This window comes from Panicum virgatum, chromosome 9N, assembly GCF_016808335.1.
Source record: "Panicum virgatum strain AP13 chromosome 9N, P.virgatum_v5, whole genome shotgun sequence".
Classification (NCBI taxonomy): domain Eukaryota; kingdom Viridiplantae; phylum Streptophyta; class Magnoliopsida; order Poales; family Poaceae; genus Panicum; species Panicum virgatum.
In genome coordinates this window covers 69,831,776-69,889,742 of record NC_053153.1, presented here as the reverse complement: position 1 = coordinate 69,889,742, position 57,967 = coordinate 69,831,776, and the positions used below count along the sequence as shown (strand labels likewise).

Here is a 57,967-nt window from a genome sequence, read left to right as displayed (position 1 = left end):
CACTTGATCATGACGCAGTGTCTGCCAGTCTGTGGCAACGCTCCCAATATCAGTAACCATAACCATCGTCAGTGTTCCTCGTCCTTGAGCTCTTCTGCCTTCCGGCCTTGCATTGCGTGCTTATTCTAGGATCGATCTCTGCGGAGGAGGGGGTCAGGGCATGGCAGGCCCGGGCTTGTTGGCAGCGGCTGCCGCCGGGGGACATGGGGTGGCCCGTCGTCGGCGCCATGTGGGCGTTCCTCCGGGCCTTCAAGTCCGGCAACCCCGACTCCTTCATCGGCTCCTTCATCCGACGGTGAGCGCTGCCGGCCTGCTGTCTCCACACTCCCCACCTGCACGAATCATGGCCGTCCATCATCAACGCACGTGGCATTACTCGCGAGGGTCCGACCTGTCTGACGAGACATCATCGCTTGCGATGGTATTCACGGCGCAGTTTCGGGCGCGCCGGCATGTACAGGGCCTTCATGTTCAGCAGCCCGACGATCCTGGTGGCCACCCCGGACGCGTGCAAGCGGGTGCTCATGGACGACGACAGCTTCGCCGATGGGTGGCCCAAGGCCATCGTCGCGCTCATCGGCAGCAAGGCCTTCTTCGTCTTACCCCGCGAGGAGCACCGGAGGCTGAGGAAGATCACGGCCGCGCCCATCAACGGCTCCGACGCGCTCAGCACGTACCTGGGCTTCATCGACCGCACCGTGGCGGAGGCGCTGCGCCGGTGGTCGGAGGCTGGCGAGATCGAGTTCCTAACGGAGCTGCGGCGGGTGACGTTCAAGATCATCGTGCAGATATTCCTGACCGAGGCCGATTACACCACCATGCGGGCGCTGGAGACGAGCTACACCGACCTCAACAACGGGATTAGAGCCATGGCCATTAACCTTCCCGGCTTCACCTTCCACAAGGCTTTCAAGGCCGCCAATGCCCGATCTTGGAAGCAACATCGATCGACACTGACACGCTGAGCTAACAGAAGCACGCCCAACATTTCAGGCTCGCAAGAAGCTGGTATTTGTGCTGCAGGGTATCCTGAACGAGAGGAGGGCGACGACGATGAAGGGTCTCGCCAAGTCGAACATGGACATGATGGATCGCCTGATCGAGGCCGAGGACGAGCATGGGAGGAGGAGGCTGGACGACGAGGAGATCATTGACATCCTCATCTTGTACCTGAACGCGGGGCATGAGTCGTCCGCACACATCTCCATGTGGGCTACGGTGTTCCTGCAGGAAAACCCAGAGATATTTGCAAAGGCAAAGGTAAGCAAAAATGGTTTTTTGGCGTTCAAATATTAGTACTTTTTTGTAGCGAAACGGAAATGCATCCATACATAGATGCACAATTTTTTTGTTGAGTATTTGAACTGATAGTTGTGTGGTACAATTTCAGGCCGAGCAAGAGGAGATCATTCAGAACATTCCACCAACACAGAAGGGGATTAGCCTGAGGGACTTCAGGAACATGGAGTGCCTCTCCCAGGTACAGTAGTCCTGAGTTCAGCAAAATACTTCGTACTCTTTAGGAGCAATTCCCTTTGACATCTCTGGACACACACAAAATTCTGAAGGTTATTGAAACAGACCGGGTTCCCGAAAGGTGAACCCGACCCTCTGTATCGTCGTGATAGTCCCTGGATCAGTAGCTATCACATACAGAACTCATTTAAATTGAATATCACAGACATAACTCACGTTTACAACATCACATGTGTTTATTTATTACATAATCCAAAGGATTGTAATACGAACCTCAGAGTACAAGCCCCTTGGGCTAAAAGGAAACAAACAGAAAGCGGAAACGATATCTAGTCTTCTGGGCAAACTTCGTCTTCACGAATCTTCTCGATCCTTCTCCACAGGCAGCTCGGAGTGTAGCTCGGGCCATCCTTAACTCCTTCCACGTTTGTCATTCTATCGACTCCTTCTCTCGGATCCTGCATCTATCAGGCTATCCCCAAAGATGGGATAGGTTCACGTCACCATCCGTATGCAAGCTTTATGTAGATGCAGACGGTATAAAAATAATGTCAAGGGTAGGCTATGTCTTCCTATGCAAGCAGTATATGTATAAGTCATCCAAACACCTTTCAACACGGGCAGCTCCGGCAACCCAGACTCCCGGTCTCCTATCTTCCACTACAACTGTCTCAACCCTGTTTCGGTGCGGGAACTCCCTCTCCCCGCACCTCAGCTGCTATCCAAGCAGGAAAAGTAGACTAGAGGGAGGTAGAAAAGTATATGTGGATCTACCTACAGTGTGGTGCCAGATCCAGAGTTGTACATGACCGAGTACGCAGCTATACGTATAGTTTTCACCCTGCAGGGTTGTACACCTGTACCCACTCGCCCCGAATCCAGCCGGGGATCAGCCGACTTTCTCCGAGGCACTAGTCAACGAAACTAACGGCTACGGCACCATCCTACTCCCGATCTGGGGTGCGTCCTCCCACAGTAGGTCGCCAGGGGCTGTGAAACTATCTAGAATGGAATCTCCATGGATCCTGCGATCGGGGGCGATAGGGTCCTGCCCTCTCCCCCTGACACTGAAACACTATCCTCCTGCAGTAATGGTGCCGCGCATAGCTAGCTCGGGCTGGGTCCTCCCTCATAAAGGATAAGTGGTGTGCACGTTTGACATAGTTCCGTCACTAGGGCCACAAAGTCAAGTCCTTAATCCCGCAAGGGCGAGCGTCTTCGTCCACAGTTTGCGTTCCGTAAACACGGTTCGCGATCGGCACCCATTACAGGTATCGCCACCTCAACTCTTCAACTCATGTTTCCACGGGAACAGCCTTGCACTAGCCACTGGTGCTCGTCACCCATCACAGGTGCTCACAGGGTCGTGCCCAACACACAACCCCCAGCTCCCGACCCTAAGGTCGGAGAAAGGGTCCGCTCGCCCCGCTGTAACCTATCCCCAACTCCTATATATGTGGAGGCATCTTCCAGCACGCAAGGACTATACCATATATATATTCCCATACCCCAATCTCACACACGTAGTAGCAATAGCATACATCAACAATGATAAACATGGGAAACAAGGAATACGGTAGTAAATGGTTATGCAAGCTCATCTCAACACTCAATTTGGGGGCGTAGCGTGTCTAGCAAGCAATGCCTAATAGGTATTCGAAACATAGATGGGCGTGAACCTGATAGGTCTTCGTAGTCTTCCTGGTCCTCCAGGGCTTCTGGTCTCCGGGTACGTCCTTCTGGGTCTTCTGGTCGTCCGGGACGTCGGTCAACTCCTTCTCGTCAGGACCTAGTCATAATTACGTATAAAAACAGGGGCCAAAGTGCAAGAATGCACAAAACTGCTCAAATAAGATCCAACTCACAACAAAACCTATTCTATCGGGTAGATCATGATTTTATAAGAATTACGAAACTGGTTTCATAGTTTTCGGAGCTCCGGTTGAATTACTGTGAATTTTCTAAGATTAAAGCATTTTCTAGAATTAATAAAGGTTATCGAAAAAGGAAAAACAAGAGGTGACATGTGGCAGCACCAGAGTGTGCCACGTGGCATGATGACGTCAGCATGATGTCATCATAACGTCACCTTGGGGTCAGCTCTGCTGACATCAGCAGTGGTCCCTGCTGATGTCAGCGTTGATCAAGTCAACATTGACCGTTGACTGGTCAACTGGGTCAGTGGGGGTCCGCAGGTCAGTGGGCCCTACTGGTCAGCCTCTCGGTAGTGACTTACAAGTGGGACCCACACGTCAGTCTAAACCAGAAAAAGAAAAAGGGTTTAAGGGTCCTTGGGCTGGAAACGAGATTGGGCCGGCTCATGGTCCAACTTGGCTTGGCTCGCGTTCCTGGGTTGGCTTGGCTTGCGGCTCGCAGGCCGGCTAAGCAGGCTGGCTCGAGGGGCGGTCGGCTCGGCTTGGAAAGAAGGGCCGGCTCGGGTTCTGGCTTCCTGGGCCGAAAGTGGCCCAGTTACTCCCCTTCTCTTTTCTTCTTTTCCTTTATCCTTTTCTTTTCTCTCTTTGGCTGACGGGTCGGGCTCCCATGTCAGCGTCTCCTTTCTTCCTTCTTCCCTTCGCTTCCTCTGTCTGCTCCCTCCCGCGGCGGACGGCGACAACGGCTCGAGGAATTCCACCCTCGGCGGCGGAGCAAAGGCACGGCGCCATGGCGGAATCCGGCTCGCGTGTCTAGGGACTCTGGTGTGGCAGATCTCAGGGCTCCTTGACCTTGACGGCTCCGGCGGTGGTAGACGGTGGGGTTGCCTTCACGGGGTTTCTCTTCTCCAGGCAGTGACGAGCTTCTTCCAGGGTGGCGGTGTCACGGAGGCGAGGAAGGAGGCAAGGGCGACAAGGCCGGGCTGCAAACGGCTCAAGCCCACGACGACGAGGCCGGCGTGGCAGTCTCGCGTCCCGCGGTGAGGACAGGGCGAAGCAAGGTGGCGACAGATGGCCAGGTCCCGTGGTGAGGGGAAGGTCAGGGCTGCCGGTAGTAGGCTCACGCGCGCGTCAGGGCGAAAAGCGAGGCAAAAGTGTGGCCCTAGGCCACGACAGTGGCGAAACAAAGACGGGCGGTGGTGGTCTCCAGGCGACGGCGGCGGCGGTCGGCGGCAGAGCTCCAACGAGGACATGGCAAGGCAAGAGCGAGGGCGCTGTGCGTGTGCGCGCGCGCGGCGCGACGCAACCACGGCGAGGCAGGACAGGGCGGTGGTGTGGCGCGTCTGTGTGGCGGAACAGCAGTGAGACGGCGACGAAGCGGTGGCGGGTTCAGGACAAGGTCAAGGTGGCGGCGTGGCGTGAGCCAAAGGGCTCGGCCTTTCCGGCTGGCAGGGTGTGTGCGCGCGGAACACGGCGCGTGCGCGTGTACCAGTGCGGCACAACGGTCTGGTGGTCAGGGCAGAGCCAGGCTCTTGCGTGCCAAGGTTTGGCGCTAGGGGCTCGGCCTAGGGCAGGCCAGTGCACACACGCGTGTGTGCTCGGAACACCGAGTCCATGGCGTGGCTGGCCGGAGTAGAGGACGATCGACGGCAAGGAAAAAGGCATAGCTTGGCCAGGGTCTAGTCGTGTGCGTGCGAGCCCCTGGGAAGCCAGGGAGCAGCACGGCCGGTGGTGGCAGAGCTCGCCGTGGCGTGCCAAGAGTAGCACCCCAGGCTTGCTCAGGTTTGGGTAGCGCACGCATGTGCGGGCACCTGGCTTCCAGGGCCGCGACATAGCGCTGCCGAGCGAGCTCGGTGCGGCGGCGCGACGGCTTTGGCTCCTGCACGAAAGGTTGGGACGGGGCGTCCTAGGGCTGGCTACGGAGGGGTCGGTGGCGGCGCATGGCGGCCGAACAGCGACACAGGGTCAAAAGGCGGGGCAAACGGCGGACGGTGGCCTACCGGGGTGCTCGGTGAAGCTAGGCGCGACGCAGGGTGGTTCGTGGCCGAGACGAGGCGATGCCGTGCAGTGCAGCTCATGATCGTCGAGGTCGTCGTACAGGGCGCTGATCCAGTGGCGGCGACGTGTTCCGGGCGGCGCTCCTCCGTCTCCCCGGCTTCCCCTCCTTGGTTCTTCCGTCTCTTGGCGTGGCGCTAGACCGGCTACAGCGGCGCTCCTCCTCTTCTTCTTTCTTGGCCCCGGGCTCTCCTCTCCTCCACTGCTCCATCTCCTCCTCTGGTTCTTGGTGACTGTGGCGGCGGAAGGGGAAAAGCACTTGGGCTCTAGGGTTTGGGCGGAGGCTGCGGGTTTTATAGGCGGGTCAGCTAGGGTTCTGGGCTTGGTGCGGGGCATGGACGCCGAGGATTGACGCCGGGGGTCGGTGTGCGCGCGGAGGCTACGTGGCAAGCATCCAGCGGCCTCCCGCGTGGAACCTAGGGTTTCCGGGGTGCGTGGCGCGGGCCGAGGGAAAAAGGTGGCGCGGCGGTTTCGTCCGCTTGTCGCGACGCGGGGATGGCACTGCGCGGGAGCAGGTGGAGGCGGCGGCGCCGGGCGAAAAGCAGAGCAGCGGGCGGCCTTGCGACGGGGAAGAAAGGGGAATAGTTTCCCCATTTCCCTGGCAAGCGGGCCCGGGCGGCAGTGGAAAGGAGGGCGCTGCGGGCTGAGCAGCGCGTCCGCGCGGGCGGTTGGGCTGGCTCGCGGCGCGGGCGGTTGGGGCAGTATTGCTGGGTCGCGCGGGACCGGTCTGGTGTGCAGGCTGGTGGGCGTGTGGGCCGGTGCAGGCCAGCTGCGCGGGAGCTAGCAGGCCGGCGGGTTGGGCTGCCGTTGGGTCTAGGTGGGTTTAGGTTCAACCGGGCCGGACTGGGTTGAGGTGGATCTTGGGTTACGGGCTGAACTGAGTCAGTGCCGGTCTGGGGTTAGGGCTCGGATTTAATTCGAATGGTTCAATTCAAATTAAATCCCACACAAGTGTTAGCATTTGAAATTAAATTGAGGGGCACACCTCGATTTAATTTCTACACAATTTTCACACAATAAAATAAATCCAAATCCAGATTCGAATAAACAAGGTAGAGCCAAATAAATTCGATAACTCCAAATATTCTCACACTAGCAATACATTATCCTTAATTATATTAGAAAATTTTAATTACTAGGATTTTTGAGAAGGCATAAATCCTACTTAGGTTGATATTTACAGCATTGCCACGAATTTTTTTTGAAATTCACAGTTTTCGACTTTATAACATACCGGAAAAATCCGGGATGTTACAGTTATCGATGAAACGCTGTGCTTTGTCAACATCTCATTCATTTCATTCCGTGAAGCGAAGAAAGACGTCTTCGTGAACGGTGCGCTTACTTCAGAAATCTCTCGTTCTCTGTCTCTTTGATCAATTCTGAATCACAAAATCAGCAGCTCAAATAGCTACACATGCCGACAGGCTACCTAATACCCAAGGGTTGGAAGGTTCAACTGTGGTACAGAAGTGTGCACATGGATCCTGAAATTTATCCTGACCCCAAGGAGTTCAACCCATCAAGATGGGAGGTACAGATAATTTCAATTTACAAAGGGTTGCTGCTCTGAATAATCCTAGAAGCATCAAACTGCAATGCTAAACTTGTTTGTTATTGATAATGGACCTGTTCGGTTGACTGGGAAGCCAAGCGGCTGGCTAACACCACCAGCCGTACCTGCCAGCAGAGGCTACCGGCTCCAATTCAAATATAAAATGGTTGGGATGCTGAACGGTTGGCTGGAGTGCCAACCGCTTCCATCCTGCTTCAACCCAGCCGTCTAACCGAACAGGGCGAATAAGCTACCTGAACTAAGTTTTTTATTGAAATATTTTCAGGGTAACTCGCCGAGACCTGGCACGTTCCTTCCCTTTGGACTTGGAACCAGACAGTGCCCCGGAAATGATCTTGCGAAGCTGGAGGTCTCCATCTTCCTCCACCATTTCCTTCTTGGTTACAAGTAAGCTGTATAAACAGAAACCAATAGCAGTAATTTCCCAGGCTTTCATCTAGTCTTTATGCGAGGTCAAGAAATAATCGTCAATTTGTTTGATTGTAAGTTATATCCAGATGCTCAATCGAAGTTATCTGTGATAATTTTTCCTTTCTTGCGCACAGGCTCACAAGGACAACTCCAAGCTGCCAGATAAAATACCTCCCTCACCCCAGGCCGGTGGACAATTGCTTGGCAAAGATCACCAAAGTTTCTGATGAACAATAAGGTCTCTATCAAACTATTGCATGGGGACTTCCAAACACATTTTATGTTTTCTGTAAACGCATTGTATAATCGCGCTTAAGGATTCCATGAGGCCGTGACAAGGATTCCATGACATTCCCGAACTTTTGTCTTGCTTTGCTTCATCATCACAAATAAACTGAACTTCGTTCAAAATAAATCAGCTGAAGTGGTATCCAACTTGTCCTGTTTGGGAGGGCTCCTTGAACGTCTTCAGGCGAAGCCCTTCCAAACAGCAATAGCTCCTTGCTTATTGTTTTTACCTCTGGAGGGCGTGCTGTGGTGCAAACAAAGGCCGGCATCGGCCGGCGGCGTGAGCTTGAGGCCCAGGCTCTGGGAAGTCTAGATCCAGGAACTCCATCTCTGGAGCTCTGCCAAACAGACCCTTAGTCCGGTACATGTTCACCATACTTTATCATGTTGCCAAGTGACAGTATTATTTTTTCTTGGCTCAGATTCCACCGAGGGCGCATACCAGAGGAAAGCAAGTTGTTAATAAAAAAACTCCTAACAAGCTTCATTTAACATATTGTGATGATATCTTGTATCAGATTCAGAAATATTGAGTGTCGAGCTCAACTTGTGTTTTTCAGTAGTAAACTACTAAATTATTGGCATGCTCGGATGCTATGGTACAAATCAACAACTACAAGTGGCCATATTTGATCAAAATAGGGATGTACATGCACTTGTGCCTTTCATATCTTGTATTCAGATCAAGGCACCGCCGTATGCATGTTTAGTCTATAAAATTTTGAAGTAGCCTTGTAGTTTCAAGCATGTGAATCTTAAATTGCTGTACTAGTGCATGAAGTGACCAAGATGCATACTGCTGCAGTACGTCATCGAGTAGACATCCAGTAGACAGTAGAGACGGCTATCTCACAGGTCAGAAAACAAACCACGTCAATCCAACTCATGCCAAATTAAATGATATGATCAGACAACACAACGGATAAAACCTCAGCATGGGAGGGGATCAACCCAATACCCGAGTGGGTTGATTCTACCTTGGATTGTGTTCCACAGTTGCCAAATAATGAAGCCTCGCCGATGACGATAGCCCCACCCACCCTACTACCCCAGCAAAACTTGAACGGAAGGCACGAGGCAGTGCAGTGCTCGGCCCTGAATTCCAGCAGTGGCGACCCCGCGAATCCGCGTTGTGTCCATGGGGAGATGCCAGACGCAGATACCATGCCCGTGCAGCTACGCCACGGTTTGTCGGTTCCTCGCACGGAGACAACAGGGGTGACGCGCATGGTAACAATTTTCAAGACGCGCGTAGCGTAACTACGGAGAGGTTGATAGCACATGCGCGTCAGACGTGTGCCACGTTTAACTTATACTATCAAATTGTTTAGGCGATTCTGCCTAGAGAAGATAAGTCTGAATGCGTAAGCTATAAATTGTAGCGAAGTTAATTAGACTAGTCTATCAATATGTACTCCTACGCGAGCTATTTATTAAAAAAAATTTAGGGAAAGACCGGCTCCACGGTATTTTCACAAAAGAAAGAAGACTTTTCTTATACAGCTCGAGAAAAACTCCGAACCCCACCCCATTTGTACACGATGCCCGTAACCTGTGAGAATGGACGATCCATGCACATGGGGGATTAGCGACTAGGGTCGAATTCAAACGTGCTTTGGACATGGAGCAAGCGAGGAGTTTTTTTTGTGTGAAAATCAAGGTTCGAGTCCTGGTCAGCTAGCAGGTCTATCCCCTACCCAACCACTAAGCCATTGCTCAGTTCGCACAAGCTAATTATTAATTAGAACTGGTATAAAATAAAGTTTATAGCTAATAATTATATCATCTATCTCATACCCTCTTTTATCTATTAAATATTATAACACATACTCTAAAATACATATTTACCATTATCTAGTTGCAATAGATTTATTTTGTATCACACTTCATATGTGTTTGATATATTTAATTGAACCATTTGTTTGTGAATTGGTATTCTTATCTCTTTCCTCGTACACGAATATATCATGAATGCATGGTGAGACATATCGTGGGTAGTATTTTTATATAAGCAATAACATAAATAATATATTAATAATGATATTGTAATTTAGATTTTTATATTGGTGTATTTTAGTATTTTTTTTGTAATTATATATTTTAAATTCAAATTTTGGGGTTACTTTAACTTTTAATAGCGATATTATTGGAAAATTTATATACAAAATTTAGAGGGTTATTTGCATTATTTTATAATGACAAATGTGAGTAATCTATACGAAGATTAGAGGTTACTTAATTTTTTTTTATAATGGTAGAAGTGGGTAATTTAAATACATGTTTAAGGGTTACTTTAATTTGTTTTTATAATGGCAGAGATGAATAATTTATTAGAAAAAATAACAGATTCAATCGCTACTATGATTGTCAGACTAATGGCCGAATATTTCTAATTTTTTGAGAATTTATAGAATTTTTCTATAATTTTAGAGCGTCCACTTGGCATCCTAGTAGCTTCATGTGCAGACTTTTGAGTCCCAATTAGTAATATTAAGACAAGAATACACACAGGTCGCATGCATTAGCTCCAAACACTACTATTTTAGTATAAAATAATTTATTTTGAAATGACGTTTACTTGTCAGGGTTCCCTCCGTTTTTATTTAACCTATGGACACATATAGCAACAAGGCTCCTATATATGCATGGCTGCCACCGTCTCCCCATTCACAAACCAAGCGAAGAACACAACCCGTTTTGGTCACCACTCACCACAGCAACACACTCACCAGTAACCATAGCCACCTTCAGTGTTCCTCGTCCTTGTGCTCTTCTGCCATCCGGCCTTGAGAGCATGGCAGGCCCGGGCCTGTGGGCAGCGATTGCCGCCGTGTTGGTCGTGGTTATCGACACCGTCGTACGGAGAGCACACGGGTGGGCCAGGGAGGCCTCCCTCGGCGCCGCAAGGCGGGCACGGCTGCCGCCGGGGGACATGGGGTGGCCCGTCGTCGGCGCCATGTGGGCGTTCCTCCGGGCCTTCAAGTCCGGCAACCCCGACTCCTTCATCGGCTCCTTCATCCGACGGTGAACCCTGCCTCGTCCTTCCTCCAATCTCCTACACGAATCTTGGCCGGCCGTCGCTGCACGTGGCATTATCCGTGAGTGCCTGACCTGTCTGACGAGACACCATCGCTTGCGCTGGTGTTCACGATGCTGCAGGTTCGGGCGCGGCGGCATGTACAGGGCCTTCATGTTCAACTGCCCGACGATCCTGGTGGCCACCCCGGACGCGTGCAAGCGGGTGCTCATGGACGACGATAGCTTCGGCGAAGGGTGGCCCAAGGCCACCGTCGAGCTCATCGGCAGGAAGTCCTTCCTCACCTCATCCCCCGAGGAGCACCGGAGGCTGAGGAAGCTCACGGCCGCACCCATCAACGGCTTCGACGCGCTCAGCACGTACCTGGGCTTCATCGAACGCACCGTGGCGGAGGCGCTGCGCCGGTGGTCGGAGGCTGGCGAGATCGAGTTCCTAACGGAGCTGCGGCGGGTGACGTTCAAGATCATCGTGCAGATATTCCTGACCGAGGCCGATTACACCACCATGCGGGCGCTGGAGACGAGCTACACCGACCTCAACAACGGGATTAGAGCCATGGCCATTAACCTTCCCGGCTTCACCTTCCACAAGGCTTTCAAGGTCGCCAATGCCCGATCAACCTAATAAGCAACATCGATGGACAATGACACGCGGAGCTGACAGAAGCACGCCCAACATTTCAGGCTCGCAAAAAGCTGGTATCTGTGCTGCAAGGTGCCCTCAACGAGAGGAGGGTGGCGACGGCGAAGGGTATCCCCAAGTCGAACATGGACATGATGGATCGCTTGATCGAGGCCGAGGACGAGCATGGGAGGAGGCTGGACGACGAGGAGATCATTGACATCATGGTCGTGTACCTGAACGCGGGGCATGAGTCCTCCGCACATATCTCCATGTGGGCTACGATGTTTCTGCTGGAAAATCCAGACATATTTGCTAAGGCAAAGGTAAGCAAAATATGTTTTTTTCCCCATTCGACTACTATAGCAATTCTTTTTTTTTTGTAACGAAAGGGAAATGCATCCATACATGGATGCACAATTTTTTCTTGAGTTTTTCAACTGATAGTTGTGTGGTACAATTTGAACTGATAGCCGTGTGGTACAATTTCAGGCCGAGCAAGAGGAGATCTTCGGAACATTCCACCAACACAGAAGGGGATTAGCCTGAGGGACTTCAGGAAAATGGAGTACCTCTCCCAGGTGCAGTAGTCCTGAGCTCAACAAAATACGTACTTCCTACACTTTTGGCGGCAATTCCCCCTGACGTCTCTTGACACATAAAAAATATTGAAGGTTATCGATGAGACGCTGCGCTTTGTCAACATTTCATTCGTTTCATTCCGTGAGGCGAAAAAAGACGTCTCCTTGAACGGTGCGTTTAATTCAGAAATCTCACGCTCGCTTCCTCTAGTGATCACTTCTGAATCCCAAAATCAGCATCTCAACCAGCTACACATGCCAACAGGCTACCTGATACCCAAGGGTTGGAAGGTTCAGCTGTGGTACAGAAGTGTGCACATGGATCCTGAAGTTTATCCTAATCCCAAGAAGTTCAACCCATCAAGATGGGAGGTACATATAATTTCAATTTACAGAGGGCACGTTCGTCCCCACTAGTAATCCAAGAAGCATGAAACTGCAATGCTGAACTTGTTTGTTACTGGTAATAAGCTACCTGAACTTGAAGTTTTTATTGAACTATTTTCAGGGTAACACGCCGAGACCTGGCACGTTCCTTGCCTTTGGACTTGGAACCAAACTGTGCCCCGGGAATGATCTTGGAAAGCTGGAGATCTCAATCTTCCTGCACCATTTCCTCCTTGGTTACAAGTAAGCTGTTTAAACAGAAAACATAGTAATCCTAGGCTCGCATCTAGTGCTCTGGTTTTCTAATTTGTGGTCAAGAAATGAGCGTTACTTTGTCCAAATGTAAATTTTACTATTACTAATTGGAGGCTCCTTTGGAGCCTTCACATGAAGCCACCTAGGATTCTAGGTGGTCACTTTAAAAAAATAGAGAAATCTTATAAATTCTCACAAAAATCAGAAACATCCAGCCATCAATACAACAACTCTAATTATAATAATCATCAGATCTGTTATCTTTTCTAATAAATTACCCACCTCTGCCATTATAAAAATACACTAAAGTAACCCCCTAAACATGTATCTAAATTACCCACCTATGCCATTATAAGAATAATACAAATATCCCCTAATTTTGCACATAAATTATCCAATTATGTCATTATTATTACAAGTTAAATCACTCTTAAATCTGAATATAAATTATATAATTATAGGTGCACAATATAAAATTCTAAAATTACTATTTGTATCATTATTAATTTATTATTTATATTATTGTTTATATAAAAATACTAACCACGATATATGTCACTATATCTTCATGTATGATGGAAGATTTAAGAATAACAATTCACAAACAAATTGTTTAACTAAATATATATTGAATACATATGGAGGTGTGATGCAAAATAAAATCTATTGTAATTTGAGAATGGTAAATACTATATATTTTAGAGTATGTGTTAGAATATTTATTAGATGAAAAAGGGCGTGAGATAGATAACTATAATTATCAATCTCATTTTTATATTAATTCTAATTAGCCCGTGCGGGAGCACGGGTTGATAGACTAGTTACATCCAAATGCTCGAACAAAGTTGTCTTTGTCTTTTTCTTTTTCTTTTTCTTGCTTACAGGCTCACTAGGACAAATCCAAACTGCCGGATAAGATACCTCCCTCACCCCAGGCCGGTGGACAATTGCTTGGCAAAGATCACTAAAGTTTCTGAAGAACATTAAGGCCTGGATCAGTGGCGGAACGTGAGCTAAGTTAAAGGAGGGGCCAATTTGAAACAGCAGTGTGTAATAACTAAGAAATAGAGAGCACTATAGTATGTGTGCATGCATGCATATGGAGAGGCATGCAAGAGAAAATTTCCATTGGAAGGGGTGCCGGAGCCCAGCGTGGCCTCTATTGTGTTCAGCTACTGGCCTGGATCAAAGTGTTTCTTATTAAGGACTTCCTGTAAAAATCACCTTTTATGTTTGTCAATAAAACGCATTGCTTTATCATACTTTGTTAAGCTGTGAACCTCCGGTGACAATGATTCTCGATTATATGACATTTTAGCGTTCCCGAACTCATGTCCTTACTCTGCTGCATCATCACAAATAAACTGAATTTCCTTCAAACAAATCAGCTAAAGTTGTAAATGGCTCTTTTTTTATAAAAATAATTGCAAATGCCTCTTGACTCTTTTTTCCAATCTGTAAATGGCTTTTTTTATGCATGTCGGACAATCTGAGGGCCACCCCCAACCAGGCAGGCCGCAAGGCTAACAGGAACGATCCTCCTAGGAATCCTATACATCTTCTGTGTCGTTCATCTGGCTCCTTCCTCCTCCATGCGCTCGTGCCCATGCTGGCCACCGCTGTGGGACTGTTAGGGTTAGGGCTTCAAGGTGGCAGCTCTTCGATGTCCGACGGCTTAGAAGGAGGTCCGATGTGGCCGGTGGCCAGGCAGTGGAGGTATGCGAGACGGCGGCAGGATTCGCTGGCTGGGGTTGCGGGAGACAACCTGATGGCCGGAGTCGGGGGCGGGGGCGGGGGCGGGGGCGGGGGCGACGAGCGGTCTTGTGACTGACGAACACAGTCATAGTGGTGGTGGTGAGAATTGGCCGGCGGCGGCGAGTGGAACCGACCCAGACGGCACCAGTAGATACTAGGTGTTTAGGTGGGGCAGTAAGGACGCATGTGGAAGAAGGGGAAGGGAGTGCGCGGCGGGGCGGCCTGGCTCCGGTGAGGCGCCAGCGGCTGCGAGAGAGGCCACACGACGCATTGGCGGTGGGGGCGACAGGTATGAGTGTGCCGGCAGTCGTCGGAGGAGAAAGTAAATAGTGGGTCGTTTATAGGCTGGGAGATATTAAACCATTCTTTTTACAATTGATCCTTTCTTTGAAAATTCTCTACATTTAGACCTCTAGGAGAATTATATTCAATTTTTTGGACCCCCAGGTTGGCGTCGTGACTCATGGCACCCCCAAATTGACGCAGCGCCCTACCTTGGTGTCGCGAGTCACGGCACTGAGGTCGCTCTACTCTACCCCGCAGCCGCGGCGCCCGGGCTCGCCGGTGAGGTTGGCGCTGGCATATGCCGTGCAGGAGCAGTTCGTCAGGCACCGCTGCAGGCATGCTTGACTGCTCTAGGCTGGTGTTGAAGTCCACCACCGCCCCGCGTCGTGTTGGGCACCTTGGCGTGCGGGAGCACCGCGAAGCCGTTGATGCGGTTGGCGTAGTCCAGCGGCGTGGACTGGGGCCGCTTACTAGTGGCCAAGTAGGCGGATGGCACGACGCGTAGCGCCACAGCGCCCAGAGCCCGTGACTGCTCCAGTGTCCACACGTGCTCTAGTCGGCAAAGTTCGTCGCCGAGATTCGATTAATGCGGGTGTTTATCCCGTGATTCGGTTAGCCACAAAGGCACACCTACATCCACGTTGTTGAAGCACTCACTAAGAGTATCACTTCTCGACAATCAAGTCTCTCCCGTGAACTCAATCACAGTCATCTTGAACCCGATTTCCACTAAGGAGCTTCTCCACAAAAGATGGGAGTCTCCACGTCCCCCGCACAAGGTCGTCCACGCCGCTCCACACCAAGTCGGAGGGTCATTGACGTTACCGGCGAGCCTCAAAGCTCAAAGGGGCCGTCACACCAAGATATTTTGTTGGTTCAACAGAGAACCACAGCACAAGGGCACAAAGTCTTGCTCTCTCACTCTCTAAAGAGCTAACCTAGCACAAAACACTCTCAAATGTGTGCTAAGGACTAAAAATATGATCACTAAGCTCTTGGATAGCTTGGAGATGTTCTTGGGTGTGGGTGTGATATTCCTGAACTCCAGCAATCTTCAAATGGCCGGGGGAACCCATATATATAGGCCACCAAGTGGAGAGAGCCGTTGGGAGCTGTTACCTAACTTTTCTGCGTGGCGTCGGATAGACCGACGGTGGGGCACCAGTTCATCCGGTCACTCTGCGCCCTGAGATAGCCGTTGAGTCTTCTGACAGCTGACGTAGGTGTCACCGGATAAACCGATCCTTGGCCGTTGGTTTATCCGGTGGGCGTCAGAGTATCCGGTGCTGAAGGAATCTTCAGCTGTAGCCTGACGTCATTACTCCGACGCTTTACACTAGTGCCCGTCGGATCATCCGGTGCTGAAGATTTTGCTTCAGCGCGCTTGACATGCTCTCTGGTACATCCTCCGGTGATTGCTCCGACGTTCCATCTAGGCACAGTCGGATCATCCGGTGCCACTGGGTCTTCTCCACTTGGCCTCCCACCAGTGCAGCAAATTGCACCGACGCCTATGCGTTGGTTTATCTGATGCCAACCGGATACTCCGGTGCTCCTGCATCGGTTCATCCGGTGCTACTGGTTTCTGCATAACTCGTCCATTTCAATCTTTCTTTGAGTTCTTTCTTCGTGTTTTGCTTTGCTTGGCCTTTTTGCTTCATCCCTGGGATCTATAATTATTCACTTGATAAACTCATTAGTCCCATTGATTGCGGTGTCACTCAATCACCAAAATCACAAAACAATGGCCTAATGGGGCCATGTTCCTTACAATCTCTCCCTTTTTGGTGATTGATGACAATACAATCAAAGCAATTATAAATTTTACAAAAAATGATAAATTGTACCACTTACACTTGCTTGGATGCTTACCATCATCCAATATTGGCTTGGCCTCCCCCTAAAGCCATTATTACCCCTTTGTTTCTCCCCCTTTGGAATCAAAGTTGTTCCCCCTTTGGGTGATACTCATTTTTACCTTGCTTTGATCCAAACTTCTCCCCCTTTGAAATCAAATCACCTAAAAAGACTTGTCAAAACAATATAACTCAAAGGGAAAAGTTAGTAGCCTAGGGAGTTAGTTCCATGAAGCATGATTCAATTGTATGATATCAATGAAGATACCAATTGAGCGATTACTAAGGTGGATCACAAAACATGAGACTTGCATGATATGAGCTAAGCTTTCCACAAGTGTGTGCACGAATTGTTGATGTGAAAATCAAGTGCACAACTAGACATTTGAATTAGAAAGCTTAAATCATATCATGCACGGGTATAGCTCTACAATAATAAAGAATTGACAAAGATACTACTTGAATGAGTTTTAGAACCTTGCATGCCTCCGGTGGTAATAGTTACCTTGCATGTACCAAGATGAAAGTTTTGAAGTGAAGAACATATGGTACACCAATATGAGCAAATGTATGAGCACATAGCCTATGAACTTAGATATGGAAATTTAAGTTCAATAGAGCATGACTCAATATGCATGAAAGCACACTACTTTATCTAATCACTCTTGTAGAGTAGTCAATTCACATTGAAAGTGAATAATATTCTCTTAGAGTGTTAACTCCGAAAAGAGACTACAAAAGATAAACTTGAAAATATGTTAGTCTCAAAATCACAAACTGTTGGGGATTGGACCTTCGGGAGTACACCCGGAGGGTAATCCCTGCCTCAAAAACATCTCCTAACCCGTCTGCAGGACCACGGTGTTGGGTAACAAGAGCGCCCGAAAGGTGCTCGGTGCCAATCAAGACACCAGGGAGCGAGAAGCCCACCTTCGGACCCGAAGGTACCTACGAAGCACCAAAGATGGGCACCTTCGGGAAGCCGAAGGTGACGAAAGATCGTGCCTTCGGGTGGCCGAGGGTGATGATCGACGACTCGGAAGCACAAGCCCATAGACCAAGACCTGCGAAGCTTCGGGAAGACCACCTTCGGGTGACCGAAGGTGGCGACTGACCACTCGGAAGCACAGGATCGAAGACGAGAACCTTCGGAGATGCTCCGAAGGACACGATGACCTTCGACGGGTATAAGCGTGCGTGTAAAATGTGAATACGTGAGAAGATCGGATTTGTACACCTCGCACCGTGAGAAGGTCGGACTTGTACACCTCGCACCTTGTAATTTTACCCCGAAACCGGCTGTAAGTGAGCTATAAATGAGTTGGAGGGGGGCAATTTAAAAAAACCTAGCCGAGGGCTAGAGGTATAAATAGCCCCCCCTCTCCACAGTGTAAAGGATTGAATTTTCCTGGCTATTACTGGAGAATTTAGTTCCTACTCTCATTGTCATTTTTATACTGTTCATGCTCCCTGATTGGGCATCTAAGAAGCTAAGATCCCAACAGCGGCGCCCACCGTTCCAGCTCGAAAGACAACCCTTGATGGCCCCAGCGAAGAAAAAAGCCACCGCCGGCACCACAAGCACCTCCACTGAGCCTGGCCGTATCCTCGACAGCTCTCAAACGCAGCACGAAGGAGCCAACCCACGAATTGAAGACATCACCAACGGAGCTGCTCTTCATGGAGATCCGGTTGATGATAATGAAAACACCGAAGCTCATCAAACCCAATCCACGGAGCTCACAGAAGCAGCACTCAAGCTCAAGGCCCTTGAAATGAAGAAAAGGAACATCTAAGCTCAGCTTGCCACCAAAAAGAGGGCACTGGACCAGGCAAACAAGCTAGCCGAGGCCAGGCGCAGACTAGCAGAAATGGAGGAAGAAGTTGAGAATTTGCAGAGGGCATATCAGGAAATGCCCGAAGGCTCCTCCCAGCAAGAAAACCGCGTCGTCCTCCAGACAATCTTCGCTCACAATGAAGACCGAAGGCCACCGCCGGTCAACCTCCCATTTGACCTGACTTCGCCTCTCTCAGTCGTTCTACAGCGAACTTCATGGCCGCTAGGCTACAAGCCCACACAACTCCCCAAGTACAATGCAACAACTGATCCAACCCTGTTCCTCATGGCCTACGAAGCAACCATCGCTTCGGCCGGAGGTGACGACTCAACCATGACCAAGTCCTTCGCCATGGCTTGTGAAGGCTCTGTGGCCAACTGGTACTCTTACCTTCCCCCACAATCAATCAACAACTGGTACCAGCTGAAAGGAAGGCTCCTCCAGGACTTTCAGAGTTTCAGAAGGCTGAATACCAACACTGTGAAAGACTTCAAGTGCTCACAGCACGACCGTGAGCCTCTCTATGACTACTTCTGGAGGTTCGTTCAGAAGAAGGCTCAAATCCCAAACTTTCTAGAGAAGGATGCGATCGAGAAATGCATCGAAGGTCTTCTGCCCGGCCAGCTTGCTCCTCATCTCACTAGAGAGCCCCCGAGGACCCTGGAGGAGCTATATACAGAAGCAGAGAAGTACGCCAAGTCAGACGCCGACCATCGCTGAAGGTTCGAGCAAAGAAGAATCATGCGTCAGGCTGAAAAATACAGCCAGCAAACATGGCAACAAGAGAAGCAGCCAGCTCAGCAGCTCATCTTACCCCTGGAACCCTTGCAAGATGATGAGGATCAGTTAACCTTCGACCCCTTCATGATCCCCCCTGAGCCGGAACCTCAACGATCAAATGACAAGCAACCTTCGTCCGGAGCACGGGGCAGAGGTCGTGGCAGAGGAAGGGGCCGAAGTCGTGGACCTCCGCGTGACCCCAAAAAATTCTTCTACCACTTCCACGGGTCTGACTCTGACCATAGAACAAACCAGTGCCCGGAGAAGAAGAAGACCCTCGACAGAATGGAGTCCGAGAAAAAAGCCAAGCTAGTTGGGCACACTACATGCCCTCAGACTCCACAAGCTCCTCAACAAATACAGTACACACAACCTTCGTTCGTTCCACCCCCAACATTTACAAAAGCATACCGCCCACCCATGTTCAACTACAACTACCACAACTGGCAGCCGCAGCCAAACCCTCAGACACAACCCAGTCAACCCACCACCCAAGCTCAACCAACTCAAGAGCAACTACCACCACCCCCAGCCCACCCACCAAAACAAGAAAACCAAAACACAAACAGCCAACCCGCGGCACTACCCTCCTTCGGGATGATCATACCCATCTCCGGAGGTTCCACCCTGGACTTCGAAAACAAGAGACAGCGCAGAGACTACTTCAAGCAAGTCCATTGCATCATCTCCGAAGGTCCAACCAAGAGAACCCAGTGGTCACACTCTCCGATCACCTTCTCCGAAGAAGATGTCAACCTCATCAGCTACCCACATACAGATGCTCTTGTCATCGAGGCAAACATTCAGAGCTGGAGGATCGGCAAGATACTAGTTGACACTGGCAGTTCTGCAGACATCATCTTTTCCGACACCTTCGATAAGATGGGTATAGAACGAAGCCTGCTTCAGCCTTCGGATATCCCTTTAATGGGATTTGGAGGAAAGAGAGTGAATGCAATCGGCAAATTGCCACTCCCCGTGTCCTTCGGAGACACGGCCAACGCAAGAACAGAGCACATCACCTTTGATGTGGTAGAAATGCCCTACCCATACCGCGCAATCTTAGGAAGGGGGACAATCAACAAGTTCGAAGCTATCGTTCATCAACTATACTTGTGCATGAAGATGCCAGCTCCCGCGGGGGTCATCACCGTCCGCGGGGACCAGCAACTTGAGCGGGACATTGAGCGGGGATACACCCCAGGCCAGAAAAATGTCCACAACCTTCGGACTGAATCCAAGTCCGTTACCTTCAAAGAGCAGCAAAGGGACAGCGAGAAAGCAACCTTCGAAGAAGACTGTGAAGTCAAGAAGGTCCCCCTCGATGTACATCTACCCGACAAAATGGTGACTATCAATGCAACCCTCGAGCCCGAAGAAGAGAAAGAACTTCTCGAGTTCCTCCGCAAGAATCAAGATGTTTTTGCATGGTCTGCCAGCGACCTTCGGGGAGTCAGTAGAGACATCATTGAGCATCGCCTGGACATCAACCCAAACATCAAGCCGAAGAAGCAGAAGCTTCGCAAAATGGCAGATGAAAAAGTCGCAGCAGTCAAGGCCGAAGTCCAGAGACTGCTAGATGCAAATGTCATTAGAGAAGTCAAGTGCCCAACATGGCTGGCAAACACCGTGCCGGTCAAAAAGAAGAATGGCAAATGGCGCAAGTGCATCGATTTCACTGACCTCAATAAAGCCTGCTCAAAGGATGACTTCCCGCTGCCAAGAATCGACAGAGTCGTTGATGACACAGCAAACAGTCAACTAATGTCTCTGCTGGATTGCTTCTCCGGATACCATCAGATATGGATGAGAAAGGAAGATGAAGAGAAAACAAGCTTCATAACACCATTCGACACCTACTGCTTCGTGAGGATGCCCGAAGGATTAAAGAATGCAGGACAGTCTTTTTCAAGAATGTCCTCCGTGGTCTTAGAATACCAACTTAGAAGGAATGTCCTGGCTTATGTTGATGATATTGTAGTAACCAGTTCAATAAGAAGCAACCATGTGGCAGACATGGCCGAAACCTTCGCAAGCCTAAGAAAAGCAGGACTGTCTTTGAACCCCAACAAGTGCATCTTTGGAGTCCACAAAGGAAAAGTGATAGGATGCCTAGTGTCCACCAAAGGCATCGAAGTAAACCCCGACAAAGTAAAAACTCTTTGGAACATGGAGGAGCCAAAGTCCATCAGGGACGTACAGAAACTCACAGGGCGAATAGCAGCCCTAAACAGATTCATCCCTCGCTCTGCAGACCGAAGCCTACCATTCTTTAAGGTCCTTCGCAACGCAAACAAATTCGAGTGGGGCCATGAGCAAAGCAAAGCCCTTCAGGGACTCAAAAACCATCTCCAGAACATGGTCAAAATGACCTCACCCAACACGAAGGACGTGTTGCTCCTGTACATCGCAGCATCATACTCCGCTGTCAGTGCAACACTAGTCCTCGAGAGAGAAATTGGGGTAAAGAAGCAGCAGCTACCTGTTTACTTCGTATCCGAAGCTCTTGCAGCCTTGAAGCTCCTGTACTCAGAGCTAGAGAAAATTGCATACACAGTAGTCATGTCTTCTCGGAAGCTTCGGCACTACTTCGAAGCTCACAAGATAATCGTGGTCACAGATCAACCTCTGCATGATTTGTTCAGTAACAAAGAGGCCTCAGCTAGAATTGCCAAATGGGCTTCAGAACTCTCGGAGTTCTACATAGACTTCGAGAGAAGAACAGCCATCAAATCACAAGTATTGGCATACTTCATTGCCGACTGGACATCCCCAACCTTCAAGGAGGAACCTTCGACTGAAACCTGGATCGTGCACTGCGACGGGGCTTGGTGCAACGACGGAGTGGGCATTGCTGCAATCATAGAGTCTCCTTCGGGAGCAAAAACAAGATACGCAGCACGACTAACCTTCGGCAACCTCGAATCATCTACCAACAACACCACCGAGTACGAAGCCTTGCTCCTGGGCCTTCGCAAAATGAAAGCCCTTGGCCATCAAAACTTCATAGTCAAAACAGATTCGAAGGTCATCAGAGACCACATCGAAAAGGACTCGGAGGCAAGAAAACCAGAGCTTATAGAGTACCTCGATGCCGTCAGATCCATGGAGAAGTATTTCAAGGGCTTCGACATCGTTCATATCCCGAGACACATGAACGACGAAGCCGACAAACTGGCAAAGGCAGCATCAAGAAAGGAGCAGTTACCCTCGGATGTATTTTTCGAAGAAATCACAGAACATTCGGTCAAGCCGAAGAAAGAAAAACAAGTCTCAGTCATCTCAGCCGAAGATTGGAGAACACCTATAAATGAAGTACCTTCGAGGAAACATCGAGCTGCCAAATGAGAAAGAGGAAAAGAAAATGTTCCAGAGAGCGAGGCGCTATGTTATATCCGAGGGAGAGTTGTTCAAGTCAGGTGTAACCAGCCCATGGTTGAAGTGCATATCGACAACCGAGGGAATCGAGCTCCTCAAGGAAATTCACTCCGGGTTTTGCGGATCCCACATTGGCTTCAGACAACTTGTCTCCAAAGCCTTCAGGCAAGGATTCTTCTGGCCAACAGCGCTGAAGGACGCTCAGCACATAGTGAAAACATGCCAAGCATGCCAAATGATGGGCCCGAATTCACAAAACCTTCGGAGCCAACTCAGCTGATACCTCCAACCTGGCCTCTTCAAAGATGGGGAATTGACCTAGTGGGACCCCTACCCACGGCTCAGGGCAATTACAAGTACGCAACAGTTGTTGTTGAGTACTTTACAAAGTGGATAGAAGCCAAGCCACTCATCAACATCACATCAGAAACAATCAGAAAATTCTTTTGGCAGAACATCGTCTGCAGGTTCGGGGTCCCAAGGGAGATCACTGTCGATAACAGCAAACAATTTGATTCACAGCTCCTCAGAGAATTCTGTTACAGTTTGGGCACGAAGGTAATCTTTGCCTCGGTGTACCACCCACAATCCAACGGGGCCGTTGAAAGGGCCAATGGCATCATATTCGGCAGCGTCAAGAAGTGCCTATTTGATCAGAAAAAGGGCAAATGGGCCGATGAACTCCCAAAGATCATTTGGTCCCACAACACCTCAGAATCAAGAATCACCAAGTTCACCCCATTCAGGCTACTGTACGGTGCCGAAGCAATGAAACCAGAGGAGCTTAAAAATCGAAGCCTAAGGGTGACTCACCAAGTTGAGGCCACACCCTAGGATGACAAAGACCTCATAGAGCTAGACATCCTACAAGCTTCAGAAAACCTAGACAAATATCAACAAGAAACCACGAAGTGGAGAGACAATAAAATCGTGAAAAATGGCATCACAGTCGGAGATTGTGTACTAAAAAGGAAGCCAAATGCCGAAACCTCCGGCAAACTTCAACCCAAGTGGGAAGGGCCATTCCTAGTAATCAAGAGCAACAGGCCAGAGTCATACCACCTATCCGACGCCGAAGGCAATGAGCTGCAGCATCCTTGGAATGCGGACAGCCTCAAAAAGTATTACATATAAACCTGTAAAAAGGCCGCATCGCGAACCTATAAGCGATTGCGGACCTTCGCATTTATTTTCAGTTATTTTTACATTGCAAACGGGCCGAACTCTTTTCCTCACAAGGGGAAACTCCACACAGGAGGTGAGATTTTTGACGAGGCGGACCCATTGTAAACAATTTCAATGCAATGAATTTCCCCAAACAAAGTGTCACCTTCGCCTAAGCAGCCCAAGTGGCAAGCTTCGGCAAGCAACTACATGCTGCACAAAACAGTGAGTTAGCAAAGTATGCAGAATCCGCAAACTTTGCATACTTATCCAAAGGCACAATAAGTGCAAACAAAACGCCAAGGGGCTTTGACCTTTCAAAAGGTCCGAACCAAAAAACCTTCGGCAAAAAAGGCACAATAAGTGCAAATCGAGCGCCAAGGGGTTTCGACGTTTCAAAAGGTCCGAACCAAAAAACCTTCGGCAAAAAAGGCACAATAAGTGTAAATCGAACGCCAAGGGGCTTCGACCTTTCAAAAGATCCGAACCAAAAAAACCTTCGGCAAAAAAGGCACAATAAGTGCAAATCGAACGCCAAGGGGCTTCGACCTTTCAAAAGGTCCGAACCCAAAAACCTTCGGCAAAAAAGGCACAATAAGTGCAAACAAATCGCCAAGGGGCTTCGACCTTCAAAAAGGTCCGAATCAAAAAACCTTCGGCACAAAAGGCACAATAAGTGCAAAACAAACGCCAAGGGGCTTCGACCTTCAAAAAGGCCCGAACTAAAAGACCTTCGGCACAAAAGGCACAATAAGTGCAAAACAAATGCCAAGGGGCTTCGACCTTCAAAAAGGTCCGAACCAAAAGACCTTTGGCAATAAAGTCACAAAATGTGCAAAAAGAACGCCAAGGGGCTTCGGCCTTCTAAAGGTCTGAACCAAAAAACCTTCGGCACTGAAGACACGAAATTCGCAAAAATAACGCCAAGAAACTTCAACCTTCGGCAAAAAAGGGGGGTTTCGACTTTCAGGATGAACCGAACCAAAAGACCTTCGACAAAAAACCAAAAGAAAAATACGCTCGGAAAGATCGAAACATGGATGCCAGAAAGGGGGAGACGTTTTTCTTCCAAACCCCTCGGCATCAATTACTCGACCCACAAAACAAAAAGAACAAAACCCCCCGAAGGCAACAGCGCGCAAGAAAGGGGGGAGACGTTTTCTCAAAAATCCGAAATTTCCTCGCGTTGCCTCGGTGGTAAACAAATAGTCTATCAAAGTTCCACAAAAGAGAACTCACCTTACTACACAAACTGCCTCCGGGCAACAACTCGTTAGGAAGGGGGGAGACGTTTTTCCCAATACAAAACCCTAACGAGCGTTGTCTAAAAAGGGTGCACAAAACACAACAACCCGAAGGAGACGATTTTCTTAAGACCCCTGGCACACCCCACAAAAAAGCACCTCGAAGGATGCACATCACAAGGCATCCCAAAGGATGCACAAAAACAGTACCTCGAAGGATGCACATCACAAGGCACCTCGAAGGATGCACATCACAAGGCACCTCGAAGGGTGCACAAAACACAGCATCTCAAAGGATGCATTCAAAGAATAATCTTAAAGGATGCCCGAACAAAGGCATCTCGAAGGATGCACACAGAGAGGGAGCCCGAAGGACGCGCAACAAGAAGCCCCGGGAAAAACAATCTCGAGAGTACATACACATCGAGAAGCAACGCGAAGTTAACATACGAACGAAAGGAAAAAATATTACAATGAATCACGTCAGGACCAGCACAAGTATTCTGCAACGCTGCATCCGGGACGAGCAAGGCTGAAAGCCTCCCAGCTCATTGATACCCTAGCGTTGTTCACGTCCTGCAGTATGGGAATATTTGCAAACAAGTTCTGAAGCCCCCAAAACAAACCCCTACAAGCTAATCTTTACACCTGAGCTCTCGGCGATCCGTCCGATTCGCGTCCCGAAGGAGACCTGCTCGCTTCGTGTGTCCCTTCGACCCCCGAAGGTTGATCAGGATTTAATTCCTGCAAAAATAACAAAGTTTTACCACGAGAAAACCAAAAACCGAAAAAAAACTCAGAGCCATCTGAAACGAAGCTTACCCCTGTCACAGCAGCTGCGAGGGTCCTAACAGCGACCTTCCCCGAAGGCTCCCAGAAACGCTCGAAGTATGCAATCTTGACATTCTGAATCCTGTCAACCTCTTCGGACAAACCCTCGTAGGGAACGTACTGAAAGTCCCCTTCGATCTTAGAAAGGTCGACGGCGCCAGCACGGAGAAGGTTCCCAACAAGCCCCTCGAAGGAGACGGACGCCGCGTTATCATTCGCAACGCTCATCACCTCCCCGAGACCCTCGAACTCCGATAGCAACTAGTCCAAACGTTGAAAGAAAACTTGGGGACCGTCGGCCGGCTCAGGCAAGGGCAAAGGCTCCGCTCCAAGGGCAGCAAGAGCCTTCTTGTACTCTTGGTACACCGCGTCGGCCCGAGCGGAATCCTCCGAGAAAACCCCCTCGAGCTCCGCCACCCTAGTTTGAATCGCCTCCAACTCACTAACCTTATCCTTAAGAGCTTTCTTCTCATTGGCGTCATCCTCTACCGTCTTCCGAAGGTTTTCAAGAACCCTCTCGTTGTCCCTCGCTGCAGCCTCCAACCTGGTACACTTCCCCTTCAATTGTGTGTTCTCATCCCTCAGAGCGAGAACTTCCGCCTCAGCCCGCCGTAGCTTCTCCGATAGGCTCAGCTTCTCAGTGGCGCTCTTGACCCGAAGGCCCGCGTCCTCCTTGGCCTTCTGCATCAAAATACGGCTAGCGTGGGCAAGCTTCTTGCTCAAGTCGGCCACGATGAATGCAGCATCTGAGGTGGACGTTTCTGCCACGGCTGCATTAAACTCTGAATCAAACAAAATATCACCTTCGAGAACAACAAAAAGTGAACAAAAGCCAAACACAATCCGACCCCGCCTTACCCTTCTCAGGGGGAAGAATCCCAGTCGTTCCAGGCCCACGCATCACCGCCAAAAGTTGCTTCATCGACGCAGACACAGCTGCAGAGGAAATAAAAAGAGGGACCCTCTAAGATCACAAAAAAACCAAGGGCTGTCAAAACCAAGGAAACAAAGCTTACCGGCTTCATCGAAGCTCAACCCCTCCAGAACCTCCACCTCCATATCCGAAGGTAGAGCCGAGGCTCCGCCTGGGAAATCCCCGCCCCTGAGAGAGAGCAGCGTCTCACCAATCGCGATCTCCCCCTCCTCGGCACCCGCCGCAAGGGAAGGTGTGGCGACCGCCGTCGTCGGCGCTGCATCCTTCGGGACACCAATCACAGGCCGAGTAGGCCTAGGCTCAAGCGGCTTCGGAATGTCCGCAGGCTTGGCCCCAGTCTTGACAAGACTCTGAATCCTCCGGCGTTTCGTTGTACCTTCGGAGGAACAGTGAAGGTTAATCAGAGCTCTTGCCACCTCAACCCGACGGCCGGAACCAAAAAACATGGTCCCGTACTCATCGCTGAGATCATAACGGGATCTTCAAAGCCTCCCCTCGGGAACTACAATCTCCCCGCCCACCGTCCCCATGAGCTCTTCCATAAATGAGGGCGTACCACTGTCGCCCGAAGAAACCTCCTCATCCTGCGCCTTCCTCTTGGCGCTCTCAGCCCTCGCAACAGAAACCTTAGTGCTCGAAGGTTTCCGACCGCGCCCGCGACCTCGCGTGCCAACAACCCCGGAGCTCCCCACCTCCTCCACCTTAGCCTTACCTCTGGACTTCGACCCAGGAACCTCAGAACCAACGTTCCCCGGCGGAGTCATTCTTGGAACAGCGTTCGCCGGCACCGGCCGAGCCTCGTAGGCCACGCCCATCTCAGCCAAACACTGGTTCAACCGAAGGTTACCGCCGCACACCTCCACCAAAGAATGATACTCCTTTTTGTTCCAAGGACCTAGTATCTCCGCAGCCTGCCGCTCCAGCTCACCCACAAATAACTTCGTCATTGGAACCTTCGGGCCTCCGAAGCCCAAAAACCGGAGAAGTCACTTCATACTTCAAACCAGCAAAGCGCTTGCGCTCGAACCTCGACAGAGACCAGCCAACAGCCAAAGGCCAAACCTTCGCAGCCAGAAATTCCTCGACAGCATCCCTGCTACCACAAACTTGGCAAGCCGTCATGAAGGCTTCCAGACACGATTTGAAACCCGGCCCACGCTTGCTGAAGGCAGGCTGATAGACGTGATCGAACATCTCAATGTCCGAAGCCAGCAGATACTTCTCCTCGACAGAACCTTCGGGATCAGGGAAGCCAATCTTGGCGTAAAACCAGTATCCCAACCAGTTCTCCTCCCACTTGTTCTTGTAAGCCGTCGAGAGCATAACCTTCACTAGGCCGGTCCTTTTGTTCGGCTTGCGAGGAACGAAGGTGCAACAGCCGTTCTGAACCTCGCTAAGCTCGGCATCATCATCTACATAGACCTTACGAGACTGGCAGTGCAGCTGAAAAAGCCTACAAAAGGCATCCACAGTCACTTCCCCTCCGAAGGTCCGTACCACCCACAGAAACTTGGACAAAGCAACAATCCCATTCGGGGTAAAGTGGTGCAGCTTCACATTGAACGGCTCCAAAAGCTTCGGCACGATTGGATCCATCGGAAGTCTAAGCCCCGCTGTAAAAAAGTCCTTAAAAACCACAACCTCGCCGGTCTCCGGTACAGGAATCACTTCCGCCCCTGGAGGGCGACAAACACCTTCGGCGAAATAGCCTTTCGAAATGTAGAAATCTATCGTGCTCTGAGAAACGACAAATGGCTCGAAAAGCAAAGTCTTACGTTTCTCCAGAGCCATCAGTTCCGACACGTCTGCAGACACCGCCGAAAGGCCCTCGCTGGACTGCTGCTACTGAGACGACTGTGAAGCACCCGCCTCTCCTTCGGGAGCCGGACCAGAGTCTGCGCGAACCACCCTCTTAATGAATGCCATATCTACAAAAAATGAAGAAAGGCAAATTAGAAAAAAGGGCTCAAACGAACCTTCGATCAACCTCGTTGTCTGCTTAGTGCGAGCCATGTGCCTCAAAGCTACTTACACCGAGAAGAACGACTAGCTTGATCACGCACGAAAGCGGAACCTTCAGAAGAAGCGCTTTATAGCGAAAAGCGCCGAAGGTAAGCAAAGTACGAGAGGGCACGGGTTTTACCCCCCCTGCTCCGCTTATATGGGCGGGGAAAAGCAACAGTACCAACGGTAAAATCGAGGAGTCAAACGCCCAAGCGGCGCAATCAGAGCCTGACACGTACGCAAACAAAACCGACCGTTGCAGCCGACGGTTCGGGAGACGTTTTTCCTCGGGATCTTCCCGAAGGTTACACGCAATCTTCTTCATTGACAAGGGTTCGGACCGTCGGCTTCGGACCTCGCAATCTGTTGGGGATTGGACCTTCGGGAGTACACCCGGAGGGTAATCTCTGCCTCAAAAATATCTCCTAACCCGTCTGCAGGGCCACGGTGTTGGGTAACAAGAGCGCCCGAAGGGTGCTCGGTGCCAATCAAGACACCAGGGAGCGAGAAGCCCACCTTCGGACCCGAAGGTACCTGCGAAGCACCGAAGATGGGCACCTTTGGGAAGCCGAAGGTGACGAAAGATCGTGCCTTCGGGTGGCCGAGGGTGATGATCGACGACTCGGAAGCACAAGCCCATGGACCAAGACCTGCGAAGCTTCGGGAAGACCACCTTCGGGTGACCGAAGGTGGCGACTGACCACTCGGAAGCACAGGATCGAAGATGAGTACCTTCGGAGATGCTCCGAAGGACACGATGACCTTCAACGGGTATAAGCGTGCGTGTAAAACGTGAATACGTGAGAATGTCGGATTTGTACACCTCGCACCGTGAGAAGGTCGGACGTGTACACCTCGCACCTTGTAATTTTACTCCGAAACCGGCTGTAAGTGAGCTGTAAATGAGTTGGAAGGGGGCAATTTAGGAAAACCTGGCCGAGGGCTAGAGGTATAAATAGCCCCCCTCTCCACAATGTAAAGGATTGAATTTTCCTGGCTATTACTGGAGAATTTAGTTCCTACTCTCATTGCCATTTTCATATTGTTCATGCTCCCTGTTTGGGCATCTAAGAAGCTAAGATCCCAACACAAACCATAGGATGAACTCTCCCTAAATGTGTGCATTTAGTATTTGAATTACTAATAATATATGCACATTATTTTTGACAATAATAAGAAATTTACCCTTTAGCTTGTGCTCATGGTACAAAAATGAAATACATACCTCATGAAGTCCATGTACCATAAAATGTAATCTTGTGTAGCTTTCTACACACTCATCAAACCATGTAGGTTGCATCAACTATACATACTTGCATATCACAAAACCAGATGTAACAATCATAAATCTGATAGCATAGCTTGATTTTTATTTGATCTCAAGCATGAACTTCAGCAGCGGTAGAGGCTTACTCCTCAGGTGGTCGAAGAGATGATCATTGATGTAGCGCGCCGTCTCCGGGCCTTCATGCCCATCATAAACGCCGGCGAATGTGCCTTGGAGGCTGGGGTCCGTTGCGCTGAGCGGCCCTGATTCCACCTGGCTTTGGTCCTCCAGCTGGTTGTTGGCCTGGACCACGGCCATGGAGAACTTACCATCGACAACCTGCCCGCTGTCCTTGTACCACAGGAGCCCATCCTGGCGGCCGGCAGCATCCGATCCTCTCCGGGGGCGCCCAGCCGGGGACGGGAGCTTGACTGTTGGTGTGGACTGCTGCCCATTCTGGGAGGAGGAATTACGCCTTCTGTCAGATCATATTATAGTGACCACGTTCACTCTGATGTCGATCTAACTTGCACTTGTAGGGCGAAAAATGCCTACTATGTAACTTGAGTTTCATATTGCAAATACAAAAGCGGTTAAACATCACCACATTTGTTGTAAAATTTTTCTCTTGTTTCTGGGTAAATGAATGTGGTAAACCATACTCACTCTGTTCATCTTCGTAAGGCATATTGCGTTTGGTTAGATCAAATCTTTGATCAACCATTACTCTATTAATAAATGATTTTTTAGGCATAAAAATTGGGATTATTAGATTCATATTCAAAAAATACTTACTCATATGATATTTAATAGGTGTAATTGGTCATAGCATTGTGCTATCAAAACAAAAAACGGAGGGAGTGACACTCATCTTTCAGAAAGACCAAGTATGCAGTTTGTATCTGACCTTTTAATATCTTGCTGTGTAGACAAGAAGCACTACTCCCTCTTTCTAAAAACAAGTTGATTTCTAGTTTTTTTTCTCGAAATCCAACTATCTTACCTTTGACTAATTGTATTAGACAACACCTACATCACCAAATAATTACACTATCAAAATATATTTGATGATACATCTAATATTACTGGTTCTGTCTTAAACATCGACACTATTTTCATATTTTTGTACCAGACTTTCATATTTATATATTTGTGTACCACTTGTGTTGTGTATCATATCGTGATCAAATTATACCATTACAGAATACAGAGTACCGGCGACTAGTTAGATGTGGCCTATCAGTATGTGAAGATCACAATATAATTGCACACATTTGCACAGGGTTTATTATATGGTTACTTACTAAAATTCTTCGGATCAGAATGATCTGGTAAAGGGTGGTCTTGCCTGACCTCTCTGTTTTTTTCAGAGGCATCTTCCTCCAAAGTATGCGAGTATGGTGATTTTCCCATTTGCAGTGGATTTGCCCTCTCTGAAGTGTGTACAGCCTTACCCTCCCTTGCTACATTTCTGACTTCTGTTAAGGACTGAATGTGTCGGGATAGGTAACTTTCAACATCCGAGTCATCTGTCAAGAGCAATTTGAGATTTGGTATCTTCAGCACAATGCTCGAAAATGTTTGAGGTGTGTCCGACGACAGTGAGAGCCGATAACCAGTAATATCTAACGAGCGGAGCCTCTCAAGCTTGGACTCGGGCAACTCAAGCAGAACATGTGCCAAGTTCAGATATTGCAAATTTACAAGCCCTACAATACATTCTGGCAACTGCTGAAGCTCAGAGCACCCTGATAAGTTTAAGAACCGAAGAAAATAAAGGTTACCAAAAGATTCTGGTAGTTTCTTGAGATTTGAACAACCTGAGAGGTTAAGGCCCTCTAAATTTGTTAGGTTACCCAATAAATGAGAGAAATGTTGAATCTCAGTGCAACTTGATAGATCCAGAAATCAAAGTTCATGGAGTGTGCAAAGAAATTCAGGTACGTTACCAACTCCAGAACAACGCGATAGGTTGAGATATTGTGGCATCTTGAGATCACAAAACGTGGGGGGCAAGTTTCGAAGTTTGTCACATCCTCCTAGGTTCAAAACTTCAAATATGTTAGCTTTTGATAAGAACCGATAAATGTGGGTAACTCCTCAACATAAGATTCTGAGAGATCCAATGCCTCAAGGTTTAGCAAACTGCTCATTTGGTTGGGTAATTCCCGAATCCTTAATCCAGAAGCATCGAGATACCTCAGAGGCTTCAAATGGCCAATTGAAGCTGGTAGTTCAACGATAGAACAACAAGTGAGATCTAAAACACGCAAATGGTTTAGTTTGGTGAGTGTATTTGAAATAAGCCTTGATGTTTCACAGTTTTTGAATGATACTGCCCTTGCCCTGGTGAGAAAATCTTTCAGGGCTGGCAAATGTGCAGTGTAATTATTCGCCACCACATAGCTGTAACTGATCTTTTCAGCTGAAGGGACAATTGACAGGTTGCCACCATCCAGAGTTACGAGGTCATTAGGAGCAACATATTTTGCAAATGCATGTACCAAGTTATGTACTTGGAATACCATGGTACTACTGGTGTGATTGGTTCCAGTAGCCTGACAAAACAAACACAATCTTGATCACATAATCTGTTTCCAAGAGCAACTTCTACAGGAATCTATATGTTTGAAAATATGAAAATAATCCATCCTTAAGAACAATGTGTGCTTCACAGCACACAACACATATCCGGTAGGTGACGTGCATGATTTAAAGATTACCAGCTTACTAGTGGTGTGTTGTTATTAATCCCTCCATTTCAAAATATAAGGCATTGTTGATTTATCATGGTCTCCAAAATTAAATCTGACTCTTAATTTTTCTTATACTACAATGTTTGAAATAAGCTTTGATGTCTCACAGTTTTTCTTATACTACAATGCAGTAACTTACTGAGGATATCTCTTGAATTTGAAGGAAGAATATTGACAAAAGTTCTTGAATGTACATATCTCCATGAATGTAAGCAGGTAAAGTCCCATGCTTCGACCCAACTATATCTAGTGCCATCCACTGTTGAATAACAGAATAAGTTTCTCCTTATCAATTCTTGACCCTTTGGAGAAAACCGACAAGTATGCAAAGCATAATTTTAAAGCCAAGGGCATAGTGTAATACATTTCACTGAATGGTGTCAGTACTTCAACTGCACTAGAAAACTTCCTCTCTAATTCCCATATATCCTTATCCCTAGCCCATAACCAGTCACTCTCACCCTTGTGACGAACCAATGAACCAAGAGAATATGCTACCGCCGGCATGCCTTCGCACTTTTTCACCATTTGCTTCCCAATTTCAGTGAGGTGTGTGCTTCCATCTCCGTTGTCAAATGCTCTTCGAGAAAATATCTCCCAGCAATCACCTTCGGATAAAGGACCCAGTTTATAAGGTGGAATAGTGTGAAACAGCTCTGCAGTTATTTCATTGGAAATGGTCATGAGGATTTTGGTGCCCTTGTTCTTACTAGTCAACATTTCCTTCAGTTCAGCAAGCTGGTTTTTATCTGTACTCAACAAGCCATCCAAGACAATCAAACAGCTTTTGTCATGAATAACTTCTTGAACGCGTTTCTTCATAAACTGCAAGTTATTTCGAATTTGGTCATTCCTGGTTACCTCTGAAACGGCAATATCTTCTGTTTGATTAACTTGCGAGATCATATCACTAGCAATTTTATTAAGCTCCAAATTCCTGTCCAAATGGATCCATATATGCAGATCAAAGTTCCACCCTTCTCCAGTCTGGTCATGAAAAATTAACCTTGCTAGAGTTGTCTTCCCCAAACCCGTAAGGCCAACAATCGGAATGATGGTTATCTTGTCTGCATCATGTTTCAAGAGCAAACTTTTTACATTTTCTCTGTCACTATCTCTTCCAATAATAGCACTTCCATGAAACACGTGGTGCTGATTAGATGGCTTATGATCGCATAAATTGTGCTGCATTAAACTGTATATGACAGAATCTTCAGTTGATAAATCTAGTTTTCTTCTGAGCATTTTCATTCTTTGCGCACTACTATTATGAAACACAAATGGAGCTGCTGAACAGAATGATGTTGCCTGGATTTTACATTCAGATTATTACACACAGAGATCTACCTTCTGGTGTTTATCATAATTTCTCAGAAAAATGCTAAATGACATCTAGGCATAATTTTACATCAAAGTTGCAGTAGCTCAGATGGATCATGCATAGGCATAGAAAGACGTTATAGCATCCAGAAACAGCTTTACTCAAGAAATCTCCAAAAAGTTAATTCCAGATTATTTTGTTTCAAAGGGAAAACAAGATAGAGAGACGTGGCAGGTGTTAGTGTTATACGGGAACTATATATACTATAAAAAATTACAAGCTGAAACGAAGTACTTTTTCATTGTCACTAAGAAGTTAACTGATTCACTGAACTAATTTCTAGTGAGCATCTCGATTCTTTTTCATGTAAATGTATCATACCGTTGCTAAGCAAGAGAAACCTTTTGGAGATCTGATGCCGCAAGGGTCTTCGAACTCATCCAGAAGATCTTCCATGTCATAAGCAATCTGCTTGATTTTCCTGATCCAATCCTTCGCCTCTGCAGGCATCTTGAAGTACTGCCTCTCCAGGTTTGCAAGCACATCTTGCAACCTCGACATAGTTCGGCCGACATGCGCCACGTCCTCAGCTGTGCTTGAGGGCAGCTCCAAATGGCGAGCATCTGAGGCCAGCCGGTGCCGGAGTCGATCCACGACGGCACCAGCGGTGGCCATAAGGCATGGCGACTTTGGTTTTGTCTCCTCTTTCCCCTCCCTTGAAGGGATGGCGTTTTGATGGAGCAGATCAAGGCGATTCCTCTCTGAATTCTGATGCTTGCTTGTGGCACCCCTATGCTAGATGCACACAATAGTTGCACACAGCTTTTTATCATTTAAATCATCTAAAAAATTAATTAGCAAACATTGTGATTAATCCACTGTTACGTGGCCTCATGCAACTTTTTCTTGGCTCCGCCAGCGAGCAAGATGAAGACTATCATTTACGCAAGTCGCACGTGAACACAAGCACTATTCAAACTGTTCTACAAGGATCGTTTGCATTTCCACCCATTGCGTAGCTCACTTCTTTCCCTTTGAACGATCTATTACTTCTAGCTACTTTGCTAGCAATACATGTCATCCTTGACTTATCTAAAAAAACATGTCATCCTTGAATTAAAGCTTTTGAAGTTACATGCTGAATTATCATGGAGTGGAAGACCATTGATGTTTTGCATCTGTTTAGGCATTAGGTGGAGTGGAATACTAGTAATCCATCCACTCGCAATAGGTGTTGTTTATTAGGACATTAAAACACCCCCTACCCATTACCACAGAAAATATATTTTCTAATTTCCACTAATCACAAGACAAACATCAATTCAGCACAAAATTTACCTAGAGAAAGACTAATCCGACTAAATTACCAATGCAAAGTCTCTCCTCTGTTGAGAAAGCAACACCCAAACGGCAGCATGAATCGTCGAATTACGAGAGGGGCACCTCACCTTGAGGAGCCACCGGTCGTCCTCGGCGTCGCCGGAAGCTTGCCTGCGGCGGTAGGCGGCGGGCCGGCGGCGCGCACCGGCGGTGGGTGGCGGCGCGGGCGCGCGGCGGCGGAGCGCTGCGGCAGCCACGCCAGCGCGCACCAGCAGTGGGTGTTGGCGCGGCGGGCTGGAGCGCGGAGGCGGAGCGCTGCGGCGGTGGGCGGCGCCGCGGCGGCGTGCTTGCACTAGGGTCAGCGGCGCCCACCCCGGCGCAGCCAGCAGTCGAGGCCGCGAGGCGAGGGGGTCAGCCCACCCCGGAGCTCCGCCACACGTCAATTCAAGCCCAAAAAAAAAGGGCAAATCCAGCCGGTACGAAACGTGTATTTTTAAAAGAGAATGGAAATCGTAATCTTCGTAAAAACTATTATTGTAAGAAAAAGTCGTCTAAATTTATTAAAAAAATTATAAATATAGATGATATGATGATACACAACTTTGTAAAATATCTTGCCAAACATGACTTTGGTTGTGAGATATAAAAATAATAAATTTTTAACAAATCATTTGGACACTTTTCTTTTCTGAAAATTGTTATTTTTATATCTCCCAAACGAAGTCGAGATTGGACAAGATATTTTAAAATATTGTGTATCATCATGTCATCTACATGAGTGATTTTTTTGTGAATTTAGACGATTTTTTTTGCCGTAGTTTGCACGAGTTTTCACGAAGATCGTGATTTCCACCCGATATGTTCCCTTTTAAAAATACAAAGTAAAAACAAAATACTACGTAGAAAACAGCAGCATCTTGTGTTGGAAAGTAAGAGGTTTTCACGTATTACCGTCTTCTTTTATGATAATACAATTGAATGCTCTCTTCAATATGGCTGGATATTTGGGTAGCCCGAAAATTTCGGGTCGGGTTTTTCAGGTTTTTGAAATTTCGGGTTTTGAGAACTGATACTCGAAATTTGTCCGAAATAATAGAAACTCGACATTTCAGGTACCCGAAAATTCGGATTCGGGTTACCCCAAACTACCCGAAGCCGCAGCCCTGCAGCCTACAGCAGGAGCGGCGGCGGTGGCTCGGTGAGGGCGCCCGCGGTGGCGGCTAGACCAGCGACACGGAGACCGGTGGGGGCGTCAACGGCGCGGAGGTGCCGACTGCACCACCGGCGGAGGCGGGGGCGTCGGGCCGTCGGGGATCCGGTGTGGATTTGCGCTGCAGCTCTGTCCTCCCGGTCCATCGTTCCCTCGACCAGAGCTGCGCTGGCGGCACCTGTACCGCCTCTCCCCGACCTGCACTGGCGGTCCGAAATGGAGCAGCGTCGCGGCATCTTGTACCGGCGGCCGGCGAGGGTGCAGGCGGGGCGGGGGCATCGAGCTGTCGGGGGGTGCAAGGAGGCGCCGCGGCCCGTGGAGACTGGTGGGGGCGCGGGGGCGTCGGCAGGCGGCGGGGGCAACTGCACCGGCGGCTGGCAAGAGGCGAGAGGCGGCTGGCAAGGGGCGAGAGGCGTCTGGCAGCGGCTGGCAGGGGGCGAGAGGCGTCTGGCGGCGGCGGATCGAGTGGGGGCGGGGGGCGTGTGGGGCTTGGGGGGCATGAGAGGGTTAGGGGTTAGGGTTAGTAAGATGGTGGACTGGGCTGGAAATATGAGTGGGCTAGATTGAAAGATATTTTTGGGTTGGCCTGCTATTCGGGTTTTTTTGGTAGTTCGGGTATCGTGGTCTGAAACCCGAATTACCCGTAATAATTTCGGGTACCGTGGGTTAGAACCCGAATTAGAGTTCGGATTTTTCGAGCTCGGGTTTTTCGGGTTCGGACTCGGGTTTTTCGGTACGGGTTTCAAGTATTATGCCCACCCATACTTTAACAGCACAGTTTCTACTTAATACAACAGTTCATCACAGCTGTGAAAATCAAACCCCCAATATCTAACAATAGCTCGCGTATATGATAGAAGGTAGAGATGAAGAAGTTTCATGGCACGACTGCTTCATGCCACTGTCGTATGTGCCTTCATGTTCTTTTATCCACGGACTACAGAGTGAGCAACCATCCTTTACCAAAAAAAAAAGATCTCATAAATGAATGTTGAGGTTTGGTTCTTGGACAGTCACCTAATATTTGTAAGCGAAACCACATTAATACATCGGCCATGTAAACTAAATCAGGCGAGTCATGGGAGAAAAATTATTTATTTATTATTAGTGGGAGGGTGCCTTGGTCAGTTTGACAAGATCTTGAGCACCTCGAGCATCTGTAGCTGTATTGGCTCCTTGTAAAATAATATCTTAAAATTCAGTTACCTAATCAGTTTTTTTATAAATCACCGCATTATACTTCACTTAGGTTCATACCTAAAACCCTGAAACTTAAATACCAAGGAGGCAGCCCTGTTGACTCCCATCCCTGAAACTAAATACCAAGGAGGCAGCCCTGTTGACTCCCATCTATGCTCTCGTTTTCCATCCCAAGCAACAATGACAAAACAAAAATGAAGAAAATTAAATATGAAACAATATATGAATGCATTAAACTGATAACATAATTATAGTTAAATATATTGATTAGGCTACCAAATTTGATTAGATAGTGGTATCATCAAACTTTTAGAAACACCAGAGGCAACTTACCTCCTGGCTTCCATTTTCTGAAGACCGCTCCCTGGTAAGTTCTCCAATAAAAATATGAGAACAGATGCAAACTCTGAGCGCTTGCTGTTCTGCAGTCATATAAATAGAGACATTACAATGGTACTCCCTCCGTCCCAAAATAAATGCAATTTTAGGACCAAACACATAAACCAATGCTAGGTGTAAAATTATAAAAATTCCCCTTATCTTTTGTGATGAATTGATGAGTTGTTAGTTGTCTTTTGTGGGAATCTTCCGGAATTGCCTTGTCTTTTGTGGTAGGTTGGTAAAAATTAGCAAATTTTTTGGTACAAATTTTGAATTCTATAGTTACATGGGACGGAGGAAGTAGATGACTATTGCCATACATATCTTGTTGTTAATAAATCAGTGTGTAGAAGAATAATACCTTATTGAACTCTCGGTGCGTTTCGGCTCTGATACCAGTTGTGACGGAACCGCCAAATTAAAACTCTAATTAAGCGTAATGGCCTTCATTTTAACACATCGGGCTCATTAGTTTAACGGCTTAATTTGGCGATCCTTTCTCAACCCACGTCCCGATCGAAACATCACCGATAGTCCCACGCGAAGGTGGGCGCAGATGGTACAAGCACGACACATACTTGGAAACACGACAAATATACATAATATTTTACCTAAAGTTTTACAAACCATGTGTGAATTAATACATAATTTATAAACTTTGCATTACTGAAATTTGGGTTCAACTAGAGGAAAGGGGGCCTACAACTAACAAAAGTGTGCCCTAGAGAGATCCCTAACTAAACGTCTGGCTCCACAACCTCCCATCCCTATGCATCCCGGTGGATGAACTTGGCGCAGCAGGGACAGAAGTCGACGTCTGCGTGTCCTGAAATAATTGTGAGAACAACCCTGAGTATACTAATACTCAGCAAGGTTTACCCGACCAGTGGGTATAACTTAGCCCACATATCTAGACATGCAAGGCTTTTGGCTGGTGGTTATTTTGTAGAAAAACAGCGACTAAAGTTATTTCCCACTTTCCTTATTTTAGCCTAAGTTCTATATAGATTAACATAATCTAATATTTGCATAACCAAATCTAGAGCCAACATAGTGGAACAATAAGTAATAATTCTTAGGTTCATCAATATGGTATAACTATATTTCCATCCCAACACTACGCTGCGACGCAATGACCAAGGTGCTCATATCCGAGAGCGACTGACGGCGAATCGATTCGATTTAACCTTGCAAGGTAGACCTAACCAACACGGCACGTATTTGCCCCGTCGGACTATACATGCCAACAATTCCCCTCCCCGCCTCGAACTACAGGAACCAGCCCAACGACATATGGGCAGCTGAGCTCAACGTGAGACCGCCAAAAGTAAACAATGCATCCCCATTTCTCTGCGACTACTCGACTACCCCAGGAGTTGGGTGCGGGTTCCTGTACTTTCGAAGCAAGGCAGTATTCGGCTTACCGGTTTCGACTATCTCCTACTCCCGGTATGCGGTTAGTACAGTTCAAACATGATCAGCAGGGCCAACAACGGCTCGGTCCTTAACCGACACAGGCGGAACTACACTTCTCCCGCCCGGTCTCAAGTTCTAACCTTTCTTTCATTTCAAGACTTCCACCCAAAAATTAGTAACTCATATCTGGAATTATAAACTATCCTATATCTCGCGAGTAACCAAGAATTACTCGTCTTCTACCGAACCCTATCTAGCATAGCATTGCTAACGTCTTATATATACTAGTACAACTCAAGGACACCTAGGGTTCATGCAACTAGGGTTTCAAACAACTCTTACACGTAATGCATAAGTAATAAATACATATATACAGGTGTCATATTTTAAATTAATAGGATGTGCATCTAGGCTTGCTTTGCGCCTGTTGCTCAACACTAGGATCAACCGAGCCTTGGGCCGGGTGCTCACACCTCTCCTCATGGGCTTGCGTCGGCTGCTCTTGTGGTGCCGCAATCACCTCAAATACGGAGCCCTCAGCTCGGATATGAAATAAATGAGTGCAGCTAAATAATGTAACTATTTTACTTCAACTGGAATGCCCTGCGGACTGTCCGCGCCCAAGTGGCGGACCGTCCGCCGTACTAGTCTACCGACCCACCCGAACCAAATACCTCTCTAGACAAACTTCAATCTATACGGTGGACTATCCGCTCACCCTTAGCGGACTGTCCGCAATACATCTACGCCAACCCACCAGAGACAACAACGTCTCTGGAACAATCTCTAATCCTACATGCGGACTGTCCGCCCCCCCCCCCCCCCCTTGGCGGACCGTCCGCAGTTCACGTGGCCAATCCACCAGAGATGGCAACGTCTCTGGACAAAGTCCTAGACACTACTACGGACTGTCCTCTCTCCAATAGCGGACTGTCCGCTCTCCAATAGCGGACTGTCCGCTCTCCAATAGCGGACCGTCCGTAGCTAAATTCTGCGAACTCCACCAGAGACATCGTCTCTGGACAAGTTTCAAGTTTCAACGGCGGACCGTCCGCTCTCCTATCGCGGACCGTCCGCAGTTCATTTCTGTTATCCCACCAGAGCCAACATCGTCTCTGGACAAAAACTATCTGACTTGCGGACTGTCCGCGCCTCCCAAGCGGACCGTCGCGACACCTAACTCTTGACCCGTGCCACAGGCGGCAGCGAATGCGGCGGCGACGGCGGCGGCCTTTCACCGGCGCCGGCGACACACCACGGAAGGGGAAAGAGACCGGAAAGCACAAGGAACTCACCACGAATCCATTTCCGCGGTCGGTTCGAGCGGAGGACGACCGGAGAGGCGGATCGATGGTGGAGCAAAACTTCGAGCAACTCCAATGGCGTCCGGCGGTGGTGGGGGAAAGATTCCGGCTGTGAGGAGCCGGTCTAGAGGTTTGGGAAGGTGGAGGGGGTGCCGAGGAAGGCTCCCGCGCGAGGAATCGAGGTTTGGTGGCCGGAGGAGGGAGATCGAAGGAAGGGGGGACGATGGCGCGGGAGCTCGAGCTCCGCTCGGCTCTGGACGAAGTGAGGAGGAAGAGAGAACTGACAAGTGGGTCCCACATCCATCCAGATAAATATCTGGGCGATGCCTGGCGGACTGTCCGCGAGGCAGGTGTCACATCCAAGCTGCCAGATAAAATACCTCCCTCACCCAGGCCGGTGGACAATTGCTTGGCAAAGATCACCAAAGTTTCTGATGAACAATAATGTCTCTATCAAACTATTGCATGGGGACTTGCAAACACATTTTATGTTTTCTGTAAACGCATTGTATAATCGCGCTTAAGGATTCCATGAGGCCGTGACAAGGATTCCATGACATTCCCGAACTTTTGTCTTGCTTTGCTTCATCATCACAAATAAACTGAACTTCAGTTCAAAATAAATCAGCTGAAGTGGTATCCAACTTGTCCTGTTTGGGAGGGCTCCTTGAACGTCTTCAGGCGAAGCCCTTCCAAACAGCAATAGCTCCTTGCTTATTGTTTTTACCTCTGGAGGGCGTGCTGTGGTGCAAACAAAGGCCGGCATCGGCCGGCGGTGTGAGCTTGAGTCCCTGGCTCTGGGAAGTCTAGATCCAAGAACTCCATCTCTGGAGCTCTGCCAAACAGACCCTTAGTCCGGTACATGTTCACCATACTTTATCATGTTGCCAAGTGACAGTATTATTTTTTCTTGGCTCAGATTCTACCGAGGGCGCATACCAGAGGAAAGCAAGTTGTTAATAAAAAAACTCCTAACAAGCTTCATTTAACATATTGTGATGATATCTTGTATCAGATTCAGAAATATTGAGTGTCGAGCTCAACTTGTGTTTTTCAGTAGTAAACTACTAAATTATTGGCATGCTCGCTCAACTTGTGTTTTTCAGTAGTAAACTACTAAATTATTGGCATGCTCGGATGCTATGGTACAAATCAACAACTACAAGTGGCCATATTTGATCAAAATAGGGATGTACATGCACTTGTGCCTTTCATATCTTGTATTCAGATCAAGGCACCGCCGTATGCATGTTTAGTCTATAAAATTTTGAAGTAGCCTTGTAGTTTCAAGCATGTGAATCTTAAATTGCTGTACTAGTGCATGAAGTGACCAAGATGCATACTGCTGCAGTACGTCATCAAGTAGACATCCAGTAGACAGTAGAGACAGCTATCTCACAGGTCAGAAAACAAACCACGTCAATCCAACTCATGCCAAATTAAATGATATCATCAGACAACACAACGGATAAAACCTCAGCATGGGAGGGGGATCAACCCAATACCAGGGTGGGTTGATTCTACCTTGGATTGTGTTCCACAGTTGCCAAATGAAGCCTCGCCGATGACGAGAGCCCCACCCACCCCACTACCCCAGCAAAACTTGAACGGAAGGCACGAGGCAGTGCAGTGCTCGGCCCTGAATTCCAGCAGTGGCGACCCCGCGAATCCGCGTTGTGTCCATGGGGAGATGCCAGACGCAGATACCATGCCCGTGCAGCTACGCCACGGTTTGTCGGTTCCTCGCACGGAGACAACAGGGGTGACGCGCATGGTAACAATTTTCAAGACGCGCGTAGCATAACCAGAGTTAACGAAATCGGTGGGAACTGGTCCGGTCAAACCGGTCCGGCCCGGTTACGATTTGGGCCGGTATCAAACCAGCCCCAATTTAAAATTTAAATTTGAATTCAAAAAAATAAAAATTCCCAAATCGGTCATACCGACCGGTAAACCGGTCAAACCGGCCGGTAAACCGGCCCCAATTCAAAATTCAAATCTAAATTCAAAAAAATAAAAAAATTTCCAAACCGGTCATACCGGCCGGTAAACCGGTCAAACCGGTCGGTATACCGGTCGGAACCGGTTGCACATGCGATTTTGAATTTGGATTTGAGTTCAACCGGTTTCCGGTCAAACCGGTCCGGTAAACCGCTACAGGAGGGCGGCGGTTTGACCAGACCGGTCGGATTTGGAAACCCTGCTGCGTAACTTCGGAGAGGTTGATAGCACATGCGCGTCAGACGTGTGCCACGTTTAACTTATACAATCAAATTGTTTAGGCGCTTCTGCCTAGAGAAGATAACTCTGAATGCGTAAGCTATAAATTGTAGCGAAGTTAATTAGACTAGTCTATCAATATGTACTCCTACGCGAGCTATTTATTAAAAAAAATTCAGGGAAAGACCGGCTCCGCGGTATTTTCACAAAAGAAAGAAGACTTTTCTTATACAGCTCGAGAAAAACTCCGAACCCCACCCCATTTGTACACGATGCCCGTAACCCGTGAGAATGGACGATCCATGCACATGGGGGATTAGCGACCAGGGTCGAATTCAAATGTGCTTTGGATATTGAGCAAGCGAGGAGTTTTTTTTTTGTGAAAATCAAGGTTCGAGTCCTGGTCAGCTAGCAGGTCTATCCCCTACCCAACCACTAAGCCATTGCTGAGTTCACAAAAGCTAATTTTGTATCACACTTCATATGTGTTTGATATATTTAATTGAACTATTTGTTTGTGAATTGGTATTCTTATCTCTTTCCTCATACACGAATACATCATGAATGCATGGTGAGACATATCGTGGGTAGTATTTTTATATAAGCAATAACATAAATAATATATTAATAATGATATTGTAATTTAGATTTTTATATTGGTGTATTTTAGTATTTTTTGTAATTATATATTTTAAATTCAAATTTTAGGGTTACTTTAACTTTTAATAGCGATATTATTGGAAAATTTATATACAAAATTTAGAGGGTTATTTACATTTTTTTATAATGACAAATGTGAGTAATTTGTACGAAGATTAGAGGTTACTTAATTTTTTTATAATGGTAGAAGTGGGTAATTTAAATACATGTTTAAGGGTTACTTTAATCTGTTTTTATAATGGCAGAGGTGAATAATTTATTAGAAAAGATAATAGATTCAATCGCTACTATGATTGTCAGACTAATGGCCGAATATTTCTAATTTTTTGAGAATTTATAGATTTTTTCTATAATTTTAGAGCGTCCACCTAACATCCTAGTAACTTCATGTGGAGACTTTTGAGTCCCAATTAGTAATATTAAGACAAGAATACACACAGGTCGCATGCTTTAGCTCCAAACACTACTATTTTAGTATAAAATAATTTATTTTGAAATGACGTTTACTTGTCAGGGTTCCCTCCGTTTTTATTTAACCTATGGACACATATAGCAACAAGGCTCCTATATATGCATGGCTGCCACCTTCTCCCCATTCACAAACCAAGCGAAGAACACAACCCGTTTTGGTCACCATTCACCACAGCAACACACTCACCAGTAACCATAGCCACCTTCAGTGTTCCTCGTCCTTGTGCTCTTCTGCCATCCGGCCTTGAGAGCATGGCAGGCCCGGGCCTGTGGGCAGCGATTGCCGCCGTGTTGGTCGTGGTTATCGACACCGTCGTACGGAGAGCACACGGGTGGGCCAGGGAGGCCTCCCTCGGTGCCGCAAGGCGGGCACGGCTGCCGCCAGGGGACATGGGGTGGCCCGTCGTCGGCGCCATGTGGGCGTTCCTCCGGGCCTTCAAGTCCGGCAACCCCGACTCCTTCATCGGCTCCTTCATCCGACGGTGAACCCTGCCTCGTCCTTCCTCCAATCTCCTACACGAATCTTGGCCGGCCGTCGCTGCACGTGGCATTATCCGTGAGTGCCTGACCTGTCTGACGAGACACCATCGCTTGCGCTGGTGTTCACGATGCTGCAGGTTCGGGCGCGGCGGCATGTACAGGGCCTTCATGTTCAACTGCCCGACGATCCTGGTGGCCACCTCGGACGCGTGCAAGCGGGTGCTCATGGACGACGATAGCTTCGGCGAAGGGTGGCCCAAGGCCACCGTCGAGCTCATCGGCAGGAAGTCCTTCCTCACCTCATCCCCCGAGGAGCACCGGAGGCTGAGGAAGCTCACGGCCGCGCCCATCAACGGCTTCGACGCGCTCAGCACGTACCTGGGCTTCATCGACCGCACCGTGGCGGAGGCGCTGCACCGGTCGTCGGAGGCCGGCGAGATCGAGTTCCTGACGGAGCTGCGGCGGGTGACGTTCAAAGTCATCGTACAGATATTCCTGACCGAAGCCGATGACGCCACCATGCGGGAGCTGGAGAGGAGCTACACCGACCTCAACTACGGGATTAGAGCCATGGCCATTAACCTTCCAGGCTTCGCCTTCCACAAGGCTTTCAAGGTCGCTAATGCCCGATCAACCTAATAAGCAACATCGATGGACATTGACACGCGGAGCTGACAGAAGCACGCCCAACATTTCAGGCTCGCAAAAAGCTGGTATCTGTGCTGCAGGGTGCCCTCAACGAGAGGAGGGTGGCGACGGCGAAGGGTATCCTCAAGTCGAACATGGACATGATGGATCGCCTGATCGAGGCCGAGGACGAGCATGGGAGGAGGCTGGACGACGAGGAGATCATTGACATCATGGTCATGTACCTGAACGCGGGGCATGAGTCCTCCGCACATATCTCCATGTGGGCTACGTTGTTTCTGCTGGAAAATCCAGACATATTTGCTAAGGCAAAGGTAAGCAAAATATGTTTTTTTTCCCATTCGACTATTATAGCAATTCTTTTTTTTGTAACGAAAGGGAAATGCATCCATACATGGATGCACAATTTTTTCTTGAGTTTTTCAACTGATAGTTGTGTGGTACAATTTGAACTGATAGCTGTGTGGTACAATTTCAGGCCGAGCAGGAGGAGATCATTCGGAACATTCCACCAACACAGAAGGGGATTAGCCTGAGGGACTTCAGGAAAATGGAGTACCTCTCCCAGGTGCAGTAGTCCTGAGCTCAACAAAATACGTACTTCCTACACTTTTGGCGGCAATTCCCCCTGACATCTATTGACACATAAAAAATACTGAAGGTTATCGATGAGACGCTGCGCTTTGTCAATATTTCATTCGTTTCATTCCGTGAGGCGAAAAAAGACGTCTCCTTGAACGGTGCGCTTAATTCAGAAATCTCACGCTCGCTTCCTCTAGTGATCACTTCTGAATCCCAAAATCAGCATCTCAACTAGCTACACATGCCAACAGGCTACCTGATACCCAAGGGTTGGAAGGTTCAGCTGTGGTACAGAAGTGTGCACATGGATCCTGAAGTTTATCCTAATCCCAAGAAGTTCAACCCATCAAGATGGGAGGTACATATAATTTCAATTTACAGAGGGCACGTTCGTCCCCACTAGTAATCCAAGAAGCATGAAACTGCAATGCTGAACTTGTTTGTTACTGGTAATAAGCTACCTGAACTTGAAGTTTTTATTGAACTATTTTCAGGGTAACACGCCGACACCTGGCACGTTCCTTGCCTTTGGACTTGGAACCAGACTGTGCCCCGGGAATGATCTTGGAAAGCTGGAGATCTCAATCTTCCTGCACCATTTCCTTCTTGGTTACAAGTAAGCTGTTTAAACAGAAAACATAGTAATCCTAGGCTCGCATCTAGAGCTCTGGTTTTCTAATTTGTGGTCAAGAAATGAGCGTTACTTTGTCCAAATGTAAATTTTACTATTACTAATTGGAGGCTCCTTTGGAGCCTTCACATGAAGCCACCTAGGATTCTAGGTGGTCACTTTAAAAAAATAGAGAAATCTTATAAATTCTCACAAAAATCAGAAACATCCCGCCATCAATCCAACAACTCTAATTATAATAATCATCAGATCTGTTATCTTTTCTAATAAATTATCCACCTCTGCCATTATAAAAATACACTAAAGTAACCCCCTAAACATGTATCTAAATTACCCACCTATGCCATTATAAGAATAATACAAATATCCCCTAATTTTGCACATAAATTATCCAATTATGTCATTATTATTACAAGTTAAATTACTCTTAAATCTGAATATAAATTATATAATTATAGGTGCACAATATAAAATTCTAAAATTACTATTTCTATCATTATTAATTTATTATTTATATTATTGTTTATATAAAAATACTAACCACGATATATGTCACCATATCTTCATGTATGATGGAAGATTTAAGAATAACAATTCACAAACAAATTGTTTAACTAAATATATATTGAATACATATGGAGGTGTGATGCAAAATAAAATCTATTGTAATTTGATAATGGTAAATACTATATATTTTAGAGTATGTGTTAGAATATTTATTAGATGAAAAAGGGCGTGAGATAGATAACTATAATTATCAATCTCATTTTTATATTAATTCTAATTAGCCCGTGCGGGAGCACGGGTTGATAGACTAGTTACATCCAAATGCTCGAACAAAGTTGTCTTTGTCTTTTTCTTTTTCTTTTTCTTGCTTACAGGCTCACTAGGACAAATCCAAACTGCCGGATAAGATACCTCCCTCACCCCAGGCCGGTGGACAATTGCTTGGCAAAGATCACTAAAGTTTCTGAAGAACATTAAGGCCTGGATCAGTGGCGGAACGTGAGCTAAGTTAAAGGAGGGGCCAATTTGAAACAGCAGTGTGTAATAACTAAGAAATAGAGAGCACTATAGTATGTGTGCATGCATGCATATGGAGAGGCATGCAAGAGAAAATTTCCATTGGAAGGGGTGCCGGAGCCCAGCGTGGCCTCTATTGTGTTCAGCTACTGGCCTGGATCAAAGTGTTTCTTATTAAGGACTTTCTGTAAAAAACACCTTTTATGTTTGTCAATAAAACGCATTGCGTTATCATACTTTGTTAAGCTGTGAACCTCCGGTGACAATGATTCTCGATTATATGACATTTTAGCGTTCCCGAACTCATGTCCTTACTCTGCTGCATCATCACAAATAAACTGAATTTCCTTCGAACAAATCAGCTAAAGTTGTAAATGGCTCTTTTTAAAAAAATTAATTGCAAATGCCTCTTGACTCTTTTTTCCAATCTGTAAATGACTACTCTTTTGAAATAATTTTAAATGACTCTTAATCTTTTTTAGCTTTTTTTTAGCATGTCGGACAATCTGAGGGCCACCCCCAACCAGGCAGGCCGCAAGGCTAACAGGAACGATCCTCCTAGGAATCCTATACATCTTCTGTGTCGTTCATCTGGCTCCTTCCTCCTCCATGCGCTCGTGCCCATGCTGGCCACCGCTGTGGGACTGTTAGGGTTAGGGCTTCAAGGTGGCGGCTCTTCGGTGTCCGCCGGCTTAGAAGGAGGTCCGATGTGGCCGGTGGCCAGGCAGTGGAGGTATGCGAGACGGCGGCAGGATTCGCTGGTTGGGGTTGCGGGAGACAACCTGATGGCCGGAGTCGGGGGGGCGACGAGCGGTCTTGTGACTGACGAACACAATCATAGTGGTGGTGGTGAGAATTGGCCGGCGGCGGCGGGTGGAACCGACCCAGACGGCGCCAATAGATACTAGGTGTCTAGGTGGGGCAGTAAGGACACATGTGGAAGAAGGGGAAGGGAGTGCGCGGCGGGGCGGCCTGGCGTCGGTGAGGCTCCAGCGGCTGCGAGAGAGGCCACACGACGCATTGGCGGTGGGGGCGACAGGTATGAGCGCGCCGGCAGTCGTCGGAGGAGAAAGTAAATAGTGGGCCGTTTATAGGCTGGAAGATATTAAACCACTCTTTTTACAATTGGTCCTTTCTTTGAAAATTCTCTACATTTAGACCTCTAGGAGAATTATATTCAATTTTTTGGACCCCCAGGTTGGCGTCGTGACTCATGGCACCCCCAAATTGACGCAGCGCCCTACCTTGGTGTCGCGAGTCACGGCACTGAGGTCGCTCTACTCTACCCCGCAGCCGCGGCGCCCGGGCTCGCCGGTGAGGTTGGCGCTGGCATATGCCGTGCAGGAGCAGTTCGTCAGGCACCGCTGCCGGCATGCTTGACTGCTCTAGGCTGGTGTTGAAGTCCACCACCGCCCCGCGTCGTGTTGGGCACCTTGGCGTGCGGGAGCACCGCGAAGCCGTTGATGCGGTTGGTGTAGTCCAGCGGCGTGGACTGGGGCCGCTTACTAGTGGCCAAGTAGGCGGATGGCACGACGCATAGCGCCACAGCGCCCAGAGCCCGTGACTGCTCCAGTGTCCACACGTGCTCTAGTCGGCAAAGTTCGTCGCCGAGAGCAGTCAAGCAGAGCGTGCTCGTACCATGCGTAGAGCTGCATCCATGATCCATCAAGCATCGCAGTAGGTGCTCCGGTCTTAGGTAGGCAGCTCACGGCGCTGAGCTTAGCGCAGATCCGTGCCACCGAGCTTGGCGCCTTGGCCCAGGATGCCAAGCATGCTGCCCCATATAGGTGTCAGTTTAGATGGAGTAATCAATCTTGGTGCCAGCTTTAGCACTATGGGCCATGGCGCTGATCCCCGGATCCAAAAGCGTATATAATTTTCCCAGAGGTCTAAAGGTGAATATTTTTTTAAAAAAGTTAAATTGTAAAAAGTACAGGATATCAGGCTTATCCATTTTCCGTTTGGTATATAGGACCCCCGGTCCTCCACCGCTGCAGATAGAGCATCATAGCTCAAATCTTAGCCGTTAATCGCGGTCATGTGTCATTAACCAAGCTAAAATGCTTCCTTTGAGTCTGCCCAAGCGTGTTATCAAACCTATTACAAAGTAAAGCTGGAGGTTTATACAAAACCTAGACTCTCCTCGTGTGCACGGGTTCTGGGTGCAAAATACTTCCCTGATGGAGATATTTTGGCAGAAGCTTCCAGTAGAAATATGTCATATATTTGGAGGGGCATTCTGAAAGGGCTTGAAGTGCTGCAAAGTGCTCGAGAGTGGACCAGGAAGCCTTTGACACCACCCATGAGTAACATCCTAACATGTGGTTGATGAGCTAATTGATTCAATAACTAGAGGGTGGGACGAGCTGCTGATTCGACAAACCTTTTGGTTGCAAGACGTGGATATAATTCTATCGATCCCAATTCATGTGGAAATGGAAGATGTAATAGCTTGGCATTATGATACAAGGGGCATGTTATCTATTCGTTCAGCGTATAAGGTGCAAAGAGCACACGAAAAGCGCTCAAGCGAGTGGCTTCCTCATCTAGTTGAGGGAATGGAGTGGATACCAATCTTTGGAAAAAAAAAATTGTGGAACTTGAACTGACCGGGAAAAATAAAACACCACCTATGGTGCATGGCTGACAACAGTCTGCAGGACGTAATTGGCATGCAGAGGGATGACTTGGATACTCAGTGTGTTTTACGTAGCAGGTATGATGAGGATGGTTGAAAGACCGGATCGTGTGCTCTAGCTTAAGAGGGGGAGGGGGTGAATTAGGTAACTTAAAACTTTAACCTATGGCTCCAACTAAATTGCACAATATTAAACTAAAACATGCTATCTATATGTGCAACTACGGTTTTTCTAGTGTGAAACCCCTATCCCAAGAAAGTTTAGCAACATATAGCCTTTCTTATCAATAAACTACTATATGAAAATAAAGGCACAAGAATTGCTAGTATGAAATGCGGAAATGTAAAGAGCGGGATAGGAGAAAGCAAACTCTTAATGCGGGTGTTTATCCCGTGATTCGGTTAGCCACAAAGGCATACCTACATCCACGTTGTTGAAGCACTCACTAAGAGTATCGCTTCTCGGCAATCAAGTCTCTCCCGTGAATTCAATCACGGTCACCTTGATCCCGATTTCCACTAAGGAGCTTCTCCACAAAGGATGGGAGTCTCCACGTCCCTCGCACAAGGTCGTCCACACCGTTCCACACCAAGTCGGAGGGTCGTTGATGTTGCCGGCGAGCCTCAAAGCTCCAAGGGGCCGGCGCACCAAGATATCTTGTTGGTTCAACAAAGAACCACAACACAATGGAACAAAGCCTTGCTCTCTCACTCTCTAAAGAGCTAACCTAGCACTAACACTCTAAAGGACTAAATATATGATCACTAAGCTCTTGGATGGCTTAGAGATTTTCTTGGGTGTGGGTGTGATATTCCTGAACTCCAGCAATCTTCAAATTGCCGGAGGAACCCATATATATAGGCCACCAAGTGGAGAGAGCCGTTGGGAGCCGTTACCCAACTTTTCTGCGTGGCGTCGGATAGACCGACGGTGGGGCACCGGTTCATACGGTCACTCTGCGCCCTGAGATAGCCGTTGAGTCTTCTGACAGCTGACGTAGGTGTCACCGGATAAACCGATCCTTGGCCGTTGGTTTATCTGGTGGGCGTCGGATTATCCGGTGCTGAAGGAATCTTCAGCTGTAGCCTGACGTCATTACTCCGACGCTTTATACCGGTGCCCGTCGGATCATCCGGTGCTGAAGACTTTGCTTCAGCGCGCTTGACATGCTCTCTGGTACATCCTCCGGTGATTGCTCCGACGTTCCATCTAGGCACCGTCGGATCATCTGGTGCCACTAGGTCTTCTCCACGTGGCCTCCCACCAGTGCAGCAAATTGCACCGAAGCCTATGCGTCGGTTTATCCGATGCCAACCGGATACTCTAGTGCTCCTACATTGGTTCATCCGGTGCTACTTGTTTCTGCAGAACTCGTCCATTTCAATCTTTCTTTGAGTTCTTTCTTCGTGTTTTGTTTTGCTTGGCCTTTTTTGCTTCATCCCTGGGATCTATAATTATTCACTTGACAAACTCATTAGTCCCATTGATTGCGGTGTCACTCAATCACCAAAATCACAAAACAATGGTTCCTCGGCGTAGCAAGTGGCCAAGCCGCGGATGGAAGTCTTGCCATTGGGCATTCGACCACTTGCCCTGGAGATTGACAAGGGCATGGAGAAGGACCGCTGGGTGTTGCAAATGGCTGGAGAGCAAGACCACCCGCCGCTGCGGCCCATGGATACATAAGCCGTGCCCGCCACCGGTTTTCCCTTCCCATCTGCTTGTCCACTTGTTAGTACCAAGATGCGTGTCCGAGTGTTTGTCCGTACGTACGGCTGCTAAATGCTAACCAATATCTACCACAGGCGCAGCCAAGTATGACGGCTTGTGCCAGCGGCCCAGCACCAGTGCCGATCGTTCTGCCGGATGCCTCCAACTCTCGCAGACTCACTGGTCTTTGGCTCATTGCAGTGCCCTGATCCATCTGCTGCATGCCGCCAGCTCTCATTGACTCACTAGTCCTTGGCTCCTCGCCGTGCTGCTGCGCCTGTCATGGAAGCATCCAAGTTCCATCACTGGTCGCGCCTTATATAAAGACACACTACACCACCATCGATCCATTCCATGCACATCCGACTTTAATTGTGTTCTTTCCTTTCTAGTCGTTGCAGATCAGTGAGCGAGTATAGCTAGTCTTCTCATGTCTTCTTCCTGCCCGGCGACGTTGGAGAACGGCGGCCACAACGACGGAGTCGAGATGGCCATTGGCCAAGCAGGAGAGGGCCGCCGCAGCACCGATAACATCGGCCCTCCTGTCACGGGCACCTGCCGCCGAGCGACTAGTCTTCTCAAGTCTTCTTCATGCTCGGCGACGTCGAAGAACGGTGGCCAGGACCGCGTCGAGATGGCCAAGCAGGTGGGCCGCCGCAGCGCCGAAAACGTCGACCCTCCCGCCACGGGCAGCCGCCCCCACGGTGGCAGCGGCTTGTTCCAGCGGAGCAACGACGACAATGGGACGCTGCTGGTGGTGGCGACGCTGATCACCACGCTCTCGTACCAGGTTGGCAGCAACGTCCCCGGCGGGTACTGGCAGGACGACGCCCCCGGGCACCACGTCGCCGGCGAGCCCATCATGCGCACGCAGCGGCGCTTTCAATACCATGTCTTCATCTGGTCGAGCTGGTTCGGCTTCGGCGCCTCAATGGGGCTCACCCTCGCGCTCCTCACCGGAGTGCCGCCGCGGTCCCGCTTCGTGAGGGGGCTCTTCATCGTCTCCTATTCGACCCTCATCCTCAGCTTCGTCACCCAGCAGGCCTTCTCCATCGTCTGGGTCAGCCTCCTCGTATGGGTCGGTGTCATCGCCCTCATTACTTCCGCCGTCAACAACCGCACCCATGGCCACCTCCGAAGGTTCTTCGACTGGTTATGTAGGGAGCCCGTCGCCCAAACAGCATCTTAATTTTGATCGAATCATTCATGGTCATGCTAGGCCATCTATTTCATTTCGTTTCTTCAGTCTCCTTCCGTATAAGCAGGCGCACACCACCAGTCCACAGTGTAAATGTGTGTGTAACTGTATATGCACAATTTTTTGCTGAATATTTTATTTTAACCTATTTTTAAATTGTATTTTAAAAATAACCCACCCAAACAAATATTTGCAGATCTAACCCTTAATTTGGTCGCGCCAGTCCGCGGGATATAACAAAAATATACTGTTGCGCCACATGCATTGGCGAGACAAGTTGCTCCACTTTGCCACGTTCTGGGGCGCTCGAAAGAGGCTGCTAGCGTATATTCAACGTGTGAAGCTTGTAATGCCGCTCTCATCACCAGGACAGTACAGTCTTTTCACGCCACCCTCGCCGGTGTGACAAGGTCTGACCTTAGACAAATCATATTTTTTTCATACGAACTTGGATGAGGATAATTTTTATATGAAAATAGCTCTTAACGAGATCTACAACTTTGTATTTTTGAGTTTTTTATTGAAGTCACTAAGATACTTAAATAATTGATTTAATCTTTTAACACGTTTTTTATATTAAGCACTTGCACTCTATCGGATCATCTCCAACTTAACACGTTTATCATGATTTCACCAATTAATTAAGTTTATCATGATTCCACCAATTAAGTTCTATATAAAATTCAATATATGGTGCCTCTGGCTGTGGGTTGTGGCTACCTCCCTCCATGCCCAAGGCCACCCCCTTAGGGGCGTATCCAGCGTGGGGCCAATGGGGGGCTCAAGCCCCCTATACTAGGGAACTCTATGGAAAGAAGAGAGGAGGAAGAAGAAGAGGAAAGAAGAGAGAGAAGCCCCCTATACTAGGGAACTCTATGGAAAGAAGAGAGGAGGAAGAAGAAGAGGAAAGAAGAGAGAGAAGAAGAATAAATGGGAGCCAGAGGAAGGAGAAGGGAGATGAGTCTCCCAAAACGCAACTTCGGAAACCGCCATTGACGATCCTTGCCCTTTGCATGGACCCTACCCCTTGAACACCATCAATAGTGGAGGGTGTCGATTCGGGTTTGATGCACGTAGGATGCCACCGATTTTGTTGAATCCTGAAGCAACTGTCCCTCTGTATCCATTCTGGTCAGTGTTGTTTGTGATGTTCCGATGTCAAGATTCAGCTCGTCCTAGATCTGTTTTTGCAGGTATGTGATATCTTTTTTTAACGCATTACGTGATGTACTGTTGTCAACTGCTTGTATTAGCACTGGTAGAGCTGAAATTAAATGGGAAATCAACGAAAGGATTGCAAACTGATTTGTCATTTCTCTAATGTTTGAACAATGCTGGAGCGCGAGCAGCAGCCGGTGTATCTGGAGACGATGTGGCATGGTTCCCTCCCCTCATTTAACTGTGAAACCTGGCACTACATAGACAGCTTGGGAACAACCGTTGTCCGTGCCCTTAGCTGAATGCCAATGCTTTATTAGATCATGTCAACAATGGCTAATGACTAAGCTAGAGAAGCCATGTCACATGGACAGTTTCCCAAACATCAAGCCATCGCCGAAACCAGAGAGGGTTGAAGTATTCACAAAGACCTGCAAGCACATTACACAGCCAAAGCTAGCGGAGAGATCACGCCGCCGGCCAAGATGAGAGAGCCGGCGGCTTCATCGTCGCCGCGGCTCCTGCCATGAGAGCGCCTGTCGTCTGGTGGTCGAGCAGCCGCCTTCCTTCATTGCGGCGCGCTGCGCGCCTCCACCGCGCACTGCGACTTGAACAAGGGCACGAGGGACGCCGGCTCCGCAACCGGCGTCGTGAGCGCCGGGTGCCGCCATCCCCCACCGGCCGCAGGCGCGGTCGCGGACGGCCTGGGGGACGCGTCGTGCGCCTGGCGCTCCCCGCTGCCGCCGTGCCGGGCGGCGCCACGCTGCTGCTGCTCCCCACCGTTCCTCCCGTCGGCCTGTTCCCCGCCTCCCTCCCTCCTGCCGGCCCCCGACCGGTCCGCCTCCCACACTGACGTCGCGGGCGACGTGACGAGCGGCGACAGGAGCGGGATCGCCCTCCCGTCGCCCCACGCCCCCGCTCCCGGCCCCGCACCGGCGGCGCCCTGCTCCAGCTGCAGCGACGCCGGCGCCTGCTTCTGCAGCCGGCTGGGCGGCCGCTTCTTGGCGCCGGAGGCGGTCGGGGACGACGCGCCCCGCGCCGCGTCGCCTGATCCGGACACCTTCACCTCCATCGATCCGCAGCGGGACGGATCGCCGCGACGCGATCGATCCCCTTGTACCTCTATCTCGGCCGCGGCGAGACTCACGCTCCGTTCGGGCCGCGCGCGAGGGGAAGGAAGAGGGCTTGGCTGCTTGCGTGCGTGCATGCGGGGCGCGTGGACGGCTATAAAGAGCGGCCCGGTGGCGAGTGGGCGGCCGGGTCTGGAGGAGACGCGGGCGGCGTGGACGGTGGGGAGCGAACGGCGCGGCGTTTCCCTTGTTTAGCGTGTAACGCTCGCTCCGTTCCGCTCGCGTCCCGCGCGCGCCGTTTCTGCCGCTGCAGCGGGCGGGGCGGGGCGGGCCAGTTGTGAGGCTCTGACCGGGTTTGGGATCGACGACCGTCTCGGGATGCGTGACAGCAGACTGGTGATTTGATCCCCTCACCGAGATGCTAAACATGTCGTCTGTCACGTCACGTGCCGGCGGCGTGGAGGTTCCGGGACGTCAAAACATTAGCCGAATTAGAAATTGTTGGGACTGTACGACTGACGAGTTGCATTCAAAATTCCAAAATTTTATAAGATTCCCCGTCACATCAAATTTTTGAACGTATATATGAATTATTAAATATCACTAAATAAAATAATTAATTTTACATTTTGTCTATAATTTGCGAGACGAATCTTTTGAGCCTAGTTAACCTATGATCGAATAATAATTATCAAATTTAAACGAAAGTGTTACAATATTTTACATCCAAAATTTTATGCATCTAAATAAGGGCCTAGCTTTGGTGCCCTGAATTGGAAGCGCAACTGGAGAAGAAAAATAAAGACGGGCTTGCAGGGCAAGGTGGATTAGGTTAACCACAAGTGCCAATGTTTTGTTCAATTTCTTCGCCGATACTTTTGACACGTCCTTTTCATGCCATGCGAGAGTAGTTTTGTGCACTACTCCAAGTTCAGAGTAGTTTTGTGCACTACTGTGTAGAACTTGGAGAAGCGTACCGAGTACGTCGTCAGTGTCGTGTCGGCGTTCATGCATGGACAATCCTCGGCATGTGGGGCGGCGAGGGGCAGGCCGGCGTGGCAAGTCGCTCCAGTGCGAGCTATTTTTTTTTTGAACCTAATGGCAGGTGCTCTATCTTTCAATTAAGAGAATAAAAAAATAGATTTAAACAGTACAATCATCACGGCTCCCCCAATCGCGAAAAAGAAAAGAGGGTGGACACTAAAAAGCACGAACGCACAGGAGCAAACTCAGTGCCCTTCTCTCCAAAACTAAAATTTTAACAGCACCGTATCCTATGTAGGGCCGGGCATTCGGGTTACCCGAAATTTTCGGGTCGGGTAGTTCGGGTTTTAGGAATTTCGGGTTTCCAAAAATGATACCCGAAATCAGTTGGGAAAAAGAAGAACCCGAAAATTCGGGTACCCGAAAATTCGGGTACCCGAAAATTCGGGTTCGGGTTCGGGTTTTACCCGAATTACCCGAAATTCTGGAACTCCACATATGCAGTATAAAATCAAATCAAATACACCCAACCATACATCCAGTTCACACGTCCAAACTGACAGTTCAAACGAAATTAACTAACACTTCACACGTCCAAACCGTGACAGTTCACACTTCACATATCACAATTAATAAACATAGTTTTGAAGCACACAAATCAAATCATAGATGAAAAAACAAATCATTTCGGGTTGTTCGGGTATTTCGGGTACCGTGGCCCAATACCCGAACTACCCGTATTAATTTCGGGTACCGTGGGTTGGAACCCAAATTAGGGTTCGGATCCTATGCAAACCAGGCATCTTGTGGAAACTATGAAAACTACAATCAAAGCCACATGATTCTCATCCAAAGGCTAGAAAAAAAGTGGATTGTTTTAGCACTTAACCCCTCCCACCATTAGGCCAAATAATCACACTTTTATGGATAACCCCATGCACCTCATCTCCTCCGTCGCCCAGGCCCCCTCCCCTGTTTCTCCCCCAACCTGCGCCGCACCACATCCGCCTCCAGCGCTCCGCCGCCCCTTGCCCGGCCAGCGAGCTCCATCGGCCGTGGACTAGAACGGGGCGCCACCCATGGAGGTCTACGACCCCTCCGCCATCAGGGGGACGCAGCCCCTGGAAGTCCAGGGTCCCTCGCGAGATCCCGCCCCTGGAGGTGCAGGGCCCTCGCCCAACACAGCCTTTGCCAGATATCTACCCCTTGACAGGCCTGTAGATTGGGTAATTTCTTGTTCATCAATTTGGTTTCTGGGATGAAGACGATCCGTACAAGGATGAAGGCGTAGGATTGATTCCCATGTCGTGCAGGTAGGGACATCCAATCCTACATCTCGCAGGCGTTCCTCTACTTCGCCCCGCTCAGTAAGAAGGTGTTCATCCTCGTGGGCAAGGACAACCAGCCCTGGCTGTCGGCCAAGCAGTCGCGGTCGGCGAGGTTGTGGCAGTTCATGGTCACCAAGGTAAATCGTGTCGTGTCGCGTCGCCGCCGCCGACGAATCGAAGCCTCCTCAGCTGATCCGTGCAAGTAGTTTTTTTGCAGTACAGGATGTCTCCGTTTGCGAACTCGCGCGCAAAGCAGGTCCCGACCTTGGCCACGGCGGCGGCCGCCGCCTCGGTCGCCGACGCCATCGGGGAGAGCGATGCGATGAGGTGGTGGTTCGCGGTGGCAGACTTGAGCCGGGCGCT

General features: G+C 48.7%; 6 protein-coding genes and 1 pseudogene across 6 annotated transcripts; 5 read left to right on the top strand and 2 right to left on the bottom strand.

Annotated features, from left to right (window-relative positions):
* The first annotated feature begins 203 nt into the window (after window positions 1–203).
* On the top strand, window positions 204–7,626 carry LOC120689309 (ent-kaurenoic acid oxidase-like). The gene is made up of 6 exons (XM_039971607.1): window positions 204–295; window positions 437–923; window positions 1,024–1,260; window positions 1,391–1,480; window positions 7,244–7,365; window positions 7,524–7,626. The coding sequence occupies exons 1-6, from the start codon at window positions 204–206 to the stop codon at window positions 7,624–7,626; spliced, it is 1,131 nt and encodes a 376-aa protein (XP_039827541.1).
* A 2,739-nt stretch (window positions 7,627–10,365) lies between these two features.
* Window positions 10,366–13,815, top strand: LOC120691951 (annotated as a pseudogene).
* Window positions 13,816–19,954: 6,139 nt separating this feature from the next.
* On the top strand, window positions 19,955–23,284 carry LOC120689308. The gene is made up of 2 exons (XM_039971606.1): window positions 19,955–22,288; window positions 22,904–23,284. Exons 1-2 carry the CDS (start codon window positions 19,955–19,957, stop codon window positions 23,282–23,284), a joined length of 2,715 nt encoding a protein of 904 aa, XP_039827540.1.
* Window positions 23,285–32,785: 9,501 nt separating this feature from the next.
* Window positions 32,786–35,750, bottom strand: LOC120691779 (putative disease resistance protein RGA3). Its single transcript, XM_039974973.1, has 3 exons — window positions 35,420–35,750; window positions 34,353–34,766; window positions 32,786–33,958 (listed from the first exon to the last, which is right to left on the bottom strand). Exons 2-3 carry the CDS (start codon window positions 34,644–34,646, stop codon window positions 32,897–32,899), a joined length of 1,356 nt encoding a protein of 451 aa, XP_039830907.1. The 5' UTR covers window positions 34,647–34,766; window positions 35,420–35,750; the 3' UTR covers window positions 32,786–32,896.
* An 8,549-nt stretch (window positions 35,751–44,299) lies between these two features.
* On the top strand, window positions 44,300–47,753 carry LOC120691937 (ent-kaurenoic acid oxidase-like). The gene is made up of 8 exons (XM_039975140.1): window positions 44,300–44,635; window positions 44,771–45,248; window positions 45,332–45,595; window positions 45,760–45,849; window positions 45,943–46,021; window positions 46,115–46,221; window positions 46,358–46,479; window positions 47,376–47,753. Exons 1-8 carry the CDS (start codon window positions 44,406–44,408, stop codon window positions 47,476–47,478), a joined length of 1,473 nt encoding a protein of 490 aa, XP_039831074.1. The 5' UTR covers window positions 44,300–44,405; the 3' UTR covers window positions 47,479–47,753.
* A 4,269-nt stretch (window positions 47,754–52,022) lies between these two features.
* Window positions 52,023–53,225, top strand: LOC120687192. The gene has a single exon (XM_039969180.1). It carries the CDS (start codon window positions 52,297–52,299, stop codon window positions 53,053–53,055), a length of 759 nt encoding a protein of 252 aa, XP_039825114.1. The 5' UTR covers window positions 52,023–52,296; the 3' UTR covers window positions 53,056–53,225.
* A 1,201-nt stretch (window positions 53,226–54,426) lies between these two features.
* On the bottom strand, window positions 54,427–55,572 carry LOC120692348 (synapsin-1-like). Its single transcript, XM_039975619.1, has one exon. It carries the CDS (start codon window positions 55,427–55,429, stop codon window positions 54,791–54,793), a length of 639 nt encoding a protein of 212 aa, XP_039831553.1. The 5' UTR covers window positions 55,430–55,572; the 3' UTR covers window positions 54,427–54,790.
* Between the last annotated feature and the right edge of the window lie 2,395 nt (window positions 55,573–57,967).

Coding starts and splice junctions, on each gene's coding strand:
- LOC120689309 (XM_039971607.1), top strand. CDS start 204: ATGGGGTGGCCCGTCGTCGGCGCCATGTGGGCGTTCCTCCGGGCCTTC. Junction 924..1,023: donor AGGCTTTCAAGGCCGCCAAT/GCCCGATCTTGG, acceptor TTTGTGCTGCAG/GGTATCCTGAACGAGAGGAG. Junction 1,481..7,243: donor ACATGGAGTGCCTCTCCCAG/GTACAGTAGTCC, acceptor AAATATTTTCAG/GGTAACTCGCCGAGACCTGG.
- LOC120689308 (XM_039971606.1), top strand. CDS start 19,955: ATGGGTATAGAACGAAGCCTGCTTCAGCCTTCGGATATCCCTTTAATG. Junction 22,289..22,903: donor AGGAGCAGTTACCCTCGGAT/GTATTTTTCGAA, acceptor TTCTTTTGGCAG/AACATCGTCTGCAGGTTCGG.
- LOC120691779 (XM_039974973.1), bottom strand. CDS start 34,646: ATGGCCACCGCTGGTGCCGTCGTGGATCGACTCCGGCACCGGCTGGCC. Junction 33,959..34,352: donor GTTTCTCTTGCTTAGCAACG/GTATGATACATT, acceptor TGTAAAATCCAG/GCAACATCATTCTGTTCAGC.
- LOC120691937 (XM_039975140.1), top strand. CDS start 44,406: ATGGCAGGCCCGGGCCTGTGGGCAGCGATTGCCGCCGTGTTGGTCGTG. Junction 45,249..45,331: donor CCTTCCACAAGGCTTTCAAG/GTCGCTAATGCC, acceptor CCAACATTTCAG/GCTCGCAAAAAGCTGGTATC. Junction 45,596..45,759: donor ACATATTTGCTAAGGCAAAG/GTAAGCAAAATA, acceptor GTACAATTTCAG/GCCGAGCAGGAGGAGATCAT.
- LOC120687192 (XM_039969180.1), top strand. CDS start 52,297: ATGTCTTCTTCCTGCCCGGCGACGTTGGAGAACGGCGGCCACAACGAC.
- LOC120692348 (XM_039975619.1), bottom strand. CDS start 55,429: ATGCACGCACGCAAGCAGCCAAGCCCTCTTCCTTCCCCTCGCGCGCGG.